The following is a 72,089-nucleotide window of genomic DNA, read 5'->3' as shown; positions in this document are numbered from 1 at the left end:
TGTCAAAATTCGTCGAAAAGGGGGCCGTTTGCATATAATTTTTACGAAACTTGCAATGTTTTCCAATTTTTCAACAGAGAAGACAGGCATTTTGCTAGAAAAACTTTTCTCGGTGTCAAAACTCGTCGAAAAGAGGGCCGTTTGCATATAATTTTTACGAAGCTTGCAATGTTTTCCAATTTTTCAACAGAGAAAACAGGCATTTTTTTAGAAAATCTTTTCACGGTGTCAAAATTCGTCGAAAAGGGGGCCGTTTGCATATAATTTTTACGAAACTTGCAATGTTTTCCAATTTTTCAACAGAGAAAACAGGTATTTTTTTAGAAATTCTTTTCTCGGTGTCAAAATTCGTCAAAAAGGGGGCCGTTTGCATATAATTTTTACGACGCTTGCAATGTTTTCCAATTTTTCAACAGGGAAGACAGGCATTTTGCTAGAAAATCTTTTCACGGTGTAAAAATTCGTCGAAAAGGGGGCCGTTTGCATATAATTTTTACGACGCTTGCAATGTTTTCCAATTTTTCAACAGGGAAGACAGGCATTTTGCTAGAAAATCTTTTCACGGTGTCAAAATTCGTCGAAAAGGGTGCCGTTTGCATATAATTTTTACGAAACTTGCAATGTTTTCCAATTCTTCAACAGCGAAGACAGGCATTTTGCTAGAAAATCTTTTCTTGGTGTCAAAATTCGTCGAAAAGGGGGCCGTTTGCATATAATTTTTACGACGCTTGCAATGTTTTCCAATTTTTCAAAAGAGAAGACAGGCATTTGGCTAGAAAATCTGTCTGAGGGTCAAAATTTCTCGAAAATTTGACCATCTGCATATAATTTTTACGAAGTTTGCAATGTTTTCTAATTTTTTAACAGAGAAGACGGTCATTTTGCTAGAAAATCAGTCTGAGGGTCAAAATTTGTCGAAAATTGGACCATCTGCATATAATTTTTACGAAGTTTGCAATGTTTTCCAATTTTTCAACAGAGAAGACGGGCATTTTGCTAGAAAATCTTTTCTTGGTGTCAAAATTCGTCGAAAAGGGGGCCGTTTGCAAATAATTTTTACGAATCTTGCAATGTTTTCTAATTTTTCAAAAGAGAACATGACCATTTTGCTTGAAAACCTTTCTTAAGGTCGAATTTGTCCAATTGGGGACGTTTGCATATTATCTTCACGGAGTTTGCAATGTTTTCCAATTTTTCAACAGAGAAGACAGGCATTTTGCTAGAAAAACTTTTCTCGGTGTCAAAACTCGTCGAAAAGAGCGCCGTTTGCATATAATTTTTACGAAGCTTGCAATGTTTTCCAATTTTTCAACAGAGAAAAGAGGCATTTTTTAGAAAATCTTTTCACGGTGTCAAAATTCGTCGAAAAGGGTGCCGTTTGCATATAATTTTTACGAAACTTGCAATGTTTTCCAATTTTTCAACAGAGAAAACAGGCATTTTTTTAGAAATTCTTTTCTCGGTGTCAAAATTCGTCAAGAAGGGGGCCGTTTGCATATAATTTTTACGACGCTTGCAATGTTTTCCAATTTTTCAACAGGGAAGACAGGCATTTTGCTAGAAAATCTTTTCACGGTGTAAAAATTCGTCGAAAAGGGGGCCGTTTGCATATAATTTTTACGAAGTTTGCAATGTTTTACCGATTTTCAACAAAAAAGACGCGCATTTTGCTAGAAAATCTTTTCTCGGTGTCAAAATTCGTCGAAAAGGGGGCCGTTTGCATATAATTTTTACGAAGCTTGCAATGTTTTCCAATTTTTCAACAGAGAAAACAGGCATTTTTCTAGAAAATCTTTTCACGGTGTCAAAATTTTTCGAGAATTGGACCATTTGCATATAATTTTTACGAAGTTTGCAATGTTTTCTAATTTTTCAAAAGAGAACATCACCATTTTGCTTGAAAACCTTTCTTAAGGTCGAATTTGTCCAATTGGGGACGTTTGCATATTATCTTCACGGAGTTTGCAATGTTTTCCAATTTTTCAACAGAGAAGACAGGCATTTTGCTAGAAAAACTTTTCTCGGTGTCAAAACTCGTCGAAAAGAGGGCCGTTTGCATATAATTTTTACGAAGCTTGCAATGTTTTCCAATTTTTCAACAGAGAAAACAGGCATTTTTTAGAAAATCTTTTCACGGTGTCAAAATTCGTCGAAAAGGGTGCCGTTTGCATATAATTTTTACGAAACTTGCAATGTTTTCCAATTTTTCAACAGAGAAAACAGGCATTTTTTTTGAAATTCTTTTCTCGGTGTCAAAATTCGTCAAAAAGGGGGCCGTTTGCATATAATTTTTACGACGCTTGCAATGTTTTCCAATTTTTCAACAGGGAAGACAGGCATTTTGCTAAAAAATCTTTTCACGGTGTAAAAATTCGTCGAAAAGAGGGCCGTTTGCATATAATTTTTACGAAGTTTGCAATGTTTTCCAATTTTTCAACAGGGAAGACAGGCATTTTGCTAGAAAATCTTTTCACGGTGTAAAAATTCGTCGAAAAGGGGGCCGTTTGCATATAATTTTTACGACGCTTGCAATGTTTTCCAATTTTTCAACAGGGAAGACAGGCATTTTGCTAGAAAATCTTTTCACGGTGTCAAAATTCGTCGAAAAGGGGGCCGTTTGCATATAATTTTTACGAAACTTGCAATGTTTTCCAATTTTTCAACAGAGAAAACAGGCATTTTTTTAGAAAATCTTTTCACGGTGTCAAAATTTGTCGAAAATTGGACCATTTGCATATAATTTTTACGAAGTTTGGAATGTTTTCTAATTTTTTAACAGAGAAGACGGGCATTTTGCTAGAAAATATCTTCTCGGTGTATAAACTCGTCGAAAAGAGGGCCCTTTGCAAATAATTTTTACGAATCTTGCAATGTTTTCTAATTTTTCAAAGGAGAACATGACCCATTTGCTTCAAAACCTTTCTTAAGGTCGAAATTCGTCCAATTGGGGACGTTTGCATATTATCTTCACGGAGTTTGCAATGTTTTCCAATTTTTCAACAGAGAAGACAGGCATTTTGCTAGAAAAACTTTTCTCGGTGTCAAAACTCGTCGAAAAGAGGGCCGTTTGCATATAATTTTTACGAAGCTTGCAATGTTTTCCAATTTTTCAACAGAGAAAACAGGCATTTTTTTAGAAAATCTTTTCACGGTGTCAAAATTCGTCGAAAAGGGGGCCGTTTGCATATAATTTTTACGAAACTTGCAATGTTTTCCAATTTTTGAACAGAGAAAACAGGCATTTTTTTAGAAATTCTTTTCTCGGTGTCAAAATTCGTCAAAAAGGGGGCCGTTTGCATATAATTTTTACGACGCTTGCAATGTTTTCCAATTTTTCAACAGGGAAGACAGGCATTTTGCTAGAAAATCTTTTCACGGTGTAAAAATTCGTCGAAAAGGGGGCCGTTTGCATATAATTTTTACGAAGTTTGCAATGTTTTACCGATTTTCAACAAAAAAGACGCGCATTTTGCTAGAAAATCTTTTCTCGGTGTCAAAATTCGTCGAAAAGGGGGCCGTTTGCATATAATTTTTACGAAGCTTGCAATGTTTTCCAATTTTTCAACAGAGAAAACAGGCATTTTTTTAGAAAATCTTTTCACGGTGTCAAAATTTGTCGAAAATTGGACCATTTGCATATAATTTTTACGAAGTTTGCAATGTTTTCTAATTTTTTAACAGAGAAGACGGGCATTTTGCTAGAAAATATCTTCTCGGTGTCAAAACTCGTCGAAAAGAGGGCCCTTTGCAAATAATTTTTACGAATCTTGCAATGTTTTCTAATTTTTCAAAAGAGAACATGACCATTTTGCTTGAAAACCTTACTTAAGGTCGAATTTGTCCAATTGGGGACGTTTGCATATTATCTTCACGGAGTTTGCAATGTTTTCCAATTTTTCAACAGAGAAGACAGGCATTTTGCTAGAAAAACTTTTCTCGGTGTCAAAACTCGTCGAAAAGAGGGCCGTTTGCATATAATTTTTACGAAGCTTGCAATGTTTTCCAATTTTTCAACAGAGAAAACAGGCATTTTTTTAGAAAATCTTTTCACGGTGTCAAAATTCGTCGAAAAGGGGGCCGTTTGCATATAATTTTTACGAAACTTGCAATGTTTTCCAATTTTTCAACAGAGAAAACAGGCATTTTCCTAGAAAATCTTTTCACGGTGTCAAAATTTGTCGAAAAGAGTGCCGTTTGCATTTAATCTTTACGAAGCTTGCAATGTTATCCATATTTTCAGCAGAGAAGACAGGCATTTTTTAGAAATTCTTTTCTCGGTGTCAAAATTCGTCGAAAAGGGAGCCGTTTGAATATAATTTTTACAAAGCTTGCAATGTTTTCCAATTTTTTAATAGAGAAGACAGGCAATTTGCTAGAAAATCTTTTCTCGGTGACAAAATTCGTCGAAAAGGGAGCCGCTTGCATATAACTTTTACAAAGCTTGCAATGTTTTCCAATTTTTTAATAGAGAAGACAGGAAATTTGCTAGAAAATCTTTTCTCAGTGTCAAAATTCGTCAAAAAGGGGGCCGTTTGCATATAATTTTCATAAAGCTTGCAATGTTTTCCAATTTTTCAACAGAGAAGACGGGCATTTTCCTAGAAAATCTTTTCACGGTGTCAAAATTCGTCGAAAAGGGGGCCGTTTACATTAAATTTTTACGAATCTTGCAATGTTTTCTAATTTTTCAAAGGAGAACATGACCCATTTGCTTCAAAACCTTTCTTAAGGTCGAAATTCGTCCAATTGGGGACGTTTGCATATTATCTTCACGGAGTTTGCAATGTTTTCCAATTTTTCAACAGAGAAGACAGGCATTTTGCTAGAAAAACTTTTCTCGGTGTCAAAACTCGTCGAAAAGAGGGCCGTTTGCATATAATTTTTACGAAGCTTGCAATGTTTTCCAATTTTTCAACAGAGAAAACAGGCATTTTTTTAGAAAATCTTTTCACGGTGTCAAAATTCGTCGAAAAGGGGGCCGTTTGCATATAATTTTTACGAAACTTGCAATGTTTTCCAATTTTTGAACAGAGAAAACAGGCATTTTTTTAGAAATTCTTTTCTCGGTGTCAAAATTCGTCAAAAAGGGGGCCGTTTGCATATAATTTTTACGACGCTTGCAATGTTTTCCAATTTTTCAACAGGGAAGACAGGCATTTTGCTAGAAAATCTTTTCACGGTGTAAAAATTCGTCGAAAAGGGGGCCGTTTGCATATAATTTTTACGAAGTTTGCAATGTTTTACCGATTTTCAACAAAAAAGACGCGCATTTTGCTAGAAAATCTTTTCTCGGTGTCAAAATTCGTCGAAAAGGGGGCCGTTTGCATATAATTTTTACGAAGCTTGCAATGTTTTCCAATTTTTCAACAGAGAAAACAGGCATTTTTTTAGAAAATCTTTTCACGGTGTCAAAATTTGTCGAAAATTGGACCATTTGCATATAATTTTTACGAAGTTTGCAATGTTTTCTAATTTTTTAACAGAGAAGACGGGCATTTTGCTAGAAAATATCTTCTCGGTGTCAAAACTCGTCGAAAAGAGGGCCCTTTGCAAATAATTTTTACGAATCTTGCAATGTTTTCTAATTTTTCAAAAGAGAACATGACCATTTTGCTTGAAAACCTTACTTAAGGTCGAATTTGTCCAATTGGGGACGTTTGCATATTATCTTCACGGAGTTTGCAATGTTTTCCAATTTTTCAACAGAGAAGACAGGCATTTTGCTAGAAAAACTTTTCTCGGTGTCAAAACTCGTCGAAAAGAGGGCCGTTTGCATATAATTTTTACGAAGCTTGCAATGTTTTCCAATTTTTCAACAGAGAAAACAGGCATTTTTTTAGAAAATCTTTTCACGGTGTCAAAATTCGTCGAAAAGGGGGCCGTTTGCATATAATTTTTACGAAACTTGCAATGTTTTCCAATTTTTCAACAGAGAAAACAGGCATTTTCCTAGAAAATCTTTTCACGGTGTCAAAATTTGTCGAAAAGAGTGCCGTTTGCATTTAATCTTTACGAAGCTTGCAATGTTATCCATATTTTCAGCAGAGAAGACAGGCATTTTTTAGAAATTCTTTTCTCGGTGTCAAAATTCGTCGAAAAGGGAGCCGTTTGAATATAATTTTTACAAAGCTTGCAATGTTTTCCAATTTTTTAATAGAGAAGACAGGCAATTTGCTAGAAAATCTTTTCTCGGTGACAAAATTCGTCGAAAAGGGAGCCGCTTGCATATAACTTTTACAAAGCTTGCAATGTTTTCCAATTTTTTAATAGAGAAGACAGGAAATTTGCTAGAAAATCTTTTCTCAGTGTCAAAATTCGTCAAAAAGGGGGCCGTTTGCATATAATTTTCATAAAGCTTGCAATGTTTTCCAATTTTTCAACAGAGAAGACGGGCATTTTCCTAGAAAATCTTTTCACGGTGTCAAAATTCGTCGAAAAGGGGGCCGTTTACATTAAATTTTTGCGAAGCTTGCAATGTTTTCCAATTTTTGAAAAGAGAAGACAGGCATTTTGCTAGAAAATCTTCTCTCGGTGTCAAAATTCGTTGAAACGGGAACCGTTTGAGTATATTTTTTACGAAGTTTGCAATGTTTTCCAATTTTTCAATGGAGAAGATGAGCATTTTGCTAGAAAACCTTTCTTAAGGTCGACATTCGTCCAACTGGGGTCGTTTGCATATTATCTTCATGGAGTTTGCAATGCTTTTATTTTTTCAACAGAGAAGACAGGCAATTTGCTAGAAAATTATTTCACGGTGTCAAAATTCGTCGAAAAGGGAGCCGCTTGCATATAATTTTTACAAAGCTTGCAATGTTTTCCAATTTTTCAATAAAGAAGACAGGCAATTTGCTAGAAATCTTTTCTCAGTATCAAAATTCGTCGAAAAGAGGGCCGTTTGCATCTAATTTTTACGAAGATTGCAATGTTTTACAATTTTTCAACAGAAAAGACGGGCATTCTGCTAGAAGATCTTTTCTCGGTGTCAAAATTCGTCGAAAAGAGGGCCGTTTGCATCTAATTTTTACAAAGCTTGCAATGTGTTCCAATTCTTCAACAGAGAAGACGGGCATTCTGTTAGAAAATCTTTTCTCGGTGTCAAAATTCGTCGAAAAGGGGGCCGTTTGCATCTAATTTTTACGAAGATTGCAATGTTTTCAATTTTTAAACAGAAAAGACGGGCATTCTGCTAGAAGATCTTTTCACGGTGTCAAAATTCGTCGAAAAGGGGGCCGTTTACATTTAATTTTTGCGAAGCTTGCAATGTTTTCCAATTTTTGAAAAGAGAAGACAGGCATTTTGCTAGAAAATCTTCTCTCGGTGTCAAAATTCGTTGAAACGGGAACCGTTTGAGTATATTTTTTACGAAGTTTGCAATGTTTTCCATACTTTCAACAGAAAAGACGGGCATTTATCTAGAAAGACTTTTCTCTGTGTCAAAACTCGTCGAAAAGAGGGCCGTTGGCATACAGTTTTTACAAACTTGCAATGTTTTCTAATTTTTCAATGGAGAATATCACCATTTTGCTAGAAAACCTTTCTTAAGGTCGAAATTCGTCCAACTGGGGTCGTTTGCATATTATCTTCATGGAGTTTGCAATGCTTTTATTTTTTCAACAGAGAAGACGGGAATTTTGCTAGAAAATCTTTTCACGGTGTCAAAATTCGTCGAAAAGGGGGCCGTTGGCATCTAATTTTTGCGAAGCTTGCAATGTTTTCCAATTTTTCAACAGAGAAGACAGGCAATTTGCTAGAAAATTATTTCACGGTGTCCAAATTCGTCGAAAAGGGAGCCGCTTGCATATAATTTTTACAAAGCTTGCAATGTTTTCCAATTTTTCAATAAAGAAGACAGGCAATTTGCTAGAAATCTTTTCTCAGTATCAAAATTCGTCGAAAAGAGGGCCGTTTGTATCTAATTTTTACGAAGATTGCAATGTTTTACAATTTTTCAACAGAAAAGACGGGCATTCTGCTAGAAGATCTTTTCTTGGTGTCAAAATTCGTCGAAAAGAGGGCCGTTTGCATCTAATTTTTACAAAGCTTGCAATGTGTTCCAATTCTTCAACAGAGAAGACGGGCATTCTGTTAGAAAATCTTTTCTCGGTGTCAAAATTCGTCGAAAAGGGGGCCGTTTGCATCTAATTTTTACGAAGATTGCAATGTTTTCAATTTTTAAACAGAAAAGACGGGCATTCTGCTAGAAGATCTTTTCTCGGTGTCAAAATTCGTCGAAAAGGGGCCGTTTGCATCTAATTTTTACGAAGATTGCAATGTTTTCCAATTTTTCAACAGAAAAGACGGGCATTCTGCTAGAAGATCTTTTCTCGGTGTAAAAATTCGTCGAAAAGGGGCGGTTTGCATCTAATTTTTACGAAGATTGCAATGTTTTCCAATTTTTCAACAGAAAAGACGGGCATTCTGCTAGAAGATCTTTTCTCGGTGTCAAAATTCGTCGAAAAGAGGGCCGTTTGCATCTAATTTTTACGAAGATTGCAATGTTTTCCAATTTTTCTTCAGAGAAGACGGGCATTCTGCTAGAAAATCTTTTCTCGGTGTCGAAATTCGTCGAAAAGGGGGACGTTTGCATATAATTTTTAGGAAGCTTGCAATGTTTTCCAATTTTTCAACAGAGAAGACGGGCATTCTGCTAGAAAATTTTTTCTCGGTGTCAAAATTCGTCGAAAAGGGGGCCGTTTGCATATAAGTTTTACAAAGCTTGCAATGTTTTCCATATTTTCAACAGAGAAGACAGGCATTCTGCTAGAAAATCTTCTCTCGGTGTCAAAATGCGTCGAAAAGGGGGCCGTTTGCATATAATTTTTACGAAGCTTGCAATGTTTTTTCAATTTTTCAACAGAGAATACAGGCAATTTGCTAGAAAATCTTTTCTCAGTGACAAAATTCGTCAAAAAGGGGGCCGTTTGCATATAATTTTTACGAAGCTTGCAATGTTTTCCAATTTTTCAACATTGAAGACAGGCATTCTCTTAAAAAATCTTTTCTCGGTGTCAAAATTCGTCGAAAAGGGGGCCGTTTGCATATAAGTTTTACAAAGCTTGCAATGTTTTCCATATTTTCAACAGAGAAGACAGGCATTCTGCTAGAAAATCTTTTCTCGGTGTCAAAATGCGTCGAAAAGGGGGCCATTTGCATATAATTTTTACGAAGCTTGCAATGTTTTTTCAATTTTTCAACAGAGAAGACAGGCAATTTGCTAGAAAATCTTTTCTCGGTGTCAAAATTCGTTGAAAAGGGGGCCGTTTGCATATAATTTTTACGAAGCTTGCAATGTTTTCAATTTTTCAACAGAGAAGACAGGCAATTTGCTAGAAAATCTTTTCTCGGTGTCAAAATTCGTTGAAAAGGGGGCCGTTTGCATATAATTTTTACGAAGCTTGCAATGTTTTCAATTTTTCAACAGAGAAGACAGGCATTCTGCTAGAAAATCTTTTCTCGGTGTCAAAATTCGTCGAAAAGGGGCCGTTTGCATATAATTTTTTCGAAGCTTGCAATGTTTTCCAATTTTTCAACATAGAAGACAGGCATTTTTCTAGAAAATCTTTTCTCAGTGTCAAAATTCGTCGAAAAGGGGGCCGTTTGCATATAATTTTTACGAAGCTTGCAATGTTTTCAATTTTTCAACAGAGAAGACAGGCATTCTGCTAGAAAATCTTTTCTCGGTGTCAAAATTCGTCGAAAAGGGGCCGTTTGCATATAATTTTTTCGAAGCTTGCAATGTTTTCCAATTTTTCAACATAGAAGACAGGCATTTTCCTAGAAAATCTTTTCTCAGTGTCAAAATTCGTTGAAATGGGGGCCGTTTGCATATAATTTTTACAAAGCTTGCAATGTTTTCAATTTTTCAATAGAGAAGACAGGCATTCTGCTAGAAAATCTTTTCACGGTGTCAAAATTCGTCGAAAAGGGGGCCGTTTGCATATAATTTTTACGAAGCTTGCAATGTTTTTTCAATTTTTCAACAGAGAAGACAGGCAATTTGCTAGAAAATCTTTTCTCGGTGTCAAAATTCGTTGAAAAGGCGGCCGTTTGCATATATTTTTTACGAAGCTTGCAATGTTTTCAATTTTTCAACAGAGAAGACAGGCATTCTGCTAGAAAATCTTTTCTCGGTGTCAAAATTCGTCGAAAAGGGGCCGTTTGCATATAATTTTTGCGAAGCTCGCAATGTTTTCCAATTTTTCAACATAGAAGACAGGCATTTTCCTAGAAAATCTTTTCTCAGTGTCAAAATTCGTCGAAAAGGGGGCCGTTTGAATATAAATTTTATAAAGTCTGCAATGTTTTCCAATTTTTCAACAGAGAAGACAGGCATTTTCCTAGAAAATCTTTTCACGGTGTCAAAATTCGTCGAAAAGGGGGCCGTTTGAATATAATTTTTATGAAGCTTGCAATGTTTTCCAATTTTTCAACAGAGAAGACAGGCAATTTGCTAGAAAATCTTTTCACGGTGTCAAAATTCGTCGAAAAGAGGGCCGTTGGCATATAATTTTTGCGAAGCTTGCAATGTTTTCGAATTTTTCAACAGAGAAGACAGGCATTTTGCTAGAAAATCTTTTCACGGTGTCAAAATTCGTCGAAAAGGGGGCGGTTTGAATATAATTTTTATGAAGCCTGCAATGTTTTCCAATTTTTCAACAGAGAAGACAGGCATTTTGCTAGAAAATCTTTTCACGGAGTCAAAATTTGTCGAAAAGGGGGCCGTTTGCATATGATTTTTGCGAAGCTCGCAATGTTTTCCAATTTTTCAACAGAGAAGACGGGCATTCTGCTAGAAAATCTTTTCACGGTGTCAAAATTCGTCGAAAAGAGGGCCGTTTGCATATAATTTTTACAAAGCTTGCAATGTTTTCGAATTTTTCAACAGAGAAGACAGGCAATTTGCTAGAAAATCTTTTCACGGAGTCAAAATTTGTCGAAAAGGGAGCCGTTTGCATATAATTTTTATAAAGCTTGCAATGTTTTCCAATTTTTCAACAGAGAAGACGGGCATCTGTCTAGAAAGACTTTTCTCTGTGTCAAAACTCGTCGAAAAGAGTGCCGTTGGCATACAGTTTTTACAGAGCTTGCAATGTTTTCTAATTTTTCAATGGAGAAGATGACCATTTTGCTAGAAAACCTTTCCTAAGGTCGAAATTCGTCCAACTGGGGTCGTTTGCATATTATCTTCACGGAGTTTGCAATGTTTTCCATTTTTTCAACAGAGAAGACGGGCATTTTGCCAGGAGAATTGCATCGCATCTTCTTATAGGAAGGAGAATTTGGCAACTATGTATATCAGAACAGATAGAGATAAAGAATATAACGAAAGCGATAGTGCATTGAAAAAGCGTGTTGTGTACCTTGCAAGGATCTTGCAAGCAACACAGAATGCCGAAAAACTGCGGAAAGGCAACGGAAATTAATAAGGGAGATGTTGTCTTGATTGAAGGAGAAAATCTAAGGAACCGATGGTCGTGGAAGCTAGGAAAGGTTGAAGATCTTATTGTCAACAGAAACCAAATCGTTAGAGGTGCGAGATTGTTACAAGGAAAGGGGAAAACAATTGAAAGGCCAATCCAAAAGTCAAATCGAATCAAATCGTAACCGATCAAGAGAACTCACCAGAACTCACCGATAAGACTCATATAAGACCGAAGCGTACTGCGGCTATTGTTGCAAAGGAATCGTTCAAGGTTATTGACCAGTTCGAAAACGAGGATATGGAGTAATGGGTTCTAACTGGTCAAGGGGGGAGTGTGCCAAATGTTATTCTAGCCTCCTTCTGACTTCGCTGACGTAGCCAAAGGAAATGTCATTAGGCACTATTGTGTAGCCGATGGAATCCACATCCCCATTTCTGTAGATTCGAAAAGGGATATCATCAATGGTAGAGTGATAAGATTTGTTAATATTATCAACAATACCAGGAAGATAAAGTGACAGTTTCCTTTCCCACTCAGATGAGTCCGACAGTTTTTTTCAAATTTTCAACTTGGCCTTGATGTCTAGGAGTATAAGTTTACCCCTGACCAAAGAAAAGCCATTATCTTTGCTTAGTTTAGTAAAAAGGTGATTAACAAATTCTTCTCCATTATCTGATTAAACAACCTTTGGGGGTCCTTCAACATCAAAAAGAAATTATGAATCCTTATTCACACTGACAGCTGTCTTGTGTTGAAGAGGAAAGAGCCAGCAAAATTTACTGAAACAGTTCTTAATGCTAAGAATATACCGAAACCCCCATTCGTTATCTGCCATAAATAATATTTTTTTCTTTGCTGCGATGTCAATCAAATCATACTGTATTCTTTGATGAGGGAAGAATGATCTTATTGGTACTGGAGGTGATCCTTGAGTCATGGGTAAAGGGGTGTTTGTTTTGCAAAGTCTGAATTTCTCGAAACACGCCCTTATGAAATAATTTATTGTTGAAAATCGTGCTCATAGCATTGATGCCACTAGGAACACAAGAAGTATTACCATTGATCTTTGTGAAGTGGAGATCCTCGAAAATTCTTGGAAGAATTTCATCCTAAACAAGGATTTAGATTCTGTTAAAATCTTCCCTACAGAAGGGAAGGAGAAATTTCATGAGCATGAAATAAAGATATTTGCTCATAGATCCCTGAAAAGACAAGCTTTTCGATGGATCAAAAGGAGGGTTTACAACCTTGGAAAAAAGTTGTGCAAAAAATGTATCCAAGCTAGGCCACAAGGAAGACAACGTTTCATGGATCTAACCAACTCCTCACTATTTGTAAAAGAAGGAATTGTCCTGTAATTAGTTGATGCGATTTTTCAAATATTATATCTCCCACTTTATGCACACAAAGGAGGTTTCCTTATAAGGCTCTTTTTGATGGAATGTAGTACATAAAGAGACCCGAGATAGGCTGCCAGTTAGGTTCTCATTGGTAAAGATAGATAACATTCCAGCACATGGAGGGTTAAGTTTAATAAAAGTTACATGATTAAGCCCCACTCTGACGGTGCTTTTGATGAAGAGGAATAACGTTTCCAGGCAACCTAATTTTGAATTTTCATTCTTAAATAATGAATTATATGTTGTTGCCTACTACTGTCACTTCTTCACATTGTCAAATCGTCAACCCAAATTTCCAAAAGGTCATTTCTGTCTACTCCACCCATGTAGGCATTATATTCCCTAATTATATCAGGGCAGGGTACATTTTCAAATGAACCATCTTTCTTCTTTCTCTTTTCCGATAGCAGGATATCTGCAGGGCAGGAAGTGTAATTTCCTGTCATCTACACTGGCTTTTTATCCATCCATGTCAAAGTTAGGATGGGACCTTTCATGCTCCACTTCCTTTCTCCTCACTTCAATGACTTTGTTAATGTTTTATAAAACAGAAAGGAAGAGAAGCCAGAACGACCTGAGCGCAGTGTTCCAAGACTTAGAATCTCGTCATGGTTGTCATGGTCGTCATGGTCGCCATGGAGAGTCGTCATGGTCGTCATGGTCGCTTAATCAACGAACACGTGTTGCAGTGTCTCTGGAAAAACTTTAGGTTTTGCTTTGAAAATGAATCATATACAGGATGAACCATAGCTTATACGAATTGCAGGATCTACCTGAGAGTGAATTAGCCAGACTGTCAATGAAAGAACTGGTGAATGCTATTAAAACAGCACAAAAACTAAAGGACGTTTTAGCGGGGCTACAGAGCGATCTTCGCGAATATCAAGATCAACAAAAAGCAATCAGTAGTGACCTTGTTAAACTCACTGCTGAGAATGGTAAGTTGAAAAATGAAGTATGACGACTATGTGAAGCAAACATAGAGTATGGTCTGCATGATTTACAGCAATAAGTCTATAAGATGTAAAGAAGTTGTCAAAGAACACAGCATACCAGTGACCTTTTATTGTTTCGCACAGTTTTGTAACGACAGAGAATCCAAGACCATGCTGAATGCCTGCTTCTTGTCTTCTTGTCTTGTCATCAAAGTCACAAAGATAGCCATTTCTGCTCTCAGCCCTGCACCAAATTTTCATTCCTCTTTTTATAGGCTTCATTGGCATATACTGCTTCAATGATGTTCTTCCCTTGTACTTAACCATAGCCTTATCAATTGCCTGTTGCCTGTATGGATCATAGTTTGAAAGAAAGTTTGCCCTGACACTGTCTAGAAAATTTCTATCCTTGTAAAGCTTATCAAATTCTTGATCAACATATTGGGGCATTTTTTCATTATAAGCAAAGCGAATTCTCCCAAGAATATCAAAAAATCTGTTTCTTGGCATTACTTGAGCAAATGCTGGAACATCAAGCGCGCAGTTTCTAACCAATAGTCACAAAGCCAGGGAACTTTGTGAATGCTTTTAACAATCAGCAACCCTAAAGCATCACAATCAGCTCAGCTAAATCCATTTAGAAACATCTTGATGAGCTATTTTCAATGACTGTTCTGCATAAATATTTGTTTCCTTTGCAATGTTATTCGGAATCAAGCAAAATAAAATAATCAAGCTCAGAAGAGTTCACTGGCAAGATTTTCGTAGACCCTTCTTCTGAGAAGAATTTGGAATAGGGATACCAGTATTTTTTGTTCCCATTCTTTGTTGGCAAGGGCAACATTGGCAGGTCTTCCATGATTTGAAGAAGGAAAACTTCCTTGCATTTCAACATGTGAATTATCGAAATCAATATCCATTTTGAAAACTCTGTCAGGTCCTTCATCTTCATCTAGAGTTTGATATTTCCAGTTGTATTACGTACAGAACCCAGAGGCGGATCCAGCGGAAAATCTGAGGGGTGTTTAAGGGCGTTGCCTTAATAGCCATAATAATGCCACATCCCACTTTTACTTACGGTTAAATGAAGGCAACACCCATCTTGATAAATTAATCTTTTTTAAATTCAGGTATCAAAGCATAACTATATAGAAAATTATATCTTTTGTTAGAAGCCTATATGGTAGCAATGCTAGTTAAAAATAACACTGCCACCTTCGCAGTTTGTACATTACATTAATCAATGAATGAAATTTTGGGTCGTTAGTCAATATTTGATTGCTCTGCAATATTCAGACGGTGGTTCATTTTTGTAAAATGGCAGCTAAAATGTTTCAAACAAAAAAAAGCAAAAATAATCATTGCTACGTTAACTGACCATTACTATACGAAAATTGAGTTAAATATCATTGAGTCATGGTAAAATGGATTGGGTATACCCTAAGTGCCAGAATCCGCTGAGTCATGATTTTCATGAATGCCATGCTATTGGTTGACCTTGAACTGGTCACTCGAACTCACCTCGTACTGATTGACAAAACAATTTCCATCAATAGCAAGTTGTCAACAACGGATGCAAGTATCACATGAAACAGCAGCGATCACGCCGAATCCAAATGACCCCCTATAGAGAAGGCCTATTTACCATGATTCAATGTCTTTAAGACCCTGTTTACACGTGAGAAAATGGAACAGTTCCAAATGGAACCGTTCCAAAACTAGTACGGATAGGCCTTGCGTTTACACGGGAACTGTTGGAACCGTTCCAGTTTGGATCTGCTATCCGTGCTCTTTTGGCTCTGCTACAGAAACGGTTCCATTTGGAACCGTTCCGTTTGGCTCCCGTGTAAACGGGCAGAACCGCATGGAACCGAGCCAAAAGAGAACGGATAGGAATCGAGGCTACTATGCTATGAGATAGAGGCTAGTTGGAAATGATTTCTTTGTTTGCTTTATTGCTGCGCGCCAAAAAAGAAGAGAAAAAAGTTGATTTGTTTACGATCTATTTCATACATACTTCACGATGAACCGATTAAAGAATACTGTAGCATCAATTTTCTCAATTTTATTGTCAGTTTTGGTAGCTAAAGTTGAAATTATCAGTACTTTGCGTCTCCTTCATAACTTACGACAGCGAAGAATTTTGAATATGATAACAAGCATCGACCAGCGTCAGAGTATTTTCAGGAATTTAATGGCGATGAAGAATGCTCGCAGAAATCCAAAAAGAAGGTTCTGGATCAGGCCAGGGCGAACGGATGGTTGGCGGCAAAACTTTGTAGACAATGTTGTTGTACCAGAAGAATGGAGAGAGAACTTTCGCATGAGTAAGAACAGTTTTCTTCTACTGTGTAACAAGCTAAGGCCTTTTTTGGAAAAACAAACTACAAATATGCGCCAGTCTATATCTGTAGAAAAACAACTAGCAGTCACATTATATTACTTGGCCGACGAGGGCAGATATAGAAAAGTTGCTAATGCTTTTGGCATTTCAAGATCAGCTGTTTCAAAAGTGGTTAGAAAAGTATGCCATGTTATAACAAATGAACTAGGACCAACATACATCAAGACACCTCAAACTGAAGATGAAGTACAGTTTCTTACTGAAAATTTCTATATGCATCATGGTTTTCCTCAATGTTTGGGTGCAGTAGATGGAACCCATGTATTTATTCGTCAGCCTTCAAAAAACCCAACTGACTTTTTAAACAGAAAAAACAGATATTCCTTGAATGTCCAGGCAACCTGTGACTATCGGTATTGCTTTATAGATGTTGTAGTAAAATGGCCTGGTTGTGTGCATGATGCACGAATCTTTGCTAATTCTGCAATAAACAAAATGTTACAAAATGGTGATATTCCACCATGTCAGAAAGAAATCGTTGAAGGTCATGACAGTGTCCCTGTCTGTCTCCTTGGTGACCCAGCATATCCACTTCAGCCATATCTCATCAAAGAATATGCCAATGGAGGTAAAACAATTGATGAGCAATTTTTTTGTCATCGTCTCTCGTCTGCAAGAATGGTAATCGAATGTGCTTTTGGCAGACTCAAAGCAAGATTTGGAGCACTACGTCGAGAAATGGACATATGTCAGACCAGTCTGTCAGATGTGATATACAGCTGCTTTGTACTACACAATTTTTGTGAACTTCATAAAGAAAGAGTGCCTGAGGAACACATAAAAGCTGCTATGAATTATGATAGAGATTTTCAGCCAAACTCTAGTGGAAAAAGAAACAATTCAGGAGAATCAGAAGGCAAAAAAGTCAGAGACATCTTCAAATTATACTTTAACAACAACTAACATTTTAAAAACTTTCCAATTATTAACGTTTAAACATTTCATCCCAAAAACAGTTTATCTTAGTTTTAATGATACAGTTTGTTATGTTGATTTCCATTATTTCTAACCAAGTTAATTTTGTTTAGAGTTAAAAATCAGTTGAATCAATATAATATGATACTTCTTAATTAAGAAAGCTTGTTTGAGTTTCTACAATAGTGTGCTAGTATGGAAAAATTGTAAGTAAAATAGTTTTTCGAGTTACAAATCAGTATAATGTGGCTCTGAACTGTCTTCATTTCTGTTAGTGCTTCGATTGTACATTATGTTTTGCCACTGGTTCCCATTTCCTTGCCCTTGGTAGTAATTGGGTGCTGGATAAAACTCTTGCATTGGCTGAAACATCATTTGCATCATTTTAAAGCCTTCTGACATTGTCTTATTCAAATCTTCTGAAAGTTGCCTAATTGTTGAAGAGAACTGTTTCTCAGAGGACTCAAATTGAGCAACAAGCTTCTTTTTCAATTCTATGTCTTCCTTTCTCATCTCAGCCTCTTCTGTTGCAAAATTTAAAATCTTCTCTTGGAAAGTAGTCTTCTTGATTGACTTGGAATTTCGGCGGTCTTTTAACAAATTTGCAAGTTCTTCTCTCCTAAGCTTCATTTTCTTTTTTAATGGTTCACAGGATATTGGTGAATCTTCGTCAATGTAATCAATATTCTCTTCATTGTTGCCAGCAATACTTGATCCCTGAGAATCCACTTCTATAGGAGAATTCTCCTCTGCCAATATTTCTTCATCATTTGCGGGATTATTTACGCCTGTTGTTTCAAAACCTCCATCAATGCTTGTTGCTGCTGGGCATCCAGCCCATATTTCAGAACACTCCTGGTAAAGAGAAGACACTATTCTGCCACCACCACTTTTTCGCCCACTGTCGAGTGCTTTTCTGAAACTATTTTTCATTTTTTTCAGTTTCGAAGAAACTTTAGAAGCGGAAAATTCTTCTTTGGTTTCTCCTCTTGGAAATTCATCAGTAACTTCATCTGGATAGGCCTCTTGTAAACGGCATGCCAAGTCTTCGTACTTGGAGCAAATGGTTTCCCAGTCCTGTCCAGCTGCATATTTGGCTGTTTTGTAGTCCAAGACAATTTTCAACAATAGTGCAGTTTCTTCTTCTGTCCAAACGAAAAGTTTCTTGGTAATGTTTGTTGCTGCCATGTTGATAAAAATTGTCGTAATCGAGTCGAATGATGCGATTTACAAGTTTTGGCGCCAATCGAACAGAAGGAATTACTGCGCATGCTCTCCCTCCTCTGAAGCAATTTCTGGAACGGTTCCAGGATGCCCGTGTAAACGCAAGCAGAAAAAATTTGGAACCGTTCCAAACGGCACGGTTCCAAATGGAACCGTTCCATTTTCTCTCGTGTAAACAGGGTCTAAATCAATACTTGTAAGAAAAAAATAAGTTGATAAAAATTGATTGTTTTACTTAGTACCTTGTGTTGAAGTAGTATGTTTTTGGGGCCATCTGCATTTGGCAAGAAATGGGTATCGAATTAATTGTAACACCATCCACCATGCTCTTATCAAAAACTTTTCTCACGATTGACTGAATACTCAAAAGCTCGTTTTTCGTTTCAATTTCTTCAGTCGACTGGCAACCAATTACCGAGAACACCTGCAACAGCAACGATTTTATGTCCGCCATCGCTGCTACACGAACAGGTTTAGTCGTTTCAGTGACAGTATGCATCAGTGTATATTGAATGATTGATAGGGGTGCTCAGATGAGCCGAAATTTGGCAAACGGATTGGTTGAAGCCTTGTTTTGATTGATAGGGGTGCATGAAATTTCTAGCTATTTATAGTTTAAAGCAGATACAGGTTATGCTAACTAACGCATGACCGTATGTCATCAGTTTACTGGAAAATGCATTTACATCATCTAAAAGGATTCAAGACGTTTTTCAGAGATTAGAGAAAATGCATTGAATGTTATATCTCCGAAAATTCTGACCGGTGCTCAAGCACCCATAGCACCCCCCTAGATCCGCCTCTGCAGAACCAGTCATGTCCTGTTCAAGCGACTCAAAATCATTGTCATCAACATCTTCAATATTAGATTTGATGCCTTCTCCTGGTATATCAAAGTTATCGTGGCTCTTTAAGCGAGCAACATAATTTTTCCTCGATGTGGACTTTGCTATGTAATAAACTTCTACTTTATTCCTCTATTTACTAAATCTGTGTCTACTCTCTAACCATCGATCTTCTTCCTTGTTTTACCACTTTTTGTCCACAACCCATTTCAAATCTTTATTTGCTCTCTTGAAAGTAGATTGATTATCTTAACACATTGTGTTGCAAAGACCCCTTTTGTTGTACACTCTTTTGAAGGCTTGAAAAAACTCGTCTGCTGTCACATTGTTTGTTAATTCGAAATGACCCCTTTGTGTAGATGCCCAAACAAATATGCATACATACGCCTTCTGAGGTACTAAACCTCCTTTCAACTTTAACAACAACTGTCCTGTGAATTTAGACTCCACATGAATAAATGCTGGTAAAGGACGTACTCTCTCCAGTGGTAACTGATTTGCATAAATCGGGGAACAAGTGCAACAGGATAGTGATCCTTTTCGGTCGCTAGATAATTAAAAAAAACTGGCTCATCCAAGAATGAGTCAGAAAAGATTTAACAATCTAGTAGTGCTTCAGAATCACAAAGACAGAACGAATGATATGGATATAATTGAGGTGGCCACAAAATTAATATCCAAAAAAGAAAATTTGAAGCAACATACTTAATAAACCACATCGTATATGAAAAAAGCTGGTCGTGTGGTCATGAGGGAGGGGGGGGGAGGGGGGGGAGGGGGGTGGTGATTGTTGGATTATCGGTTGAGTGTAGATTGTTGGGTTTATAGAACTGAACTGAAACTTTGATTTAAATCCAAAGATTTTTTTTAACCTTCCTTGAAACAAGGAAGCAAATTGTAAGAACAATTTTTGAATAAACGATCACAGATTCATTTCATTTATTTCATTTCATTTCAAATGTTTAAGGAGGGTAGCCCTTCAGCAATGCTGATTTTAAAGGGGCCCTCCACTAAAAATACTTACAGAAATTATTATAAAAAACAAATTATCCTAATGACAATTCAATATTTACAGTCTAATCCTATTTCAACTTGAATTTAATTTTACTACAAATATCTATAGTGAAAGGCGAAATGGTAATTTCCAATATATAATCTACAATTACACCTATTTACATTTTCGCAAGATTTTGTTTAAGTTGGTCAAGGAAGATGCCTGTTTACACTCAGCTTAAAGGCCATTCCAAGACCGAGCACCTCTAAACAAGAAGCATTTCTGTCAATTTTTGGAGTTTTTCCTTTGTAGCCTTATGTCAGTTAATGTATTCCTAAGATTCCCAGAAATTTAACTTGGTTTTTTCTTTGAAAAGATCACACATGTATTGTGGAGCCATTCCACGAATCGATTTGAAGACCATGATCTTTGACTCATTAGCGATTAGCTCGTCTATAGTTCTTTCTCTTTTATGAGTGGCAAAACGGCTGCCAGATACAATACTAGCAGCCCGGTTTTGTAGTTTTTGTAAGCGTTTGATTTTGGTAAGACCACAACAGCCCCACATCAAACAACAGTAGTAAAAGTGTGGCTCCACAAAACTTGTGTACATAGTCTTCAGAGTTTCTTTTAGCAGAAAGGATTTGGCAAGCTTCAAAAAGCCAATTCCTCTGGAGAACTTGGAAGAAATCTTTTAAGTGTGCTCCTTCCAATCTAATGTGTTATCGATTTGTATTCCAAGATATTTGGTTTTTTGAACAAAATCCAGCTCATTGTCCTGAATTTTTAGCTTTAAAGATTCGTCTTGATTCTTTAGTGACTTATGCTTAGGTTTGGTGGAAATAAGCGGGGCATGGGTTTTCATTACATTCAGTGAAATTTTTGCCCCTGACCCATTTTTCAACGTGTGCAAAGTCATTATTGATGGCCTCATTCAGCTGAGTGATAACATGCCATTTATGGAAAGGACTCGTGTTAGCTGCATAAATGGACACATTTGTTTTTTGGACAGCTTGTGGGAGTTCGTTTATATAAATGAGGAATAAGAGGGGTCCAAGACATGAGCCTTGGGGTACATAAACATTCGTTTCCATAATTGATGAATCGACATGGTCTACCCTAGAATATTGCTTCCAGTTGTAAAGGTATGATTTAAATTATTCTAACGGCTGTTGCTGAATACCATAAAACTCTAGCTTCTTGCATAGTATGCCATGATCAACCGTGTCAAATGCCATTTTCAGGTCAATAAAAACTAATCCCACTAGCTTTCCTAAATCTAGTTCTTTATACCAGTCATCAATGTTTTTAAGCAAACATGTTACGGTAGAGTGAAGTTTACAAAAGCCAGACTGTTGTGGGGAGAAATATCCATTATCACTCATGTGCTGGTACAATTGGTTAGTCACAAGTCTTTCGGAGAGCCTTGAGATGACAGGTAAAACTGATATAGGGCGGTATTTAGACTTATCAGTTTTTCCCCCTCTTTAAAAATTGGGGTAACTCTGGCCAATATCCATGAATCTGGAAAATTTTTAGTTTAAAGTGATGTATTGAACAAACAGGCCAAAGCATTCTCAATGTAAGGTAAGGGCAGTTTTAGAAAATAGCAGGAGATATTGTCATTCCCAAAGCTCTTTGAAGACTTGGTTTTGGAAATCGCACTCCTAATTTCCTGCACTTCTATCATCCTAAACTTGAACTTGACATTGTCATTAGTATTTTTGAAGTTCCCAGATAGACGAGGGTTAGGAACAGCTTCGATTTTCCTGGCTAAGTTTTTACCAATTGTACCGAAAAATCGATTTATTGTATTTGAGATTTCTCTTTTGTTAATAATTGCATTGCCTGAATTTTTGATACAATCAATATTGCTAGATTTTGATCTTTTGTTCTGGAGTTCAATAATCGTTTTCCAAGTTTTCTTGATGTTTCTTTATATTCAGAAATTTTTGCAGCAAATGGTTGAATGATCCTCCTGCTTGGTGATTCACACATAAAGCGATTAGATAGCACAAAGCTGAACAACACCATGTCCGCAGGTGTAAGAGACCACAGAAGATGGGCAAGAAGGAATATCCACAAACTTTGAATGCTTTTAATGTCAATTTGAGCAGTCTGAAGTCACCAGTAAACGCACTTTCCATATGTAAACGTAGGCCTTGGCAACTTTTACACCCAATTTCTTGCCCCAGTCTTCTTATGCAAATCAAGCTCGCAGATGTCGCAAAGGGGTATTGTGTAATTTTCTGAGATTTGATTTGTACATAACCCTTGGTGTCTCCAAGAGAGGTCTTCTTGGAAAATGTTGCAAAAACAAGTGCAAAAGTAAAGATTGGCTACTTTTTGGCATTATCAAAGGTGGGAGTTTTTGGCATTAAGAACAATGCAAGAATTCGAGGCCTTCAACTTGATGGCAATTGGGTGTCAATTTGAAGACAAAGACGAGGCAACATGGTCTGCTTTCGAGAGAACAAGACCGCGATGTATGCAAGGTACCTTGTGGAGAAGGTCTGTACAGGCGCCACATCAATGGCGTTACTAGGAGATGTCCAAGTTGTAGAAAAACGATAAACGTGCGAAAAAGCGACTTTTTCAAGCGCTTGCATTCAAAGCTGTGGCAGGTTGTCATCTTGACATACCTGTGGGCTACAAGTGTGGGCTGCCCGAGGGGGCTGTCTGTTTTGCAGACAATGAGAGAGATGAAAATAAACGGAGAGCACACCATTCTTGACTGGAATAAGTTTTGTTGAGTCTTGGCTGTCCAGCATTTTGTGAACCACCAAGAGCGTCTAGGGGGAAAAGGGACACATTGTTGAAATCTATGAAAGTCTGTTTGCGCTACAAAAGTCAGAGCGTGGCCACCTTGTGAGAAAGCAGTGGATACTGGGTGGACACAAGGCAGAGACGAAGAAAGGGTTCCTGGTACCAGTCCCTGCAAGGGACCAAGCTACATTGCTGTCGATCATCCAGCAATGGGTGGAACCAAACACAACGATATGGACAGATATGTGGAGAAAATTGCCCTGGAGGACGATTTAAGTATCGAAAATAAAAAACAAGTAAAAATAAAATTTGTCAAGTCTTTGTATTTCTTTCTTGCAATTGCATTACATTTCTGGATCTTTTTTCTCCCAAAACTAAAGTCATATTTTGTCTTGTTATCCAGGATTATCTCGCATATGCCAAAATGTTTACCCAAATAGTTCTTGAAAATGGATTCTATATTCCTTGATTCTACTATTTCAATTGTTCTTGGCATTGTGGGCAAGTCCCATTAAAAACATCTGATAAGCATTTTTCACAGTGAATGCTTTGACAACTGCTCGTTATAACAGCTTCCTGTGCAGTTTCTATTAAACAAGCAAATCCTTAAAAAACTGTGTTGGTAGCTATTCTTTTGCTTCTACAAAATATAAATAACAAAAATAGAAAAAAGAAAAATGATTTTTCCTGGTTACAAGATATGATAATAAAGTTTAGGAAAAACAGATTCTTTTAAAATTCCAGGGGTAATTTGTAGAATTGCTACATTTGACTCTAAGAGGGTTTTCTTTTTGGTTACCTTTAATGTTGAAAATTAAAGAGCTAGATCTCACTCTTTCATCGTTCTCTGTCCAGTACATCCACTTCTCTTATTCCTAGTGCTTCCATGCCCTTCTTGATGTTGTCCATCCGTTTTCTTACTGGTCTTACTCTTGGCCTTCTTCTCTCCACCTCTAGGTTCAAAGTTCTCTTATCCCCAGGTTGTATTCTCAAATCATTTCCAAAAAAGCTCAATCTTGATCTTCTTATTACTGTTGTTATATTCTCCACTCCGCAGTCTCTTCTTATACTTTCATTTCTCTGCCTTTCCTTAAGGTCAAAAACCTGATCCCTCGCAGCATTTTCATTTCTATGGTTTACAATAGCTTCTCTTCCTTGTTTCTTATGATCTATAGTTCTGCTCCATATATGAAAACAGGTTTGTTGATGGTTTTGTAAATCCTAACTTTTAATTTTCTTGATATGCATCTTTCTCCCATAACTCTTTCTAATTCTATCCACTTGTTTTTTGCTGCTGCTACCTCTTGACCTCGCTGCTGCCATTGAACCTCCACTCTCAGTGTCACTCCCAGGTACTTGAACCTGGTCACTTGAATCAGTCTGATGTTGTCCTTACAATATGTTGTAATATCTCTTGTGTTGCTAATTAACATGACCTCTGTTTTCCCGTGTTGGCTCCGGTTAGCCATTCTCCTCTGCCATTCACATGAGTGAGATAGCCATTATAAACTAGCAGAAGTGGATGCTGTGTGTCTTTTTGGCAAACAAGTTAAATCAAAATGCAAAAAGCTCACTTGTCATCCATCTGTTCTCTGAAATGCCATTCAAGGTGTAATGCCATGAAATGGTCTTTTTTCCAATCACTCTGCGTCACTTGGACATTTGGAAACCTATACTTGTCACACTTGACTCGTTTCACAATCGTGCAATGCAAAAAGTCACAAAAAATCAAAGATGTGAAGTTATGTCGATGTGTTGTTAAAATTAGGACACAATCCGGACCCATCCATTTTGGTAATCATCATATATAATTGATTTCTTCCAATACCACTATTAACAACTGTACCATTGTACCACCTTTCACCATCACAATCAACAAATCTCTGAGAAACTTTCTTCCCAATCAGATACTCAGCACATGATATCACTGGTGTTCTGGCTGATGAATACAACTCTTTTCTTGTCGCTGTTTTCTATTTTGGCTGTCCCTGTTTTCCTTTTGGAGTTTCTCTTGAATCTTCTGATGCTTTCTTTAATAACCTGTCCTTCTCTGCCAAAAACTTGATTTTTCTAAAATAAAAACCTTTGATGTGCCTGGCTCACAAATTTGATCTTTTTTCCTCAGCAATTCCTTATCGTCCTCAGCCTATTTTATTATATATTCAAAGATTCTTATATAAAACTTCTAGACTATTAGAAATCCCTTTACTGGTTAATTGAAAAATACTCTTGTCACTATGTTTATTTTCTAAGACTTTATTTCTAAACCGTATGTGCAACCAGAGAGCTTCCCTCTTTTCCCCAATCCAAACATTTTTACCCAGCCCAGCCCTTGACTTTCTCCTCTGTTTTCAATAGACCCAACTGTTCAATTTTAGAATGAAGACTTTCCTTTACAATTTCCTTCTGCTCCTTCATTTCTAGTTTTTCAGACATTTTTTGTACTCTTTGCATAATTATTTGTTGTTTGATGCCAAGTATTTATCTCTTTGCACCTTTTAGATTTCCTTGCAATTTCTAGGAACTTGTTTCGTTTCTCCTCTGATAATTTCTCCCTCTAATCCCCTGTCTTGTTAGCTTTAAACATAATAATGCTTTCAATTGCAAAATCACTTGCTTTTGGTTTTTAACTTTATTCGGTTGTCTGGCATTCCAAAATCTCTTTCTGATTTAATATTACTTTTCTCTACATTCTTTGTTTCTTTTCTAAAAGCTTATTCTTTCTCTTTACCCCAAAATTCCCATAAATGATCCCCCAGTAACATCTTTGTCACAGCTGCAAACCCACAAAAAAAATATTTCTAAACATTGCTTTGTCGTCTGCTCATGTTCCTCATCTCTAGGCAAAAAAGATGTTCAAATACACAATCTTTGTTGACCAAAATGTCATCTCCAAATAATTTCATATCACCAGACATAAATTCAGATGCATCTGACCCCCACAAAATAAATTTTTTCGAATTATCCTTGGTAAAAAACATTCATATCTAAAATATGTCCATCTTTTGAAATTTCTTTACCAGATTAATAATTTATCTATCATACCTAAAGCTCTGCATACTGTTAGAAAGGACGTAACTTCAAGATCGTTTTTTCGCATGCTTTCTCTTGCACTGATTCACAAACAGTTTGGATCAACCTGTATGCCCTTGATTAACCGTTGCTGTAACAAAAAACCAACTTTCTTGTCCTTCCAACACAAGGAATCCCAGATTTTGCAACAAGCCTCTGCTTGAGCTGCCAGTGCTACAAGCTAGTGTCACCCACAAAAAAACTCGTTCACTCCACTTAACTTTGCTTTTTCCGCATTAGTCAGAGACTCCCAACCCTCAACAAAACATCTCTCTTGGCAAAACATCTTTCTGAAACAAGGGAACAAATCGTTAAACTTTTTTTGAGGAGCACAACGATGTGACATCACATTGTTGATACTTTTTATAATTTTGTTGACCCAACCAACAATCCCCCTCCACCCCCACCCCACCCAACATCGAACATCAAATAAACATCACCAAGAACATCTTGCAAAACTTTTATCTGTGTAGCAGAATCTCCACTTGCAATTTCCCTTGGGCCAGTTATTAAATATACTCAATGATCTTTGACAATATCATATGTTATAAATGATCTGCCTTTCTTTGAAGTTCCATCAGAAAGCAAAGTCCTGTTCTCTGTGCTCCAGTTTTCTTTCAATCCATCAAAAACATGAAGCTGTGCCAATGCCCTTGCCTCATAGAGCATATACTTATCAAATGTGGACTTTGGCAGATTATGGACATTGACTCCAACAACTTTCAAACATTTACTAATAACATCCCAACATTATTCGTGCTAACATCTAAACAAAGCAGGTCTTCATACAGAATACGAATCTTATCAACAAATTTCCCATTTTCATAAAAATAAATCTCATGTCCCTTCAAAGAACATTTAATCTTTCCAACTTCTCATTCTCCAATTCAGTTATTCTTTTTTTCAAATCATCAGTCTTTTAATTAAATATATCTTTGCTATTTTCAACATATTCTTTCTTAATTCGGTTTTGTAATGAGATTTCATATATTGTGCACATAATTTTTCATTGATGGCTATGTCTAGATTTTCTACAAATTCATCTATCTCCAGGTTCTTCTCTGCAAGCTCTTAATCTCCTCTTCTTTCTCCTCTTCTAATTATTGACGAAATTGAGCTGCATCTCAAAAATACTCATTAAGCTTGCAACGGATCCAGATGAAACCATTTCTTTAGTTTTTCAATCACCCAACGAGCGTAAATTTGAGTTCACGGGACAAACTGACCTTTTATCTACCAGGCAATTAGAACAATTGTCTACCGGATATGAAGAACAATCTTCCTCCATTGGAGTTTCCAAGACTGAGCCCACCTGGAATAGAGATCATTTTCCCTTTTCCACAGGACTATCTAGGGGTAAAAGCTCTCTAAATTTTGCGGTATCATCTACACATTCCAAGAAAGTCTGTTTCTTTGGAAATGGTGATGAGGATGATGATGAGCTATGTTTGCCTGCACCACGTGATGATGAATGTGCCATCGCCCTTTCTGATGCGGTTAAGTACCTTTTCTCGAATGAAAATCGAAGGAAGTCAACTATCGATGAAGAGTCACTACTTGATGAGCTTGCCCAAGCACTTGAAACTCCATCAGATGTTGCTGATAATGTCGACCTCAAACTAGCCTCTTATGGAATTCACGTTGGGGTAAGGCTCTTTCTTCAGACAAACTTTCTGCTATACTTGAGAGATATAACCGCCCTGAGAACTGCATAAACCTTTTTTTCTGTTAAGGTAAACAAAGAGGCATGTTCAAATTTGTCTGTGGATAAAAAACAACACAATCTTCACTTGGCTAACTTGCAGCAAACGTTTTAAAAAGTTGCCATTATTGTTTTACAAAACATTCACTATCTCTTTAGCTCAAAGGATCCTGATAGAGCAAACATTGACAAATACGTTGTGAGTTCAGTTGATGCTCTTGCACTCCTTGGTAATGCCACAGCAAAAATTTCAACCCTAAGGCGTAATTCTATGAAACTAGCCCTAAAAGAAGACTACCAGTCTCCCTGTATCAATCTCTCAGATTTACCGCACAGCCCTTTTGTCTTTGGTGACGATTTTGGTAAAATTGTTAAAGACGTTGAAGAAGCAAAAAAGATTGGTAGAATTTTCCAACCAAACCCTAGATCAAATTTTCATTTTTCACCCTCAACACAGGACATTTTACCTGCTCATACCCTAACAGGGCATTGATAAACATCCGACTCTTTCAACAGCAAGATTTTTTATGGTCAGGCCATCAACATCATCCGTTCAGGAGAAAGCCCTACAAGAAACAATACCCCCAGAACTATCAAAACCAAACACCACACCGTCAAGAAAAACAGTCCTGAAGACATTAACAAATCCTTCAACTGTATGTGAATTTTTCTCATTTTTATCAATGTTAACCAAATGTTCTACTTGCGAATGTACAAACTTTAAAGCTGGCAGGGTTGCAACATACATTTCTCAATGGAAACAAGTAACTAGAGACAATAAAATACTCTCTTGTGTTTCAGGAGTTCACATTGAATGTGACACGACCACTGTCCAGGTACCTTATAAGCCCAACAAGGATGAAAAATGTTTTGAGCCAATCAGACTGTTTGTTTACAATTTCAACCAGGCAATGGTATAGCGTCAAAAACAATAGAAATCTGAAGAGAAAGTAGCACTGAATTAGCTGCAACAGTAACGCTCGCACCTCCTATACAAAGGTGTGGGGAAAAATGCGTTTTGGTACCCTATGCAAATATGTAACATTGTGAAACGCAATGTGTTTCATATCATGTGATTTTAGCGTAGTGCGATATTACGACACTTTACAAATAACAAATTGAGCACAATGCTTTTTGAGTTTAAAATTTCACACTTTTTAATCAAGAAAACTTTGGAGTTGCCATTAATGTTTTACTTTTTTGCATAAACTCAACAAGGGAAATCACAGCACTGCTTCTTGTTAGTAGCCTCTTGTTAGAAATAGTTCCATTGTTCTTTACATTCTGAACAGTGTGAACCAGAACATTTGTGTTCCCAGACCGGTTCGAATGCTTATATCCACCATTCGTTTCGGTTCCCTGTTTTTTAAAAGCTTTGGTACATTTTTGTATAAGCAAAATTGTCATGGGTTTGTGTACCGGGACCGAAATGCATAAGGTTACCGAAACACATATGACACCGGTGCTACACAAAGTTAATGCTGAACGCGAAAATTGTCATTATTGAAGTGCTTCATACAATTATGCATAGCAAAGAAGTATATCTACAATTTTGTCATCCCCATTTTTAAAATTCGGTTGTTAACCAGAGATAAGCGATGAAACATTCAGCCCATTATTGCCTGATTGAATCTGCTTACGTTGGTTATCCAAGAAAACGCCATCATATCATTTTATTGAAACCACTGATGCTAGCAAAATTTGTGTTTCTGCCATCTAAGGAAATTAAAATGATTGGTTCCATGTTGAATTCTGAATCAATGTCTGTTTGCCCTTCTCGGGATAAGAAAGATTCTATGCAATTACTATGTAATAATTTCCTCCAGCGAACATCCTTTTCAATATGTGATGCACTATTGCGATGCACTATTGCACTAGCTCTTGGGGTTTTTGTGGGCATGCTCTTGGGGCAAGGGAAATTGATCAAATTCATCAAAATTGTTGTGATTGTCAATTGTGTTTCCACAACATGTAGCAGAAATGATCAATAGAATTTAATTCATATGCTTGCACACATACAGAAATTACTTGAAAAATATGTTTTTATGGTGTTTTATAATTTCAGCGTGACATTGAGGGGCTTTCCACTAGGCAACAAGAAGCCACACAGCGCGAGGAACTTCGCAAATTTTAAGTTTGTAGCACCGTGCTAACCCCCATCACTCAGCAGAAAACCAGCCCAAGGAACTCAACTGGTACAAACTATACTACAATTAACTATGAACAAACCATGAACAGGCATAGAATTTTCGGCAGCTTCCACAGCGAGCAGTGTTTTTCAGGCGTACTTGATAATGTCATAAAGTCCATATAGATCGTAAGTATGCCTTTTTTTTCTTCCTTTTTAAACTGGATTTCCTGATTTTGGAAAGGAAGGAAGTTTCCATTGTTCTTGATGCATAGTTGGCAGTTTACATCAGCAAATGCATAGCCATCATCATTTTCAATTAATTCTTTGGCCCTTTTCAATAGCTTCACTCTTTGGTGTGATAGGTCCAGAGAAATAACGCCGCTCCACCTTTTCAATTCTTTCAAATATTTTTCCATGACCATGACCTTTGCCTCAAGTTTCTAGATCTTCAGTTGTTGATCAAGAATCATCTGTTTTAGCTCAGAGATACATTCTTTCCTGGCAACATTTGCTAATTTCTCTTCGACAATAGCAGCAAAGGCATCCATCGACTTTTGTGAAATTGCATTTTCATTATCTGAAGAGGCATGCTGGCCTAGCTCTTCACTCGTTGTTTTGTGTTCTTGATTTTCTTGACATAATTTCCGCAGAGAACCGTACTTTATTTAGAGATCAATTCACATTTATAAAGTACAGCATAGAAAAGTCATAATCAAAGCATTATTTGTTGCAGTTGCCCAAGCAAGAGCTTCGTTTAACCTCACATAGATACATGCAACCCATCCGCCATTTTGTCCGTCCAATATTTGCGAGGTGTAGTGCTATGAAAGGAACAAGGGTGATTTAGCAAAAAGTATATCAAAAACAAAAACCAGAAGAAACATTGAAGAATTACTTTCAAATTGAATAGGAGGGTCAGGCTCTACACCCCTGTTACCATGTAAATAATGGACATAACAAAGTTGGTTAACAGAACAAAGTTCTTATCATTCTAGTCAAATGAAGTTGGTGGAGGAAACAGGAGCTAGAAAATTTGAAAAGAGCTTTGCAGAAGATAGAAGATGTCTCATACAAAATTTTGGTAACGGACAGGCATGGACCAGTAAGGAAGTACATGAGAACTGAAAAAAAGATAAACAACACTATTTTGATGTTTTTCATGTTGCAAAATGTCAGTACATTTTCATATTATTATCAAATATCTTATAATAATTTATCAAAACACGAGTCACTCTAGAGTCTAGAAAAATATATTGGCTGTTTACAAGATCTTTATACAACATTTACGAATAGGAAACTTGCTCAGCAAAATTAATTTGCTGCTACCAGTCAAACAATTGTCAACTTAATATTCCCTAGAACATATATTTAGGAACAATATATGGCTATTTAGATCACATAATTAGCAAAAACTTTTGCCAATCTAATTTTGAGAATGATAACATTTTGGTTCACATTTCCAAATAACAAAAAGTTTTAGTTAACAAAAGGGTTTATTTCTTTGGTTTTTTGTAGCTTTTGGAAAAATGGTTGAGAAAATTGGGAAGAAAAAAAATAACAGGGCAGTTTTGGAATGGATACAATACATAAAAATCATGTATACATTCAGCTTCATCAGAGGGGAACATTCAAGAGATCAAGGAGAAATGGTTGTCCCTTTTGAATCACATTATCAACATCCACAAAGGCCATGGTGCCTTATACCCAAGGTTTTTAGTCAAGTCACCAGGAAAGAATGTTGTCACACGCAAATGGGTCTTCAAGATGAAATGTGAAGCAGATGAAACAGTGGATCGATACAAAGCTAGATTGGTGGCTCAGGGCTACTCTCAAGAAGCTGGACAAGACTATTATTACACTTTTCAATTGCAAATCAACTGAATCTTGAACTCCACCAAATGGACGTGAAAACTGCATTTCTAAATGGAGATTTCAAGCATAAGATCTATAAGGAACAGCCAAAAGGCTATGCTGATTAAAACCATCCAGATAAAGTATGCAGACTTCGAAAGAGTCTTTATGGCTTGAAACATTGCGCAAGATGCTGGAATACCACAATGGATAGGTATCTGAAAGATTCTGGATACGTTCAAAGCATAGTCAATAGAAAAAGAATGGTCTGGAATGTCGGCACAGATCAAAGGATTCTGAGCCGCATGTTGATCAATTAAGAGTTTGTTCCCCCAGACTCTTTGGGTGCACCAAAACTTTTGTGGCCTTAGATTCTTTGTTGTTGTGCCTTGAAAACATGATGATCAAGTAATGCCGGGAGCAAACTGTTCAATTTTTGGCTGTAGTTCAAGCTGAAGAAAATCAGGTATCGGGATTTTTTAACTTCCGAAGGCAATAGACGCAGAGGCATAAATTATAAGAGAAAAATGGATTGCAATTATTGAACGAAAGAGAGAGCAAGATCCCTCGTTCAAAGAGCAGAAAGCGCGAGATTCATTGCATATTTGCGAATTGCATTTTGCTCCAGAAGACATTGAACACAGTGAGTATGCAAAAATCAACGATATATTATTCAAAACTCTAGACTCGTAGCAGAAATATGGGTTTCGAGTGGCGTAGCGAGCCCTGCCCAGTGGATGTTCTGAGTTGCCTGCTTAATTTTGTACTGTATTCATATGTCAGCGCTTCTTTTTGAGAAAAATGTATCCAGTCATACTAAACGGGGGAGGGCCATTTAGCCTCCCAATTTATGCATAAATTTCGCCACAGCTGACAAATTCAATAGCGTTTGACCAAAAGATCAAAGTATTTTGGCTACTGAGAGACCTCTTCCTTAAGAATACCTCTTCATGAAAATTTTCTAATTTTTCTGTAGTTATGTTTAGCTTATAGTTTTTTTTGACAAAATTTCTATGTAGTAGGATTTAAAATTAAATGAACTGAAATGAACTGTAAATAAGTGAACGCTGTTATTGTTACTTATTTTGTGTTATAATTTCTCTACAGGTGTTGACAGAAAGAAAGTCAGATTTGGAAGTTTACCATCACAGAATTTGCCAAAAAAATCATTTGAAAAAGACGCAGAACCAAGGAATTCAAGTTTTTTTCAAATTGAAAAACGTGAAAACGTGAACAAGAGGTGCCATTAAGCAAGCCAAAGCGAGCATGCAAGATTTTCGATTTATTTTCTGAATCAGTGGCCAAGCTTAAGTTAAATGGGTGGGACCGAAAACTTAATGATAGTAGTTATATCTTTGAAAGGAAAGAAAAAGGATTTATTGCTAGCAAAATCAAAGTAAATGTTGATGAAAGTCTTGACTTCGCAGTGACTATTTTTGGATTTTCTTTACCAGATGATCATTACATTTACAAAAAGTATAAAAGAAACGTCAGAATTCACAGTATAGCATCATTGTTGCAAGAACTATTAAAGCTTACTGTTTGTGAAGGTGTGGACTGTTTCATGATGGCCTCAATAGACATTCTGTTGCAAGAGAAATTGATCCATTTGAAAACAATTTTCAAGGTGGAAATGAAGCTCAAGATTTGAAGAAACAAATGAAGAAAAGAACCATTTTTTCACCATATTGCATGGCTAATTGAACTGCTGTAGCTTCTTTCAAGTCAGGAAGCCATATATTTGCTTTAGCAACTACCTGTGCCATATATTCAACATAAAATGTCTCAATATCTAGTTTACTGCACAGTGAACTAAAGAGTTCTACAACCAGTTTGGAACTGACAAGAGGATGGTCATTAGAAATGATACATTTTGCAACATCTTCTTGCATTTCTACAGGGCAACATTCATCCAGAGAAACTTTTTTTAAAGCTTCAGTGAGTAGGCTGACCAAAATTTGCTGATCAACAGGATTTTTCTTTTTGTTGCATATCTCAGTGTGTCTTTCCAGTCCCCTTCTTGTCTTGTACACCCTCTTACAATCAGTACATCTAAGTGAATGATCAGGAGCAGGCTCATCCTAAAATGTAAAATGCTAGAATTTAAATTCAGTTGAATTGTGTACCTGCATCTTTAACCCTATAGTCACATTTAGCTTTTGAATTTTGGCATTTTACCTACTTTTTTAATATTTCAATATCATAACCTCATAGTTTTATATTATGCTCAACTAGGGTTTGTGTGCATTGGGTTGTAAGCATGTACAACGATTATTTTTTTAGAAAATGAGAGATATCCTCTCCCAGCCACATTGTATTAATTTTGCAAAAAACACTGGGCAATCATAGGTGACAGTAAGATCATACAGGCCAGTATACTGCCTTGCTAAAACGCAATGCTGTTTGGTTTTGGGCTAGGTAGTTTACTACATTTGATTCCAAATGTTCCAGGTCCGGTTTGTTAAACCATCAACAACTAAAATTTATATTCATGACACAGGTATTTGCTCAAAACTTACCACCCCCAACATGTTTTTGTTTTTTTACAGCACCTCGACTGGATCGTGTGCAATAAACTGGTTGGTTGGTAATAGGCCTAGAAGGGTCGCCGACGTGTCATAAGCGATTTGAAGTTTAAAATAAAATAGAATTAACTTACCTCAATAGAAATATCAACAAGTTCTTTCTCGAAGTCTTCATTATCATCAAAGAAATTTTGATCACCCATAAAATCAACGATAACCTCAAGTTCAGATACAAAAGTAATTTCGGGTTCGGCAGCTTCCATTTCTATCTCGTCTCGAGTCAACACATACACAACAACAGACCAACTTGGTGCACTCTAAGAGTCTGGAACCTAGTGGAATCATGATATCGATCTTCGAACAATAGAGTTTCCAGACCATTCTTTTTCTATTGACTATGTTCAAAGCAATGCCGATCCATGCATCTACTATAAGGCTGAGAAAGGAGATCGGTATACAATGTTGATTGCATTATACGTTGATGATATTATGTTAGCAACAAACAGTTGTGACATGTTGGAGAAGAAATTGAAAGATCAATTTGAAATGGAAGATCAAGGAGAAATTCATTACTGCTTAGGCATGTCCATCAAAAGAAACAGAGATTTAAAGACTCTCACCATTAATCAAAGAGCATATTTTGAGAATTTGCTGAAAAGATTCAACGTGTTCGACTGCAAACCAGTTTCAATGCCAATAAAAGTTGGGAAGAAGTTTGAAAAACTGAGGGACGGAGAAAAATAAGCAAATGTGAGGGATTATCAAGCTGTAATTGGATCAATTATGTATGCAGCAATTGCTACATGCCCTGATATATCATCTGCAGTGGGAGTATAAAGTCAATCCTCTTCAAACCATTAATTACAGAAAAATCACATTAATCACAAAGTTATCACATTAATTACAAAAAAATTACACCAATCACGAAATAAACACATTAATCACAAAAAATGCACCAGTCACAAATATTTGAACTCTCGACCAATTTATTAGCATTTCAAAATTTTCTATAAAACATTTGAAAATCTGCAAACTCACACTCTAGAACATGGACAAAACAACAGAGAATTTTCTCATTACCCTGCAAAGGGACAAAAGTGAAGGCCTTGTCACAGAATAAGTCATCTCTGTCACTGAAACAATTACTTCAAGCTCCTTTGCCAGCTATATTAAAAAAGAAAGGTTGTAAAGTGAATGGAGTTTAATTTCAAATCTTTGTTGGCAATTTTCGTGGGTATAATTAAAAAATTGTAGGAATTTATACAGTGAAATAACAAAGACACTCATGGCCCATAGGAAGATAACAAGACCATTCTCAAAATTTTTGAAACCAGGCCTTTTAGAACCTCAAGAAATTCACGATAAGGGGGAAGGATAATTTTTGCATAGGAAAAACCAACAGTAAATGTAGCAAAGTTATCAAATTGCATTTAAAAAATTTAGCATAACATGACCAGCTCCAATTATTCTTTTGTATAGTATTGTAAATTCTATATTTTAAATTACCATTTGGCTTTTCATTGTTGATATTTGTTGTAAAAAGTTAAATCAAATAAAGGAATTAAAGTAGGATTTATTTCAAATAGTAAACATTGAATTGTTAATAGGGTAATTTGCTTTTATAAGAGTTTCTGTAAGTATTTTACGTGGAGAACCCCTTGAAAATCAGCATTGCCGAAGGGCTACCCTCCTTGAATGAAAGGAATGTATCTCAAAAATATTTCAAAAAAGTATCACAGAGGTCACAACAACTCAAGGAGGAGTGTTGTATCTAAAACTTTTACTTTTATAAACTTGGGCGTAGCCGCAATATAGCAGGGGGCGTACGATAAGGCTGTGATGCCAATGAGAGTACAACAGTATGTTATTGAACTTGGTTATTGAATAAGGGTGGCCTAAACTGCATTACAGCACTTGATTTATAGTGATAATTGAGGAAGAATCAGTAGGGGAAGGTAGGGATCCAATGCATGCGCTGAAGGTATGTCCCACATTCCGAGAGTGGCAACCCTGAATTGACACCAACAACCATTTTAACTCGTTTCCTGTTGATTGCTGCTGTGATTGCCAACAATGACATTATCCAGTTCAATCCATTTGCAATTTGATCAAGAAGACAAAGATAGTGATAGAGAAGCAAAAGAAAGTAAGTAATGATAAAATTTTGTTCATTTTGAAAGGAAAATGTGCCAACTTTGTTTGTTTTTTTTCTAGCATAACAAAACTGGTGTAGTACCAATAGTGACAACATCAGAAGACATTTGGAACACATAACCTCCACAAGCAGGCTACATAAAAAACTGTTGAAATATTGTGGGTATGAAACTCCAAAGGCTGTGTCCAAGCCTCCTGAAGATGGTGAATTGGAAAAACTTGTTGAATTCATGAAATCCTCAAGCAGTATTGTAGAAGACAAAAAGTGTGTATTTGGCATATTTCATAAAGATCCACAAAAGCTTACTTTGTTGCCTGGACTTAAGATTAGTATAAGATACAAAGCATTGCCATTTGGGTACCTGCGGTAGAGGCCTCGCTCACATCATTATGATGCAAATTTGTTTATGGTTTGTTAATGGCACTCGTTGTTTTCAGCCTTCTCTTGATGTGTTAATTGCAAATGTTAAAAAAATGCAGGATGCTAATCTTATCAAAAACAAATCATTACGTTATAGAGGCAGCAAAGAAAAACAGGCAAAAGTTTCAAACAGAATGGCAAGTTAAGATGTGTCATCCCATTTTCAGAAAAAAAGGCCAAGTTGATTCCAGGAGATCTCAAAGATAAAATGACAAAATGGCTCCAGAAGCTGCCCAAATCTATTTGCTGCAATGCCAGTTTCTCATTCAAGGCATGTGCACTATAGTCTTAATGTTAATAAGACTTACTGAAGAAAACGAGTACTGGGCAATCGAACTTTGATAAAAGCTAAACAGTATTAGAATAGAAGCAAATCTCTTCACAGATATGTCATGAGCATTTGAAAACAATAGAAATGTTGACAATTGTCTTTGTTTACAGCTGCAAAAATCCAGAAACTATGACATGGCTTTTCCTTACCAGAAGTTCGTGAGCAATCCACTACGATCATGCGTTTTTGCTATTAGCATTAATTTTTCCTGATCTTTTAATTTTAGGAAGTTAAAGAGGCTGTAAATGCACATTGAGTTGTGGCACATTTAGTCCTGCCGTACCATTTGTCCTGTTTGTTTTGGGTACTGATTTAAAGAAACGTGATAAAAAAATTTCTCAAAGACGGATGCAGATTGAAGACAGTTTGTTGTTGCAAGACATCATAATTTCTATGGCAAGCCGTAATTGTTGCTTCAGTTCTCTTCCAATAGCCTTGAGTTTCAAATCATGGTGTCTGAGTTCTTTGAATTTTTAGTGTCCGAGTTTTTTAGAAATTGTAGTGTAGCAACACTTTAAGAACTGATCACTAACAATTATGATTTCAACCACATGTCAATAATTCTGGACCCTAATGATATAAATCTCAACATATGGTTTCTTTTTCAACCACCTTTTGTCCACTACGGCTTGCCATACATTTCGAAGCGATGGTGCTGGCCTTTTTCTGAAGGCCATGGTAGAGAAAAAGGAAGGCCATGGTAGAGAAAACAGGACTTATCACAATTTCCAAGTAGAAGTTCAAATATTCCAAAAGGATGGTTGTTATATGATATGCCAGAACTATCTACGAGTTCTTTGTGTGCACAAGACACCGTACATTTACTTGCAAAACTAAGAACTGGTTTGATAACACCCTCAAACTTGTCGTCATTGGGTTCCTAAATAGCATGCAGAGGACACATAGCAGAAATTCTTCAATCCTTTCCCAAGGCAGATCATGGCATGAATAAGCCGGCTATTGATTCCAGGGATAAGCAAAACTATTCTAGCATAGAACTTTTGCTGGAGCCTCGTGTTGATGATTGACTTGCCAAATTACTTTGCTCTCAAATGGAAGGGGACAAGAATATCTTTCATTAATGCCAGATATTCGAGGTTCTTTTTTGACAAGTCACTTCATGCATTAGGTAGCTTACGCAAATTTTTGGAAATCAAATTTTTCCTTGAGGATTTGGAGAACAGTCAATGCCAAAAAGATGCCTTCTTTTTTATCAGTAACAACGCTTATACATGCACTAAAGTAAACACTCAATGCTGTTGAACTTTTTATAATGTTGAATCCAGGGTATTTTCCCAGGAGGCACTTGGAATCTGGTGCTCTCAAGATTGTGAACAATTATTTAGAATCCTTCATGCAATGACTCAAACTGTCTCAACAATTGAAATTTTACAATGCAAGGAATTTTAACGGAATTTGAAATTAAATTAATTAACAGAATTAATAGCTTAAGAAAAAGAAAGAAAAAAAAAACAAAATAAAACACAAGTTACAATTTTGTCTTTTGCTAGTTACAAGTTACAATGAAATAATTTTCTCGCGAGGGAAAAAATGGCTCTTGCAGACTAACGAAGAAAGTCTGGATATGGTGTCTACTCCAAGGCTTGAAGATATTTCTGAGACCAATTTTGCTGCAAAGTCAAGTGCAATAGAGTTAGCTGAATCATGCAATATTTGCTTTGATTCATACGATGATCAATAATTTCTTAAGCTGAAGTGTTAAAGAAGCCCTTCAACATCCTAGAGAAAATGATGGCTTGGTTAATGATGAAATTGATTTTCCTGAAAATCAGCAAGGACAAAATGTAGAACTGGATCAGTCTGAGACAGCAACACTGTCCAGTGACGAAATCGAAACTCTACAATGAAACAATGAAGAAACTTTATCACAGATTAAATTGTTCAAAATACGTGCACAGAATGAACATCCGAGCCTGTGAATGTTTTGGAAGCGCCTCTTTCAGAGAGTGGATTGCAATAAATACCTAATCAGGCGAGTAGTCCAATTTTCATATTTGACAGAAAACAAAAGACAAAACACTTTTCAAATAACTATGTGGACTTGTCTTAAGATTCCGTAAAAAACATTGGAGTTGTTGTAAACTGGTTTCTCCACGATTTCTTGAAGTGATGGAAAACGTCTCAAGGGGCAGATTTTTTCTTTTTAAATGGTTGAGTTAGAATTTACATGTGAGTACCTCACTGCTGACAGTTATATGGCTACCATCGACGAATCGGTTGTTATGGATGCTCCAACTTTTTTTTTTCAATTCCATGTAGCACATTACAAAAATCTCTGTCGAACTGGCAGGAAAGGTTGTTATTTGATTTATGAAAAATTGTTGTTAAGTTTGACTTATGGCGAATATTTTCCTTTGTTTATGCATCTTGGTATGTTCAAGCTGGGTTTTTTGCACAAAAGCTAATTTGAGAGCACTTTTGGATCTGTAAATAAATTTAAGATGATGAAAAATTAATCACTAATTAAGCACTTTTATCACGAAAAAATCTAATTTATCACACACAAAAATCACAAATTGATCACTAGTGATTATTAATCTCGTAGACTATTTTCAGGAGTGATTTGCCCTTCAGATTGTCTCTGTGCCGGTCGCATAACATCATTACTAGTTGTACCCGCATGATATATGTAATTTAGATATAATTTATAACCAATGAAAAAAAAAATAAAATACCCTTCTCCGCTACCCTAACCTTTCTACTGGGATGGAAATTTGTTAAAATCAGTCTAATGAGTTTAAGTAACCTTTCTTATCATTTTGATGAGAAAAATCAAACAACATAGTTGATTCATATTCGGATTTTCAATGCTCTCATTAATATTTTAAGGATAAAAGCTACAGCAGCAAAGAGCAACCGACAAAAGATTTTGAGCTTGCCGCAATGCTTGGACCAATTTTGGAGATCGCAAAAGAAAGTCAGATTCTGCAATCTTTCTTTCAGATAACTGGATATAGCGAGGAAGTCTTTTTATCGGAAATAGAGAAATTGGCGTTGGGGATCAAGGAAAGATATAGTGAACTTCATCATTTAGCGAATGAGGCGTTGGGAAATTACAAGTTGATTATTGAAAAAATTCTTTCAAGATCAGACAGCGGTTCAAGTTGTGCTATCGAAAGGGATCCTTTAGAAGGGAGAGGTATAAATTTGTTGCCACAGCAGAAGGAATTCGTCATATTCAAAGGGCCATTCTGGCAAGTATTAGACAAATTTCGCATTAATGAAGTAATTTCAAAAGGAAAGCAAAATTCTTTTAATGAAAATTGGTACAGACTTACCTTTTCTTGAATACAGTCCAAGTATAGATAGAGCATTTTGCTTTGCATGCAGCCTATTTGGAGAAAATTCCAATCGTTCTGAAACCAATTGGGTTACAGAGGGAGTCAATCGTTGGGGTAAAAAGGAAGAGCCGTGGATGGAAGAAGAAAGCTAAACTGGCGGATCATTTCACTAGTGTTCCACATAAACTAGCGATTATTCGATTAAAGAACTTTCAGCGTAAAGAAAGTCATGTCAATGTAGCAATATCTGCTGCCAAAAAACAGCAAGTCAGTAAGGAGGACCAAGAGTGATCACCAAACCAAAAGGTTATAACACTCTTAGTGGATTGAAGTCGATAATGGTCAAGATAGTTCCTTGCATTTCATGGAGGTGAAGATGATGCCAAAGGAAATTTTGTGCAGTTAGTACTCCTTGAAACAAGATGGGTTCGTTTATAGACTTCTAGCTTAAAACCAACAATTTCTGGTCTTATCACGTAGCCTACTTCAGTGCCATGTCACAGAATGAATTTATTGGTGTTCTTGGAGAGGAAATTTGCAAAGTTTTGGTTAGCCAAATAATTTCATGTGGAGCTTACGCAGTCATGGCAGATATGACATCTGATATAAGCCATGCTGATCAAATTTCCTTAGTCATCTGGTATGTCGACAGGAATTCAATGAAAGGCTCATGAAAATTTCCCAAATTAAAGGGAAAAGTGGCTACGAAGTCATCACAATGTTAGAGGACTTCCAGCTTTCTCTTGCAAAAGTTCTCTTTTAGTGCTAAAATACCACTGCTTTGATGTCGGGAGCTTATAATGGAGCACAGGCCAAAGTAAGTGAGCATTTAAAGTGGCAAATACCGTACATCACATGCTTGGGCCATAAAACAATTTGTTCTTGAAGTTCAAGAGATTGAACAACATATTTTATCCAGCCTTGATGCATTATGCCATATACATAATACGCATTCGAAATGATGAGATTGGTTTGGACACAATTCTTAAATCAGCAGTGGAAAAATGTTCCCTCTGGCATGGCCCCTCTTTATGAGTTTTTGAAGAAGCATTGCCCCCGCAAGGTACGAAAGAGCATTGATGAGGACAGAGACAATTTTAGGGCCCCTTTGTTTGAAATGCATCATGTCCAAGAGATGTTTAAAGTCATTGACAGAGTAGCCTCTGACACTTAAGAAATAATTGTTTATTTGTCAAAAATTGTTGTTCCTGTCACAGTCTTGCTGCCAGATAAAATAAAAACATGTAATGCAAGCCAAGTCAAGCAGTTGTGTGATGTCTTTCCCAACGACCTCAAAGATCCAGATGCATTATTGGCAGAAATGGAAAAGGTCGGTGAAGATATTTCTAACAGCAAAACAAAAAATTTGAGAGAAGCTGCCATGTTGTTGCAAGGGAAACGGAAATTCTACCCATATCTTGGTAAAGCTTACCAACTCGCTCTAACAATTCCAATTTCAGTTGCTAGCAATGAGCATAGTTTCAGGAGACTAAAAATGATTTCAGCTTGTGCAGTTGATGTTTTAGATTGCCTTGATTTGGACAAAATTGTAGGTGGGTGTTCCGAACTCAAAACAAGGAAAATAAGACCCTAATGCAAAGCACCTTTGAAATTTTGTTCTCCTTTCTACATCAGATCAGACATCAAATCTACATACATCAGATATTTCATCTACCCTTTGTAAACGATAGCCTAATGACTTAGATGGTCTAGTATTGGTAGAAATCCATTAGCAATTATCTTAAAAAATTTTTAAACTCCAAAGCTCCAAAACTTGAGGGAACATTCTCTGGGTATCACAAAACTGTGTTGCATCTTTTCCAAGCGACTTCAAAAATCAGAGAACCAAGTTTTGGTCATAGGGAATACGATATGTATCCTATCTAGCACTCAAATGTTTAGGATTCTAATCTGTACTTATCTTAAAAACCTTGTTTCTGAACGACGTTGACTTTTATGACTCGCCACTAAAATTCTTGCAAAAAAATTGATGATGTAAGCAGATGAAAAATTTGTAGATGATTTATACATGCTATGCTCAATATAGTGTTCTTATTTTATACCAGTTATAATTTCTGAGTACTTTGATTGTACTTAAATTTCCCTATGTTATTTATTCGTATATACTTATCTCTTCTAACTGATCTGTCATCAAAATATGCACAGTGTTACGGACATGTTTGGTAAGTTGTCACTGTGAAAGCAAATTTTGCCAAATATAACAGAAGAAATTCTGTTGGTAAAATTTTGTTTTGCATCTCCCACATCCTCCCCCACCCAGTGAGAAAGGTCGCGCTATCCCATTGTATAGTTCAGGCTGTATGGGAAATATATATTCATTTTATTCATGAGATAAATCAAAGCGCGATATTCTCAGTCCTGGAATGACAATCATTTTTTGATCAATAAGATTTTAATATCAATGAGATTACTTTAGAATTTAATGGAAAATAAAAAAAAATCAGTCTATCAGATATTGAAAAAATATATTTAAAAAATATAAATAGATTTATATATCACAAATAAAAACAACTCAAAATTAACTACATATAAATATTCTGTGTCTGCCGTAGCCAGAAAAGACATGATGGAGTGAGACTATCAAAAATGTGTCTAAATTTGAGTTCATTCAGTAAACTAAACTTTGAACGCAACTTGGAGAGCAATCGGACGCCCTCAATATCAGAGATATTGTAAATAGGATTACCCTCCAGTCTAATCATTTTAAATAATTTTTCTTAAACTGAAAAAGGGATGTTGATTTCTTAATCTCTTCATCAAGCAAATTCCACTCAAGCAAGGTGTTATGAAAGTATCTGTTAGAAAAACGATTAGTTGTAGCAACTTTTACTTCATAATCACAAGGGTATCTAAGACCGTAACTGGGTTGACGTTCAGGAGGGATTTCATGAAAAAGGTAATCTGGTGATTGTGATTTAACTAAACTAATAATTGTATTGTGTTACTGTGAAATGTGTCCAAAATTACCATCAGCAAAATTTAAAGAATAACGGAGTAAAGGGTTCATATAAATGGTCTGTAACAAAGCTACTTATCCAGAATTATTCTTATTGGCACCAACACCATTTTCATCATCATCATGGTCGTCTTGCTGATCTTCAGTGACCCTACTAGTATCATTTCTGGTAACACTTCGAGTAGCACTTCTTTCTTCATATTCTCTAATGATATCTTGCAGATCTTCTTCACTATTTATGTAATGAAACTCCTTGCCAATCTTCGTGCATAAACGGCAGTTAACATCTGCAAATGCAAAACCGAGCTTCTTCCTTGTAAGCAAATCGCTTATCTTCCTTATTGTGTCAATCCTTTTCTTTGTCAAATCCAATTTTATCTTGTACTGGGTACAATTTTTCCTGGCCCTATAGACCATGGTCCTATGCCTCCAAGTTGTAAATCTTACCAATACTTGGTGCACTCTCTTTCCCTGTGCCATTCTTGGGCAACCGATTCGATGCGCGTGGTCAATTAAGACATCTGGAGCATCAACCTTCAATTCGTTGAATACATTTTTTACTTTAGCTAAGCAGCTTACTTTAGCTAAGTAGTCATTTAAAGCTTATTCACAAGCTGCAAGCCTCCTCTTCCGCCTGATCAACTTCCAGGTTTGAATTCTAGACCAATAACTGAGCTAGAAAAAGTTTGTCGGGTACAATTTCTTTTTGAGTGATCGTTGACAGCTTATTCACAGGTTCCATCCCAGTTTTTGGACAAAACCCCCTATATTTCGGAAAAGCCCCCTCTCCTGCCTGATCAACATCCAGATTTGAATTCTACACCAAATCTGAGCTAGAAAAAGTTAGTCTGCTAAAGTCCCTCGTCAGGTGGTAATGCACCCCCCTGTCCCTCTGGACTAAGTCACTTTCCATTGATACTTCCACCCCTTTTGCATTTGCTCGTGCAAAGAAACAACGAAAACTTTGCTTCCCTACTTTCTGGGGCTAAAACTGGAATGAGGTCTCCTTCCCTGACCAGAGATTTTGACTTTGCTCTTTCTTTCTTTCTTTCTTTCTTTCTTTCTTCTTCAGAATTTTCATTTTCTGCCTTTTCAGTTTCCTGATTGACAGGAAATGATTCAAGTCGTTCATCAAATGTAGTTTTGATGTTTTTTGTGAATCTTATTGCCTCCCTCTTCTCCAGAATTTGGTACCATGCAATCTGCTTGGCTGGCGAAATGAGACATCAGCTGGCCAGACTTCAGCATTGAATTTGACTCCTACTTTTGAATATTTAACATTTGCTGTATCAAAACATTGTAGTTTAAAAGAAAACTGTGACGCCATTTGTGACGTGTGAAAGGGCTATTGTTTTAACATTCTGCGCTATTGTAATATTTTCGCACTGAAATTCGCACGAATCAGTAGATGATTGGAAGAGGCGATTTATGTTGGAATCTCAGTTCTCGTTTTATTTATTTTCCTTCATTGTGTTGATGTCCAGCAAAGGCTTCCGGCCAACATGGATTAGTAATTCAACAAATCAAAGATGGAAACATCAATCTGAACGCAAATCCTCATCTTGGCAACGCATAAAGCTTTTCAAAGATGAATACTTCAGGAATTTTCAGATATGAATAGATTTCTGACCGAAGGCACTTCTTATGGTCGTCTCATCTCCAGGGAGGTGAATAATAATTTATGTCTTGCCGCACTAGAAGAAAAACCCCATTCACAAGATGGAAGCTCACAATCCATCCTTATCCAGGTACCGCAGAGAAGGGGGGCTGGGGAGAGGGGCTTTAGCAGAAATGCTAAATATTAAGCAATAAACTACCAGTAAAGTGTCTTTTTCTCGGTCTTAGCCCCCCCAACTTTTCTAGACCCCCACTTTTCTCAACGCTCCACGATGCCTGTTATCATTTTACCATTTTGAATGTTTGGCGAAACTGCAGGGTGTAGAGGTTTGGAGGGGTTTGGAGAAGGTGTGACACGCAATTTGCCAGGCTTTGAGAAAAATTTTATCCTCTAAATGTTAGATTTCTAACAGCCAGTCGCCTGTTAATAAGCATAAAAGCAATGTTCATATAAGCATAGACTGTATCATTTGAATTTATCTTTATGTTACCTAATTAATATCCTTAGATGATATTTGCTATAGCATTAACATTATTATTCTAGGCATAAAAAAGGTAACAAACTTTTTTATGGATCAGCAGAAAGGATCTTGCAAAAAATGGTAGATGAAGGTTGGAGATTACATGCATCCTGTTATCTTGCTATTATTTCAAACTAGTAACAACATAAAGGTATTTTCTAGAAATTTTGTTTCAGATTTTCTAGAAATTTTCTAGATTGTTGTTTCATGATACTTTTATAAGAAAATTTCTCACGTGCAATTTAAATTACAAATTTGCTAGCTAGTTCACTGGCCTGATTGTATATATATTTACAGTATATTATTCAATGTAGCTAAGTATTTAAATACAAACATGTATCTATTATTCATTAATATAGCAGGTTAAAGTTCTGACAGCTTAAAGGAACTGACAAGGCCCTTGTAATAGCTTACAGATTCAAAACAAAAATTATTTTTATACCAGTATGTTGAAAAGGTTGAAATGTTAATATAATCTCAAATCCTTTTTTGGTCTATATATATAAGAACAAATTTATAATTTTTGAAAAAATCCATGTCCATGTCCTTGATTGTCCTGTTATATTTCCAATAGTTCATGTTGATATGAAGCTTTTTATCCTCATGAATCTATTGTATCAATTAAAACAGCTTTCGTTCCTCGTATACTGGTTTTGTTTAGGTGTTTCTTCCTGAATAAATTGTGTGATGGCTTTTTGGGCTATTGCATTGAATGTAGAGCTGATGAAAAAGCGCGAATCTTCTTTTACAAATCAGGAAACTGGCCTGCCAATACAGACTGCATAAAAAGCAACGTTCCATTACACAATCTGTCAACATCCTCATGCCTCTGTCTCCCTGGCCTACTTTGACAATTTGACTGCTCTGTCAGACAGCTTGGTGCAATATAATACTTCCATATTTGATCTGAATATCAAGACTGACCGACGATACTTGTCTCTTTATAAAGATCAAAGTCTGGCTTTCTAAAAAGCATGCCGCTGCCAGGCAGAAAATACAAAATAATCTTAACAAGTTGGAATAGAAAGGAATAATAGATCAAAAACAAAAAAAATATTGTCATTAAACAAAGCGATAAAATTGGAGCATGTGTAATCATGGACTCTAAATACTACAGAAATAAAATGATACTAACAGTAGATGATAAAGAAACTTACAAAAGACTGGCAAAAAATATATACAGCCAACTCCTCAAAAGAATAGAAGAACCAACTCGCACACACGCAAACAAACTGTCCGAGAAAGAAGTGAAATATTTAACAAAGCTCAATTATAAAACCAGCCAACTGTACGGACTACCAAAAAAACACAAAAGCAGAATAATAAATGTGACGGAGTCACTGAGTGCCACAAAGTCACGTGATGCAAACTTACATAATCTTTAGAGACAATACGTATGCACTTCTTTTGTTTAAGACTTCCTTTTTTTATCCCCCGCTGACATTGCTTTGTAATTATAATTCATGGTATAATTAGTATGCGTAGAAATTTCTAGAACATTCTATGGTAATCTCGCAAGTATGATGCAATCACGGTCGGTATTTTTGTAAAGTGACGTAATGATAAGTAGCAGTATAAATAGAGGCTGTGTGCCCGTAAAGGGGGAATCCTTTTCTTAGTGGTAAAATTAGAGAGTAGAGTTGTAATGATTTAAGTGATTATTTCGGCATGGTAAAATTAAAAAGGTCTATTTCTTGCTTCGGGGACTGTTCAAGTAGTTGTTGCATTCGAAGCAATATTGAGTTCACAACATAAATCATATAATAAAGCAAACCAAATCAGAATAGGTTGAAGTAGAAAAATCCTACGATTCAATTTTCAGACCAATTATACCAGGCCCATGTTGTGTCACAAGCAAATTGAGTGACTTTCTAGACATAATATGAAAACCATATGTACAACACATAAGAAGGCATATCAGAGACGATATTGACATTTTAACAAAGATTCATTACCTATTCAAATCTCTAATGACATTTGATATGACAAATATGTCCACAAACATCAATAACGAGCTAGGAAAAGAAAATATCATTTACTGGATAGACAATTTTCCAAACGAAACCAAAAGAAACATATCAAAAGAATTCATAATTAAAGCTCTTTGCCTAGTTTTGGAATGTAACACATTTTGCTTTGATAATCAGAACTATATACAAGTACAGGGAACTGCAATGGTACAAAGATGGGTTCGACTTATGCAACTCTGGTTATGGGATATTTAGAAACAAAATTATACAACAAGATTGAAGAGAAGTATGGGATCACAGTAAAGAAACAATTTACAGATAGGTGGTGGCGATACCTCGATAATTGTTTCCTAATATGGGACCATGATATAGACAATTCAGAAAACATACTAGCTCTGTTACAGAGCTTGCACAAAGACATCCAGTTCACTATGGAAGAGGGTAAACAAAATATGTAACAATAAGTGCCACAGTGACAACAAGACCGAACTCTATTAATACCTTACACCGTTAATTCATGCAAATCTGAGACCTGTAGGAAAGACAGTCATCATGACAATCAGAGAGAATGCTTTATGCTGGCCTCCACAGGAGACACATCTCTGATCAATCCATGCAACCACAAGGAGGCTGAAAGCAGGATTTTTTTTACACCTACAAGTTGCTAAGCAAGGACAGGGAATGGATAGAGCAATCATATATACAGTTGACACAAATGTCGCAGTTCTTGGGGTCGCTGCTGTAGTAAGACAAAGGGACCTACAGCTGATCATTGCGATTGGATTACGGCAATACTTCGCATACATCAATGTTAACAAGCCAGTTGTATTCTTAGGTGAGCAAAGGACCCTTGCATTAACCATGTTGCATGCATTTAATGGCTGTGATAGTTCCCTTGTTTGCGGGAAAAGGAAAGATATCTGCATTGAAAACATAGAAAATTGCTCCGACTGACACACAGTCTTTTCCTCTTTTCTTTCAGTTGCAAGAAATCCCTCGATCATATCTGATGAAGATATGGCAATAATCGATCACACCAGTGAATTATCGTCAGTAGGTGCAGTTCGATTGGATCTTTTTGCTTAAAAGAACTGAGCCATTGAAATCATTCTACCAACACATACCTCACTTCTTTATCATGTTTGCAGATCTGCCTTGCAAGCCAATACTTGGGAACAAATGTTAAATCCTGTCAAGTCATCAGCTAGTGCGGAGAATTGTGGGTGGAATTACAATGAAGGTGTATGGCAACCATGATGGACCAGTTTGCCAGAAGTGGTTGATGTTCTTCGCATACATGTGCTTGTAAAAAAGGTTGCAAAAATTCTTGTAAATGTAAAAAAATCTGGACTGGAATGCACAGCACTTTGCTTCTGCAGTGGTGACTGTAAATAGGATTGTCGCTATGCATTACTGACATGTAAATGACTACTAACCTATATTAGTTAAGTAACAATCGTTCTTTCAAATTAAATACATTTACATTCGATCAATTTCAGTTACAAAAGCAATTTCATTACACTTAAATCATTTTCAATATGCATTCCTTTAAAAGTTTTTCATACCACCAATATCAAAGTACTTAGGTTTTATTAAGTTAATTAGTCTGACTCAACTGTTTTCCTTATCCTGATGACAAAGTTAACAAAGCTATGACGTCATCAGGTGATGCCATTGGGCATTCTACTGTTATTCAACCCTCTGGTTGTCACTTTTGCATTCTGGTTGTCATTGACACAGAAACAGCCAGTCTAGCCTACAAAAGTGGTAAGTCTTTTATAGTTGTGACGTCATAATGACATCACTAGGGTGTTTCCGGGAGTGACTCCAAATCTTAAAATGATCAGTAAACAAAACTGTATGGGTTTGCTAAGTTTTATGCTCTTAACACAAGTTGAACAATTGAAGCACACATCCACTGGACTGAGGAATCCTATTGCTGCTTGCAAAATTGCCTTGCGTTGTCTAAGGTCTGTCACCTACTAGCACTCGTTTGAAGAATGGCTCTGCAGATATAACACTGAATTGATTTCTTATTCTTTGAGGGACTCTCCAACCTGGCCAGAAAGGATTATGGTGGTACATAAGTCTGTTGTTTCCAAACATTTAATCTTTTCTTTGTCCCAATCATTTTTTGCTACAATCTCTTGCCTTGATCTCTTGTTGAATGGTGGTCATAATCTCATCGACACTCCATACATCCTCTGAGGTTTGTTGCGATACTTGGCTGGCTATGTCTTCTGGCATTCTAGACTTTCTGAACCACGAATATGAACCATGATTGTGTCATACATCACACAGAGGTCTGTGATCTTTTTATTTTCACATGATTTCAACTTTAACAATGCTTGGATGTGAGCACTGATTATACGTTTTTTCTTTCAAAATCTTTCTTTTAGAGAACTTTGGCCTTTTCATTGTTCTTAGTTATTCACAGATTTGTAATCCTTCCAGTGCCTTACAAGCCTGACCTTCCAGCGAGTTGACTAGATAATTAAATTTGTGTACTCAAATCTGATAATTAAATTTATGTGGTCTTCACTTTTGTCGACTGCACAATAAAAACTCTGCGAAAATTGTTGGAACTTTGGGATGTCTCTGTTGAATCACAGTAAGGTGATTTATGGTAATCTAACACCTTGGTTTTTACCATTGCTTGATGAAACTTGCGAAATGAGAGATTAGGTATCTTGTTTAGTCAGCTGTCTAGGTGGCATTTAAATTGTTGGCGGAAGGCATACTACGATATCTAGAGATTGCAATGTTGTTCTTATCTCCACTTAATTCCATGCGTATGCTAGGAAGGGGGTTGCCTTAAATAAAAGGGGGTAGAGAGCAATAGTCAAAGGAGTGCGAGTGAAATTTTTTACCAAAATCTTTAAGCAGAGAAAGCTGCTTTTTATCACGTGACCCCTATGGGGTGTATCCATTCAATTTGAGGGAGAGGCTAGACATTGTTGTCTTTTCTTTCCGTGGCAGATATTCCTAGAATTCATTGGGGGCTTGGACAGAATTCTTGTCTTTACCAAGGCTAATTTCCTGGAATTCATTGGGGACTTCAACAAAATTCTTTTCTTTACCAAGGCTATATTTACTATCACAAAGTGGGGGTTTCAGGAGTATTCTTGTCTTTTCAAAGGGTAATCTATGCACACTACCGCATGGCGGGCTTCGAAGGGTAGCTAGGCTTCCGTTAATTGAAAGTTGCTTCAAAACATTTGCAAGCCCAGGTCTATTCGTGTTCCTCGTTTATATATTTTAATGGTTTACCTCAGTCTCGTGTTTGTTCTAGTTTCAGTGTTTAAATTTCCATATAATCATTTCATTTATTCCTCTATGACTCGTGGGGCTCTTTCGATTTTCTCCAGGCTAATCTGAAAGCTCAGTTCTTTCTTCTCAACTCTACTTTAAAGCTTGACAGCAACATGTTTTTGGTTGCTCCCACCAGTTCGTTCGTTTGGTTGCTCCCACCAGTGACTTTTCGAGATTTAAAATAACAAAGAATTAAAATTATCACACAGTTCTTTTCATTTGAGGCCCAGGTATCATATCTTCGTCACAATTAGCTTTTGAAACACTGCAGCAACAAGCACGGAGAAATTGAAAGATAACAGCCAAAGTTTTGTGCATCAGAAAAGATTCTTACTCTAATAACAAATTAACAAAATACAATTAACAGACAACAGCTAATCCATATAACTTGAGTCCTCTTCTCCATAGTCCAGCTGTTTCATTGTTAGATGTAACACCAGCATAAATGACATAAATTTTGTTTTGAAGGTCCAAGAATAACATCTGTGTCTTAATTTTTGCTTGAAACGATCTTTGATCTAGATGAAGAACGAAAAAAGTAAGGAGGATGTTATTCCATGGTTTATGAAATCGATAGTCATAATGCTTTGTAAAAACTTTAGCAACAATGTTTGCCCCAACAGTTTAGCCATGACAGTTTAAGCGACCGGATTTTAGTGTAATTTCGTCGAAATAAATGCAAAATCATTTGAAATTGTATTATTAGAGGGCAATAATGCCAATCCATATTCTTTTAAGCACAAAACTACGCAAGAGGTAACAAATTCATAGAAACACGTTCGTGGCAGGTTTAACAACTCCTTTAAGCAAATTCACATTCTTTTCAGCACAAAATTGCGCAAGAGGTAAAAAATTCAGAGAAACACGTTCGCAGCCAGTTTAGCGACTCCTTTTACCAACTGGTTTTTGGTGTAATCTCACCCAAATAAGAAAAAAGTCATTGGAAATGATTTTAACAATGATTCATGTATAATTCCGAAAATGATGCAGGCACAATCTACCATAACAATCCAGCTTCTTTTCAGCCCAAAACCAGGAAAAGAGTTAAAAATCAGTTTAGCAGTTAGTGACCGGTCTTTAGAGTAATTTCATCAAATTAAGCATCAAATCAATTGAAATGATTTCTAGAATGATTCATTTACAATTCTTAAAATTCTGTCAAAGGTATAAATAATTTTAACTTGAGAGGCAGGCAATTCCTATTTATCTTGGTGGGAATATGGCAGAAAAAAACTGAAATTTTAATTGAAAAATACTCATTTGTTATACCAAAAAGTCAGATGATCATTCATCTGCAAATAGGCAAGAAGGCGGTTAGGGAAAGTTGCTGCAAAGGATTCTCATAAGGAATAAAAAGTTGAGGGCTGGCATTACAAGGGGTATCCTATGAAAATTAAAATTTTCATGCATCACGAAAAAACAGCGAAAAAACAAAATCTACCATAATTTTTCATACTTTGATTGCAAAAGAGCCAATCCAGTTTTCTTTTAGTACCAAACTACGAAAAAAGGTAAAAATTCGAGCTTCGCGGCAAGGTCTAGCGGCCAGGTTTTTAGCAGAATTTCCTCGAAAGAAGCACAAAATCATTCGAAAGAAGCACAAAATCATTCGAAAGAAGCAACATTGAAAACATGTAAGAACACCACTTACCTGTACTTGCATGCAACCGATTCTGATGCCAGTGAAGAAGGGGAACAGCCAGCCAGCAGCCATCGCAAACCAAAAAAACAGGCAGCAGCGGGTGTACGTAGCCACTAAAACAAAAAAGCAAGATCATTAAAGCATGGATTACATCGCTCTTGTAAACAAAATAATAACAAATAGGGTTTCAATCAATCAATCGAGAATAAGGAAAGTAAAATGACGCTGAAAAGTTTATAAAAACCTAGCAAGACTCACCTGAGGTCTGTGTCTGTCTAGAGCACCCGGCATGACTGACGATAGCACAAAATAGACTGTCGAGAAGCGCTTTGAGTTCGAAAAGGAAATCCAAGCAGCAGTGCTCCTAGATTAATTAGCTACATTCTAACTAAAAATCCAATGAATCCTTTGTGGAAAGCAAAGCGAATTTGAAAAGCCTTGGTCGAATTTGAAAAGTCTTCGTCCAATTTGAACGGTTGCAGGAGAAAGAAGTTTTGAAATTTTTTGTAGAGAGCAAGAGAAAGAACCTTTAGAAAAGTGGGGAAAAGACCACGGATAGCACTAATTGAGATCTTCGAACCTTGAAGGAAGACTGTAAATAGAGAGTTTACGAAACATGACGCGACAGGTCGAGATGAGCTGGAAAGGTCTGGGGACTAGTTAGCCCGATGTGCTGACAAAAAGAATAAATCAGACAGGGCTTCAATTTTTGATTGGAGAGGGGAGGAGGGGTTGCTGTGTATAAATTTTTCCATATGTTTTTTTCAGGAGGCAATTAAACCACTTTTTAAAGAAATATCACATGTTGGATGAAACATGCTTTAATCTTTTCCAAAGAATTTCAAAAAATAGGCTGGTTTATTCCTTTTAACCTAAATTTCTTAAGTAACAGCTATAATTTCCAGTAACATCTGGATCTTCATATTTCTAGCCTTTTTTGCTTTGTTTGAGATATGTTTGTTTGATATATTCAAGCTACTGTCTTTATATTTTTTAAAATGAGTATATAATCTTGCTTATCTACATCTGAACATAGAGAGAAGCCTTCAAAAATTGTGTGTGCTAAGAAATATCATACTTCTTGGCAATATGGTAACTTTTAAAAACGCTGTTTTTGTGGCTTTGAAAAAAGCTGTTTTTGTAGATTTGAAAAAAGCTGTTTTTGTAGCTTTGAAAAAAAGCTGTTTTGGGAGCTTTGATAAAAGCTTTTTTATTGTTTGCTCACTGAAAGTATTCTTGCAGTGCAGGAGGCTCAATACCAAAAAATGTTGATGTATTGTTGCCATATAAACATGTCAATGCATTTCTCAGTAAAGCACAAGCAATATAAATTTTCCCTACAGGACTCAAACCAATTTTCAAATTCTTCTTAAAGTCAACAAATTTGAAATAATTAATAATATCCCCAAACACCCACTCAACTGAAATTCTAACTTGGCTCATCGACTCATTAAATGCAAGTTGATCTGGTCTTCTTGGGAAGGGACATTGAAGGTGAATCCTATGAGGGTATGCAGGGTCCCCATAAAGACAAAGTGGCTCCTCTTCAGGCGAATGAGAATGCTACTCTAACTGATCTAGGAGGCCGGACATTTGCAACATTGCACTGTCATGCCTTCTGCCTTCAACAGGGCCAAAAAGATTGGCAATTATTCCATTTGGACACACAACAGACTGAAAATTTATGGCATGTACCCTTTTGTGACCATTGTAGACAGCTCTTTGGTTTTGGTTTAGTCTACAAATAGGCCTGACTGTGCCATCGATGAACCCCCAACAATTATTCAGTGTAGCCCCTTTATTGTGAACAACATTGGCAAATATCTGAAGCTGTCTAGAGGACAGCATTGGTTGGTCAATGTTTCTCAACAAATTCCCAAATCTATCGAATAAATGGTCGATCATCAAATTGGTCACCATGCAGTTTTGTGAAACTGGCCTACCAAAACTAGCAGCTAGCAACACTATCCTCTTTCCATGCCAAACTCAGAGTCTTCAGGTAAACTAGACTTAAGAGTCATGACCAACTTCACAAGTATAAATTGCTTTCTGAAGAAAATCAGAAGTCATTGGCAGACAACTTCGGGCATATGACAGCAGAGCTTTTCAGAAATGAAGCACAGAATTTTGGAAAAGTGTCTTGTTCCAGGTATTCTGATGAAATGAAAGAGTTTGCCATTTCTCTGCAATTCTATAGTCCAAGAGCCTGTAAGTTCATCAGAAAGTCATTTAATATGCCACACCCAGCAACAATAAGGTCTTGGTCTATAAACATTGACTGTGAACCAGGCTTTTTGAAAAAAAACCTTTGAATCTGTAGCAGGCAAGGACTCTGTACTAATGCTCGATGAAATTGCTATAAGAAAACAAATGGAATGGGATAAGAAGAATTCTAAATTTGTTGACAATGTTGACTATGGCAACTTCAAGGCAGACACACCAGACACAATGGCAACAAATGCTCTTGTTTAATGGCTTCAAAACTAAAAAAGCCATGGTATGTCCCTATTGGGTACTTTTTCATAAATAGCATAAATGCAAATATATTGAAACAGCTCATAAGTGAAACAATTAACCTCCCTTAAGCCATGTTCACACTACCCAAACTAGCCTAAGAAATACTAGCCTGGGCCTGGCCCAGGCCTATCATCTGTTCACACTGAAGCGGCTTTTTCACAGTGTGAACGCAAGTTGGGCAGAGCCCAGGCCAGTTTGCTAGTGCATACAAAGTGGTTCAAATTGATTAATCGATCAAAGTTTCAACATGGCTGACCGGCAAGAAAATTTAGTAGGCTATGATTACTTGCAGCAAGTTTTTTTAATGAAATTTATTGCGCTGGTAGTAAAAAATATTTATCAAGAAGGAATCATAGAAGACTAGTTTGTTTAGAAAGAATAAAATCGTCAGCAAAAAGAAGAATGCAGCATTACCTCATGCTTACAGCAAAGAGCTCTGATGAGCACTGTGCTGATGAACTGTTTCAAAATAAGTTCAAAAAGGCAAGTTTGGTGTAATGTATGGTGGCCCAGCATTCTCATTCAAAAAACAGAAACATATTTTATGAAATATAAAAAAATCACAGATATTTGTGGTAAATTTGACATTAAATTCAAATTATTTTTTCGTTATTTCGTTATAATTAAATTATTTTTTCAAATTATTTCCATGCAGCTTTTCGCGCCCTTTTTGATTTTCTAAATAAATTACCTTTCGCTTATGTAGCCAAGAAAGGGAGATTTTGCTCCATATGGCTGCAGAATATAAAAGAAATAACGAATGGACAGAGGATAACGAACTCCAAAAATTTATTCGCTGTATGGTTGCCAGAAACTTGCGAAGAGCTGAAATTCTTGACTTTCTGCAAAGGGATTTTTCTCAGTACGCTTGGAGCCCTGGTACATCAAGTAGGCGCATGAAACATTTTGGAATAAAATTCGTCGACTACGATACAACTGTAAATCAAGTGGGTGAGGCATTTAATGCAGAAAAAGATGGTCCAGATCAGTTATTAGGCTACCGTGCTATGCACAAGAGAATCAGAGAGCAGTATGGCCTTCAGGTTCCAGAGGACTCGTTTACGATGTAATGACCCTTGATGACAATGAAGGACTAGTTCAACGGAGAACGATTAGGAAAAAAGAGGTAAAGTTGGAACATTCACGTCCTTGGTGCGAGGTTAACTTGTTATTGAATTCATGGGGCTGGCGAAATAGAGGACCATGTCCTCATTTTTTACAAAGCTCTAAAGAACTTTTCAGTTAAAAAGGAAAATAGGAAATTAGGATATTTTTCACTACTGAAAGTTTCTTTATTTTTGGCTAATTAGGGTAGAGTTTGGGAATTAAGTAGTTTGGGAGGGAAGGCAATTAGATCCACTATTATTGGATCTGAATAGATACCCAGTACCCTTACTACCCAAGCTTAACCCTTGCCCTAATCTTACCCCACAGCCTGCACCTAACCGAACCTTACCCCACCCCGAGTGCACTTCCTACATCTAGGTGCAGAGGTCTTCTGGTGCAATGTCTGGCGTAGACTTTAGATAGAATGCATCCTGGCAGAAATTATGGAGGGCTTAGAGGGCTGAAGCCCCCTAAATTAAAACCTGAAATTTTTGTTTCAACTCTAACACCCTTACTTAATTTATAAAGCCCCGACAGTGAACCAAATCCAAGTAAAGTGAAAAAGTTTGAACCGCAAACCTCAAACTAATTGATATTAGATTTATTAAAAAAAGAAGAAAAAAATATTTATCTTTCCCATGTGGTATCTGTTGAATATTTGTGCACAAGGGACCTTTGTTTGAGAGAAGCACGTCACACGTACTGACAGGGAGGCCAAAATGAGCAGCACAAGCACTCTTCAAGTTAGGTAGAGTTATTTCGTCAAACTCAAATAATACAAATTTGCGTGGCTGAATCGGATGATAGGTTTGCTTGCTGTCGGGTTCTGAAGGACGACAATCTTGTGTGGGGCAGATCCGAGTTTTTTATTTTTATTTGATGCCTCGTTTTGTTTTGTTCTTTTGTTACTCATTACCTTATAAAGTTTTTCCCAAGTATCATGCCTCTTCATGATTAATTCAAATTAAATAGGCTACCACGAGGTATGCGTTCTTCGCTGTTAAGTGGCAAGGCGAAGCAAAAAGGGCGCGAAAAGCTGCATGGAAATGAGGCGCTTATTCTTGCAAAGCATTGTGGTCTATGAGAACGCTGGGCCGATCGTGACATTTCATTTTGAAAATGAAAACGAAAATGTTTCTTTTGACAACTTTCAATGGGATTTTCAGAAACAAAAAGAAACAATTCTATTTGAAACTTGGAAATGGAAATGTTTCTTCAATTTTTTTATTATGTTTATTCTGCTTTTTGACATGCTATTTTAAACTTCAAGAAAATAATTTGAATTTAATGTCAAATTTACCACAAATATCTGTGATTTTTTTATATTTCATAAAATATGTTTCTGTTTTTCGAATGAGAATGCTGGGCCACCATAGTAATGTTCGCAGTGAAAAATTGGTGAGACATGATTGTTGAGGGAAATTTTGAGAAAGATGAATGGGAGCTTTGTGGCAACTAATAGCAACCATCAAACATTTGGACATCTTTTTGGCAAAGCAAAATCAACTGTGTGTGAAATTGTTGCTGAGCTTTGCCTTGTGGTCAACAAATATTTGGTATCAAAATATGTATCTATCCCTACAGGTGAAGATTTAGGCAAATTTCAGCAGATTCTTGTTATAATGAGCAGAAGCACCATTTGAGTATATTCTAACTTACCGCTTCTCTCAAGACCAACTGGAGATGTCCTTTGAAGTAGACTAGGTGGGAACAATAATCCAACTGCAATCCAGTTCAAATATGCTTTGAGACAGTTACTCCTAAAAAATAAGATTGAATCTTCATCAACAGGAAACTGTCTTGATTTTGGCAATTCAAAAAGTATCTGTTCTGACACTTCAGGTGACCATGGATACCAAAGCAATCTTTCTTTTCTTTCTTGCAAACGGTATGGAAATTAGTTGGTTCCATCATGGTAAGTGTACAAAATAGGTGAGTATACAGACAAACTTGCTAGAACAGAATTATGCAGGTGGCAATGTATTTCAAAGGAAATCAATGCTAAAATAACATCAACAATCTTGTAAAAAATGAAAACAATATCGTCAGATCTTAAAAGAGCACTCAGAGCACAGACACGTCCTTAATGAACAACTTTGAGATAACCATATCATCATTTTGATTAAACAGATTGTTAAGAATTACCTTGTGTTGTTTTACCATCAATTTGAAGGGTCTATAGAGAGCGTATAATAAAAGGAAATCAGTTTTCAAGAAGGCATAAACAGTATATATGAATAGTATAAGATTGATGTGAGAATATTGCACAATAAATGTACCATGAGGTAAAGCCAAGCACCAGAAGGCAGTTAAGAACGATGGTGGGCTTTGAATTATTGATAGGGGAAATGCCATCTTTATCTTCAATCTGTACAAAAATGTTAAAATCTGGTTTCAAGATACAATATTCAACGATTTTATAATTATAGCCACTGGGTTTTTGGTTCGTATTTGCTTTGCTTAATGTTTGGGGGAGTGATTCTCAGTCATTTGGAGTTCTCATTCTACTGTACATCATTGCAGCTGAAAACAACAACGCTGTTTACATATATTCATTTGAATTGGAAAATGTTGATTCAAAACTTGGAAATTTTGTCAGAGAACTAACGGCTGGGATTTGATTTCAAGGTAATTTAAGCAATTTTTTTTCGGAGTCTCGAATGCAGCAAGCCTCAACAAGACTTTCTAAGACACTGAATAAGGCTGTTGTTGACAATTTTTTTCTACCAGTAACTTTCACGTTTCAGCTAGGCCAAAAATTTGAGGAATTTATTAAGTACTACCCATTTATAATGGTTTTCTAATAATAATGAACTTCAAATTGAGTAAAGACATAATGAATTACTATGCTGCCTTAGAAAAGGAAGATTGGTAGAGAAATGATTCCAAACAAAATAGGAAGAAAAAACCACTCCCTGTAGCTTAAGAAAAAAGTAAAAACTTTCTTTCACCTTCTTCTATTTAGGCACTGAAAAGGTTTCATGAGATTTTTCTCCTCATGTCACCACACAGGATCAGTAAGTCCATAACTTCTCTTCTTATTTGTGTACAACGTAAGTCACAAAAGCTTTCTGCCAACATGTTGCTACCATCTTTGCTGCCCACCGGTAGAAAACAATAGGGGAACAATAGAGCACGCATTCTAGCTCTAGTATTTCTATGGTTGAGATGTCCAAGACGAGAGTAACAATTGAGACATCGCCAGTTTCAGCAAATATCGGTATGTGTGGAACGTGGCAGCGATTTAAAGAATGCCAAGCAAAGAACTTAACACTTGTTCTATTCAAAACAGACAATGAGACAATTGCTGCTGAGTGGAAAAAACAATAAGAGCTAACAATTTTTGATAACATTGTTGAACACGTTAGTAAAATTTCTGCATAAGCAATAAATGAAGAACAGATAATTGGCGAGATTTCAATTTTTCTACCAGTTACAGTAAAGTTCAATGTAAAACAAAAATTGTAGAAAAAATTTGCATTTCAAAGCATGACAAAATGCAGTTCTAATGGAGTTGTCGTCTTTCAAACATTGTTTATTCTGTCATTGGTACATCAAAGTTTAAATACTTCGCTATTAACAAATTGAAAAAAATGGCTCATATGAAACAGATACAATACAATTTCATTTGAGTTCAGGCATATAAATTTTTGGCATATAGTATTTATTGAGATTTTCTTACCAATTTATTTCTCTTGTACATAACCAAGACTGAGGAAAGAAAATTTTTCTAACATCTATGTCAGCTCCTACTTGGAATAATCGAGATTATAAATTTTTTAGGGATTTATGATATATATTGAGAAAGTGTTCAAGATTAATAGAGTGATTTGCCCCTCAGTCTTAATTGATCGAGCTATTGAAGATTTGCCCCCCCCCCAGTTCTAGCCAGGATCGATTTTGTAATGTGTCTAAATTCGAGGAGAGAATGATGGGGAAGGGGGTGAGATCTCTGTGAGGTACTTTCATTTTTCCCGAAACTTTACGGTGTAGAAACTGCCTCTTTAGGTTGGGAAAAAATACTAGATGAGAATCAGACTTTTGCTGATTGGCCAATTTATATTAAGTCTAGCAAACTGGAGATTTGATAAAGTCAATGAAGCATGAGAACAAACAGTGTGATGGACATCATGACGATTTCTTTCACTCCACTGCCTGAAGTAAAAATGTAGTGGGCAACTACAAGCAGAGTACCTTATTTAAAGCTGTCATGTATATTTTGTATATGAAAATGATTAAAAAATTTCGTAAGTTTCTGCATTTGAATCATCATACAATGTATCTTCCATCAAACAGAAGGAACCATGGCAAGCTTCTCAAAGATCATACTTTGATACAGAAACTCCCAGTCAGAAAAGCAGTGTATTGATGTGTAGTTACTGCCTTCACAAAATAGAACTTTCCTGACGCAATACTGCTAAAAGAAGTTACAAATGAAAATTCAAAATATTGGCCAGTGTGGCGTAAGATGTGTATGTTTTAGAAAAAGAAGGATAACACAAATACAGTTAAAGTGTATGTCATGAGGCAAATTAAGATATTGTTTGAATCATTTCAATTCTTCATCACAACATGCATACTTGACTCATGGCCTGCTTTTAATGAATTGACAAATGGCATAAAACTCTCTCTATGCAACTGGATGATCAGGTCAGGCTAGAGACCAACAGGCATCAAGCAGCCATTCAAGGCTTCACAGGCTACATTTAAGTCACTGGATACTTGCTGGATAGTGAAGGAACTTGTGTTCTCATTGGTGAGATCTGGTTCCTATTTGAAACATAATATCAAGGATCAACCTGCATAAGCAAAAAGAAGAACACTGAGCAAGTTCAGAATGACAGCCATGGTCGCAATACTTCAAGAAACAAAACTGTAAGATCTATAACTTTGTTTTAGTGTATGTTTTAAAAAAAGAAGGATGACACAATTACAGATAAAGTGTATGTCATGAGGCAAATTAAGATATTGTTTGAATCATTTCATTTCTTCATCACCACATGCATACTTGATTCATGGCCTGCTTCTAATGAATTGACAAATGGCATAAAACTCTCTTTATGCAACTGGATGATCAGGTCAGCCTAGAGACCAACAGGCATCAAGCAGCCATTCAAGGCTTCACAGGCTACATTTAAGTCACTGGATACTTGCTGGATAGTGAAGGAACTTGTGTTCTCATTGGTGAGATCTGGTTCCTATTTGAAACATAATATCAAGGATCAACCTGCATAAGCAAAAAGAAGAACACTGAGCAAGTTCAGAATGACAGGCATGATCGCAATACTTCAAGAAACAAAACTGTAAGATCCATAACTTTGTTTTAGTGTATGTTTTAGAGAAAGAAGGATGACACAAATACAGTTAAAGTGTATGTCATGAGGCAAATTAAGATATTGTTTGAATCATTTCAATTCTTCATCACCACATGCATACTTGATTCATGGCCTGCTTCTAATGAATTGACAAATGGCATAAAACTCTCTTTATGCAACTGGATGATCAGGTCAGCCTAGAGACCAACAGGCATCAAGCAGCCATTCAAGGCTTCACAGGCTACATTTAAGTCACTGGATACTTGCTGGATAGTGAAGGAACTTGTGTTCTCATTGGTGAGATCTGGTTCCTATTTGAAACATAATATCAAGGATCAACCTGCATAAGCAAAAAGAAGAACACTGAGCAAGTTCAGAATGACAGGCATGATCGCAATACTTCAAGAAACAAAACTGTAAGATCCATAACTTTGTTTTAGTGTATGTTTTAGAAAAAGAAGGATGACACAAATACAGTTAAAGTGTATGTCATGAGGCAAATTAAGATATTGTTTGAATCATTTCAATTCTTCATCACCACATGCATACTTGATTCATGGCCTGCTTCTAATGAATTGACAAATGGCATAAAACTCTCTTTATGCAACTGGATGATCAGGTCAGGCTAGGGACCAGCAGGCATAAAGCAGCCATTCAAGGCTTCACAGGCTACATTTAAGTCACTGGATACTTGCTGGGTAGTGAAGGAACTTGTGTTTTATTGGTGAGATCTGGTTCCTATTTGAAACATAATATCAAGGATCAACCTGCATAAGCAAAAAGAAGAACACTGAGCAAGTGCAGAATGACAGCCATGGTCGTAATACTTCAAGAAACAAAACTGTAAGATCCATAACTTTGTTTTAGTGTATGTTTTAGAAAAAGAAGGATAGCACAAATACAGTTAAAGTGTATGTCATGAGGGAAGTTAAGATATTTAAGCAGCCATCTAAGGCTTCACAGGCTACATTTAAGTCACTGGATACTTGCTGGGTAGTGAAGGAACTTGTGTTCTCATTGGTGAGATCTGGTTCATATATGAAACATAATATCAAGGATCAATCTGCATAAGCAAAAAGAAGAACACTGAGCAAGTTCAGATTGACAGCCATGGTCGCAATACTTCAAGAAACAAAACTGTAAGATCCATAACTTTGTTTTAGTGTATGTTTTAGAAAAAGAAGGATGACACAATTACAGTTAAAGTGTAGGTCATGAGGCAAATTAAGATATTGTTTGAATCATTTCAATTCTTCATCAGCAAATGCATACTTGTTTCATGGCCTGCTTCTAATGAATTGACAAATGGCATAAAACTCTCTTTATGCAACTGGATGATCAGGTCAGGCTAGGGACCAGCAGGCATAAAGCAGCCATTCAAGGCTTCACAGGCTACATTTAAGTCACTGGATACTTGCTGGGTAGTGAAGGAACTTGTGTTTTATTGGTGAGATCTGGTTCCTATTTGAAACATAATATCAAGGATCAACCTGCATAAGCAAAAAGAAGAACACTGAGCAAGTTCAGAATGTCAGCCATGGTCGCAATACTTCAAGAAACAAAACTGTAAGATCCATAACTTTGTTTTAGTGTATGTTTTAGAAAAAGAAGGATAGCACAAATACAGTTAAAGTGTATGTCATGAGGGAAGTTAAGATATTTAAGCAGCCATCTAAGGCTTCACAGGCTACATTTAAGTCACTGGATACTTGCTGGGTAGTGAAGGAACTTGTGTTCTCATTGGTGAGATCTGGTTCCTATATGAAACATAATATGAAGGATCAACCTGCATAAGCAAAAAGAAGAACACTAAGCAAGTTCAGAATGGCAGCCATGGTCGAAATACTTCAAGAAACAAAACTGTAAGATCCATAACTTTGTTTTAGTGTATGTTTTAGAAAAAGAAGGATGACACAATTACAGTTAAAGTGTAGGTCATGAGGGAAGTTAAGATATTTAAGCAGCCATCTAAGGCTTCACAGGCTACATTTAAGTCACTGGATACTTGCTGGGTAGTGAAGGAACTTGTGTTCTCATTGGTGAGATCTGGTTCATATATGAAACATAATATCAAGGATCAACCTGCATAAGCAAAAAGAAGAACACTGAGAGTAGTGTATACTAGGGTTCCACCTGTTGCATACTAAACCTAGCGCTCCTGCGTAGGGGCTTGTAAAGACCACGTGCCAGGCTGCTCCGCAGAGTCAAAATTGTATAAAAGACCGTCCGTAAGGTTTTTTTTTTAGTTTTATCGAGATGGCTGAAAAGACGAACAACAAACTTGAGATGGCTGCAAAGACGAATGACAAACTTGAGTATCCTGATTTGTATTTTCCGACTGAAGGTCTTCGAAGGTACTGTAAGAGTAAAAGAAATATCTTCAAACTTTTCGACAGAAGAATTTCTCCTTGTTTAGATTGGAGATTACGTTTGTTCATAAATATGAGAGTTCGCGACAATGTGGAAGTTTTGATGCAACGAGATGAACAAGGAGATACATTGTTGCATAAAGTTTGTGAATATTGGGACGAAGACAAAGAAGATTGGGGAACTTTTGAACATTTCTTTCAAATTTTTATAAGAAATAATGCGGATTTAAATGTGCAAAATAACGCTGGAGAAACTCCTGTAATGATTGCCATAAAGAAGGGGCAAATATTGCTAACTTCTTATCTTTTTCGCAATGAGGTGGATTTGTCTATTTGTGATTATGACGGAAATAGTGTTTTGCACAAAGCTGTTATGTCTTTACATTTGCATGGTTTTTATGCTGTTGGCAATTGGTGCGATTTTTTGAGACGTTCTGAAAGTTCCTGCTCAAATGTTGATCCTCTGAAGAAAAACAACCAACATTTAACAGCATTACAACTTGCAGTAAAAATGAAAGAAGATTTGGAGAAGAAATGTTCTCAAAAGGAAATTGAAGTTTCTAAAGCCGACAAAGATGACTTATCTATTCTTAAAGATATGGTTATATATTTAAAAAATAATATTTCACAACTTTGATTTAATTTTTTGTTGGACTGGTATTTAAGTTAAAATAACTTCAATTTTTTATTAATTGAGTATAAATTTGAAGTTTTAAAAATTGAAGGTTAGTTGAAGTTTTATAAAAAAAATTGAAGTTTAAAATTATGGGTTCTTTTTTGAGTTTTTCTGAAAAGAAGGATGAAGACGAGTTCTCAATACAGTATTTTGAAGAAAAGCTTCAACATAAGGGAGAGTTGACAGAATTGTTAAAATTGGTTTCTGATAAAAAACTTTCACAATTGGATAAAATTATATATATGGTAAAAGATGATCCAACATGTTTAAATGATCGTGATAAGTATGGAAATACTGTTCTACATCGAATAATTCCAAACATTGAAGAAATTGATTTGTCTACTTGGATGGAACATAGATGGTTATTAAAACATATTATAAAAAATGGAGCCGATATTGAAGCGGAAAATATAAATCACGAAACTCCTATAATGATTGCTGTTCGTAAAAGAAAATGTAAAGTAATTCAATTTTTGGTTGAATGTGGCTGCAATTTAAACAAGCAAAATTATCGAAAAGAGTCGGTTTTGCATCTGGCAGTATACGATGATTGTATAACTGTTGTTAGTTTACTTCATTCTTATGGCGATTCACTTTTGAACGAAAGTTTAAGAAATTTCGAAAATTTTACTGCTTTAGATTTGTTGCAAAAAAATGTTGAGTATATTGAAGATAGAGACAAAATGATCACAATTCTTACAACGCCTTCAAATTTATATAAAGAAAAGTTACTTCAATAATAAAAAATGTAGTTACTAATCTACTTAGTTAAAATGTTCATATATAGTTGGTTTTACATAACCGTATGAATAAAAATGTCTTTGATTTTCTCAGCTTCACTCATTGCAGTTTTTGACATGATTTCATCTATTGCGCACAATAGTGTTACTCTTATCGCATCGTGGCAATCGAACAACGGGTCTTCATAGATGATGCTTCTTTTTAATGAAGTGACATTGTTAACGGTATGCATCATCTCTCTTATTGAACTGCCAATTTGAATTTGAGTAGTTCTTCTCCGTTTGTATTCAGCAATCACATCTGGGTTATTAGGGTTGTTAATGTAGTTAATATTAATCGTCGATCTAAGGTGTTTTAGTCGAGCCCCGTTGTTTTCGTATTTTGTTAGTTGGTCCGTCAAAAGATATTTGCAAATGTTCAGAATGTCGAAAATAAAATGATCGATTAAGTATATTGAAAGTTGTTTCAAGTTGGTAAATATACCGAATTTCTGTCCAGTTAATTTCAGCATTAAAGGTTCGAGTCGATTTGTCAAATGTGGTAAAAAGGTAGCAAAAAGATGATTGTCAGAAGAAGGAGATAATGAAAAATCTTTTAGATTATCAATAGCTAAGCCAATTTGCTGTAAAGTCTCAAAAAAACGGTCATTTTGTCGAATGTTAAAAGGGAAGTTAGATAAATTTCTACTCACAGTTGGAACATCGTCAGATAAATTGTAGTTAAAGATGTTCAGGGGTTGTGGAACTGTTGGTCTTTCTTCTTGAGGCTCTGTATCTGGTTCTGAAATAGGTGGCGTTTGCGGCTCGAAGGCTAGTGGAGTAGGTGGACTTCGTACTGCAGGAAAGGATTTTCGGGCTGTTGGAGTAACTTTGGTTGGTTTTGGCGTAGATTCGTTGAAGTTTTCTACTTCTGTTGCTGATTCGTTTGCCGTGAGTGTTGTTTCAGCGTCTGTATCCATATCTGGAGGGACGAGTGCTCGAATTGCTGGCATTAAAGGGAATGAAGGTTCTAGTAGCTCTTTTAGTCGGTTGAATTCTTTTGATATTTCTGCATGATTTACAGTTGCAGAACCTTCGCATTTCTTTTTCGGTGATGATTCGTCTTCCGAAGTTGATGTTCTTTTATTTGGGCGTCTAAATGAAAAAATTGAAGTTTAATAAAAAAATTCGAAAAGTGTTTTTAAAAGATGTGTAAGTTAATTAAACTAAATGAACAGTTTAAAAAAGAGTAAAAAGAAAAGAAATATACTCACGATGCCAGTAGTCTTTTGGACAATAAAGATAACGGAATTAAATCTTCTTCGTCGTCCGTAAAGGCTGAATCGATAGCTTTTTTTACTTCGAATGCTTGATTGTTCGTCATTTTTTTCGACTTCTTTCAAAATTACGTTCGTTGGTGTGACAGTTTGTGAATTTGGGAGTTGGTTAAGTGATTTTATAAATGATTGACATATTACGCAACGGATGTTAAATGTGGAGCTTTACTATTGGCTAATATTTTAAATCTTTAAATGTCATTCATATGATTGGTTACTGAGAAGCGTCTATTGTTTAAAGTCAAATAAGAAAAAAACTTCAAATTTATAAAAACTTCAAATTTTTTTTATTTGAAGTTATTCGAAGGAACTTCAAATTTTGGGTTTTGAAAAAAACTTTAATTTTTAAATAAGGAATAACTTAGATTTTTTTAGCTTTGAAAATGAATAAACTTCAAATTTTTTTTGTTCAGTAATAATGACGTCTATTTTTTAAAAATAGTTTGAAATTAGCATACAATACTTCGGTCTAGCTATAAAAGCGAGAGCTTTTTTTCAATTCAGTCAGAGCGTCTGGGGCCAGAGCAAAGGTTCATAAGAGATAAAGAGATTGGTTCATCATACAAGGTACTTTTACGAATATGGTTTTTTGCAAAATATGTTCGTTAGAATTTCCTGATAATAAGTCTTATGATATACATGTTAAAGAGAAGCACTTTTCTTGTGATTTATGTTCTAGTGTTTTAAAAACACAGAATACGTTGACGAAGCATAAGAGATTATACCATGAGAGGAATTTTCATTGTCGTTATTGTGACGAATCTTTTTCGACTGTTCGTTCTTTGGCTTTACATCGAACAATTTATCACGAAAACAACGAGGAACATGTTTGTGATATTTGCGGTAAAGTTTTTCGTAAGATTGGTAGTTTAAGAAAGCACAAGACACAAGTTCATACTAATCCACTTCAATGCGATTTATGTCAGTGTGAATTTAGATCAAAATACAAACTTCGTAGCCATATAGCGAAGGAACATTCGGAGAATTGTTGTAATTTTTGCGGTTATGGTTTTTTACGAAAGAAGGATTTGTTTCTTCATCAAGAAAGGCATTGTAAACAATCTTTTAAATGCGAACATTGTCCGTTGGAGTTTAGTTCTTTGATGTTGTGTAACAAACACATGCTTAAAAATCACGGTCGTTTGGGATTTCAAATAGAAGCGGTTCCTACACAATGTTCTGTTCGAAAGTTCGTAAATAGATTAAAGTTTTTATATGAACCTTGGAGAGAAGACATAAATGCAATTCATGAGGAGCATTTTTTTTAAATGCTGTAAATAAAGAAGTTAAATTAATGGAATTGTATGATACGAGTGGTGATTTAGTGGGTGAAGGGAAGGCGTCTAGTTCTAAACTAACGAAGAAAAAGGGCAGGAAGATATATTAACGAACGCTGTCAAAAAGGTACGATCGGTATGGAGAGATATGGTAAAACAGGCTTATTTAGACAATGCATCGGAAATTATGTTACATTCTCATAAGTCAGAAAACGGGGACATAATAAAAATAAATATTCCTTACGTTGAAAACGTTCAGTTTAGACAGTTTTTGGAAAATTCGATACATGATGTATATAACGCAGCCGTACATCAACTACCTTACAAAATGGGAATTGCGTTCGGTTTTATGCTTTTGGATACAGAAAAAACGACTGTAAGGCATTGGTATGTTGATGAACATTTAACTAGAACACCACAAAACAAAGATATTCTTCATCAAGTTCCGAATCTTTTCGTTATAAAAAACAAAAATGACGCAGATTCTGTTATCGAAGATTTATATAAACAAAACTATTTCGACTTGGTTCGGAGAATGTTTTATTCGTATCGAGTGCATATTTTACGAATAACAAATATGAAAATATCAATATTTAAAATGAACGACGACAAAATGGACGATTTGGGAGGTCGGAGTAGCGAAGACGAGAGTTCGGATGATGAAGATGATGATGAAGATTTTGAAGATGAAAGCGATATCGAAAAGAATGATTTTCTTTTATTAGAAGCTGAAGATGAGGATGATGGTGATGATTTAGACGAAAACGAAAGCGATTGTGATGTTCAAGAAAATGTTGAAAAATCAGATTTTAAAGATTCTGAAACAGAAAAGGATTTAACAAAAATACGTTCTTTTTTAAAAGCGGGGTTAAGAACAAACAAGATATTTAAAGGATTAAAAAGGGATCTGCAAAGAAATGTTGGTGGAGTCGTAAACGATAATAAATGTTTTTTCAGGATGATAGCTGTTTCATTACTATTAGTTGATAAGGAAATAAAATTGGAGAATTTGATAATGCGGAAAGTCGAAAATACTCATATAAAAACGCTAATTGAAGATAAAACGGCTGAACTATTTAGGATGTATGCTGAAGTGTACAAGCTTACTCCAGAACAAATATTAACTTTCCAAGGTGTATCTGTTAAAGTCATGCCTGCTATGGAGTTTTTGTTTAAGTGTAAGATCATGGTTTTTATTTCTAAGGTTTCGAAAGGTAGAGTGAAAATGGCTTTATTGTCAAAATCTTCGAACAGACTTATTTTCGAGAAGAAAATGAATATTAACTTGATTTTGTTTAATCAGCATTATTATTTGGTTATTAAGAAAAGACTTTTGATGGACAATATTAGTTTTCTGGTATGCGGACAGAATTTTACGTGGATGAAAAGTTTGTTACGACATAGAGCTGGAAGCGGCAAAAAAATAACACGTTGCAATACTGATGTAACCCTTATTAGCGCTACTGGAGTTGTTGATGTTCATGAACTTTTTCCTGAAATGTTGAAAAAAATGTTTCATTTGCCGGATGAACTATTAAAAGATATTGTAAAAGACGAGAATAACGACATTGATAACAACGAAAATAATAATGATATGTATTTTAAAAGAAATATGGTTTGTTACGATTTTGAGAGTTTGCTTAAAAGAACGACTTTGAGTGAATTAAAAAATCGGAGATTAAAGAGTATAAGAGACGGCTTTTTTGATGAAACCGAAGAAAACGAAAGATTAAAAAAGGAAGCTGAAGAACATTTTTTGACAGAGAGAGAAGTTATGCAAGAATTGTACGACGAGGAGTTTGTGTTTTCTGATGATGGTGAATCTATAATTTCTTCGCAACAGTTCAAAGAGAACTCCACTGATTTGACTATAGATGGGGAGGAATACGTGTTTGAAAATATACCTTTGTCGTACGCAATATGCAGCAATTTGACAACAGAGCATATCGATCATTTACAACCAGATGAAAATGGTTATTCTACTGTATTTCGCATATCTGAAAATCCGACAGAATTGATAAATTTTTTCGTCGATGATCTGGAAGAATTGGTGAAATTAAATAAAGAAATGGAATTTAATAGATATAGAGAAGTTATTTTATATATAAAAAGATATTTTGCCGAAAGAAAGATACTTATTAAATTTACTACTGAGGAGCTAAATTATCTCCACAATGATGACTTTATAAGCGCGATTGACGATGAGGAGGAAGAAGGTGAGGGGAGTTTTTTTAACGGATTTGTAAGTGTGAGCTCTACTTTAAAAGAAAAAAATATGTCCGATGATGATTTGGTTACAATGTCGAAAGAAATGGAAATAATGGAAAAGATCGGTAAAGATCCAATGACGTTGATTGAATGTTATACACCGCAAATTCGTATGTTTAAAAGATTTTTGGATTATATATCTACACTTCCCGTGTTTGGGTTCAACAGTAGCGCGTATGATATTCCGTTAATAAAGAAGGAGTTAATACAAGTTTTAAAGGAAAAAGGATTAAATTTTCGCAACATCGAAGATATCAATAATCAAAAGACAAATGGGAAAGATTTATTCGTAATAAAAAAGCAGAGCAAATATATAGAAATGAGCGTAAAAATCGAACACGGGCGGTTCAAATTGTTAGATTTGATGCAATTTTTAGCGCCAGGATTTAGTTTACGAAATTTTATACAGTCTTTTGCTGCAGAATTTAAAATGGAAAAGTTTTTTTTCCCATACGAATACATGTCAAGTTATGATGTATTAAAAGAAACTTGTCTCCCTCCTTATGAATCGTTTTATAGCACGTTGAAACAGGGGAACGTGTTAGAGGAAGAGTATCTCACCTATTTGGAAAAAAATTACAAAGTTAAAAAAATGCTTCTAAATACAACTCCAGAAGAAGTTAGAAAAATCGACACAAATTTACCATTATCCGGGCTTGAACAATACGAAATGATTAAAAAAAAATGGCGTGAATTGGGTTTTAAAACGTTGAAGGATTTATTGCGTTTTTACAATCTTATGGATGTTGTCCCGTTTGCTAAAGCTATCCAAAATTATGCAAAGGAATTGAGAGATAATCATGTGGACATGTTTACGAACGGTATTTCGTTACCTGGTTTAGCGAAGAAAATTTTATCGCGTTACATGTACAAAGGATCGATGTATTATTTAAATGACATGGAAATAATTAATATAGTAAAACAATCGGAAGTTGGTGGGCAGTCGATAATTTTTACAAGGGAGAATAGTAAAAAGCATCCGTATATCGTTGGATATGATTCGAAATTCACTTTACTTGTGGTGTCTTGGCGAAGGACAGTTTGTCGGAAAACCGTCATTATACGTTAATCCTGGTATTCCAAATTTTTTAATTCGAAAGAGTACCGATTTTACTTATAATTACACAAGTCACACATTCCAAAGTGATCTGTTGATGACAGAAAGGAAAAGGAAAGTTACTAGTTCGAAAGTACAAAGTCAAGCAGAAGAAGACTATTTTGATTTTATACAGAAAGAGATTTACACCGAAAATATAATTCTCAGAAATCATAAAATCGTTTTTACTAAATATGAGCAAGAAATACTGAAAGAATTATATACTATGAATGATATTGGAATAGAACCTCCAAAATGTATTTATGTGGATGGTTATTTAAAGGGAGAAAGACGTGTTTTTGAGTTTCAAGGCTGTTATTATCATGCTTGCGAAAGATGCAATAAATACGACTATGTTACGTTCAATCGTTGGGATAAAGCGACAAAAAAAATGATTGTTATGAATGCTGTACAAATTCGAAAAATAGACAAAATTAGAAAAACTTTTTTAGAAAAGTCTCGAAATTTGAAAGTAACTTTAATAATGGAGTGTAAAATACGAGATCATTATAGGAATAACGTGTGTGGATACAAAGATTTTGTAGACGAAAAAAGATCGTATGAAGATAAGATGAAATACTATTCCGATACTGGAAGTGACTATGTACCAACCGAATATGTGAAGGATATGTTAGTAGCGGGACAAATCAACGGAATTGTTGTTTGTGATATTCATTGTCCGGAGCATTTGAAAAAGCACTTTGAGGATTTTGCACCGATCATCAAACACGCGAATATTAAATATGAAGACATCGGAGATTATATGAAAGATTTGGCAGATGAGTTAAAAATTATTTTTCCGAAAGAGGGACGGAAATCGGTAATAGATTCTTATTTTGGAAAAAATATAGCTTTAATCGACGAGTATTTTGTTTGGCTGGTAAAAAAGGGATTTATTGTTACGGAGATATACGCTTTTGTTCGATTCAAAAAGGAAGCGATATTTTCGAGATTTGCCACTAATATCACAAAAT

The 72,089-nt window shown here is 35.9% G+C and overlaps 2 protein-coding genes and 1 pseudogene across 5 annotated transcripts; all 3 read right to left on the bottom strand.

Annotated features, from left to right (window-relative positions):
• Nucleotides 1-18,597: 18,597 nt before the first annotated feature.
• Nucleotides 18,598-52,832, bottom strand: LOC135690235 (uncharacterized). 3 transcript variants are annotated; one of them, XM_089116075.1, is made up of 5 exons: nucleotides 52,693-52,832; nucleotides 52,444-52,547; nucleotides 52,249-52,291; nucleotides 34,322-51,310; nucleotides 18,598-33,743 (listed from the first exon to the last, which is right to left on the bottom strand). In XM_089116075.1, exons 1-4 carry the CDS (start codon nucleotides 52,723-52,725, stop codon nucleotides 51,167-51,169), a joined length of 324 nt encoding a protein of 107 aa, XP_088972201.1. In that variant the 5' UTR covers nucleotides 52,726-52,832; the 3' UTR covers nucleotides 18,598-33,743; nucleotides 34,322-51,166. The 3 variants fall into 3 exon arrangements, with proteins under 3 accessions (XP_088972201.1, XP_088972198.1, XP_088972202.1); XM_089116076.1 differs by lacking the exons at nucleotides 18,598-33,743; nucleotides 52,249-52,291 and having other exon boundaries at nucleotides 51,186-51,310; XM_089116072.1 differs by lacking the exons at nucleotides 52,249-52,291; nucleotides 52,444-52,547; nucleotides 52,693-52,832 and having other exon boundaries at nucleotides 34,322-40,565.
• An 823-nt stretch (nucleotides 52,833-53,655) lies between these two features.
• On the bottom strand, nucleotides 53,656-54,354 carry LOC148960594 (uncharacterized; annotated as a pseudogene).
• A 10,857-nt stretch (nucleotides 54,355-65,211) lies between these two features.
• LOC135693739 (uncharacterized) lies at nucleotides 65,212-66,553 on the bottom strand. Of its 2 annotated transcripts, XM_065212298.2 has the most exons (3): nucleotides 66,412-66,553; nucleotides 65,851-66,292; nucleotides 65,321-65,459 (listed from the first exon to the last, which is right to left on the bottom strand). In XM_065212298.2, the coding sequence occupies exons 1-3, from the start codon at nucleotides 66,519-66,521 to the stop codon at nucleotides 65,454-65,456; spliced, it is 558 nt and encodes a 185-aa protein (XP_065068370.2). In that variant the 5' UTR covers nucleotides 66,522-66,553; the 3' UTR covers nucleotides 65,321-65,453. The 2 variants fall into 2 exon arrangements, with proteins under 2 accessions (XP_088972186.1, XP_065068370.2); XM_089116060.1 differs by having other exon boundaries at nucleotides 65,212-66,292.
• Nucleotides 66,554-72,089: the final 5,536 nt, after the last annotated feature.

Source organism: Rhopilema esculentum, chromosome 1 (assembly GCF_057945365.1).
Source record: "Rhopilema esculentum isolate cy_ngs chromosome 1, ASM5794536v1, whole genome shotgun sequence".
Lineage (NCBI taxonomy): Eukaryota > Metazoa > Cnidaria > Scyphozoa > Rhizostomeae > Rhizostomatidae > Rhopilema > Rhopilema esculentum.
The sequence above is the reverse complement of the archived record's forward strand: the minus strand, read 5'-3'. Positions and strand labels throughout refer to the sequence as shown.

Coding starts and splice junctions, on each gene's coding strand:
- LOC135690235 (XM_089116072.1), bottom strand. CDS start 34,450: ATGGAAGCTGCCGAACCCGAAATTACTTTTGTATCTGAACTTGAGGTT. Junction 33,744..34,321: donor TTGTTGATATTTCTATTGAG/GTAAGTTAATTC, acceptor TTTACATTTTAG/GATGAGCCTGCTCCTGATCA.
- LOC135693739 (XM_089116060.1), bottom strand. CDS start 66,521: ATGACGAACAATCAAGCATTCGAAGTAAAAAAAGCTATCGATTCAGCC. Junction 66,293..66,411: donor TCCAAAAGACTACTGGCATC/GTGAGTATATTT, acceptor TTTTTCATTTAG/ACGCCCAAATAAAAGAACAT.